The sequence below is a fragment of the Coffea eugenioides genome, chromosome 10 (genome assembly GCF_003713205.1).
Source record: "Coffea eugenioides isolate CCC68of chromosome 10, Ceug_1.0, whole genome shotgun sequence".
Classification (NCBI taxonomy): Eukaryota; Viridiplantae; Streptophyta; class Magnoliopsida; order Gentianales; family Rubiaceae; genus Coffea; species Coffea eugenioides.
The window spans coordinates 27,009,317-27,081,405 of record NC_040044.1 but is presented as its reverse complement, the minus strand read 5'-3'; the positions used below and the strand labels follow the sequence as shown (position 1 = coordinate 27,081,405).

Here is a 72,089-nt window from a genome sequence, read left to right as displayed (position 1 = left end):
CTTCCTCCTTTAGAGGCGGCATCTCCTCGTACCCCTCTTCCTCGTCTGATACAATTTTCCCATTTGGCAACATGAGCATGGTCCTTTGGTTGGGGCATTGAGAAGCGATGTGGCCAAATTCTTGACACTTAAAGCACTTGGTGTCTCGACCACGCGATTTGAGAGTTCCATTACTAGCCTTAAAGTCTGGCTTGGCCGTTGCCTTGGAAGGGAGGCCATTCGGCCTTGGAGGGTGAGAATGAGCTGCGACCTTCTCCTCCCTTTTTGGTTGAGAAGTGAACCAATTTCCAGCTTGATAAGTAGTGCTTTGTCATGCACCACCCCTCCTCTTGAGGTGCCGCTCAACTGTGACCGCCTTCTCGAGCATTTCATTCATGTCGAGGTAGTGTTGGAGTTCCACTACTTCAGCAATCTCGGACCGCAATCCATGTAGAAAACAAGCCATAATGGCCTCTCCATCTTCACGCAAATCCGCCTTCATGATGGCCATTTCCATCTCCTTGTAATAATCCTCAACTGACATGGACCCTTGGTGGAGAACTTGTAACCGACGGTGTAGATCTCGGCTATAGTAGCTAGGAACGAACCTTTTTCTTATCAGACTCCTCATTTCTTCCCAAGTTTCCACAGGTCTCTCACGATTTCTCCTTCGGCTTAGTCTAAGTTGGTCCCACCAAATGGAGGCATAGTCAGTGAATTCCATGGCTGCTAGTTTCACCTTTTGCTCCTCCGTATAGGTGTGGCATTCATATACTAACTCAATTTTCCGTTCCCATTCCAAGTACGCCTTGGGGTCCGACTTGCCTTGGAATGAGGGAATCTTGAGTTTGACACCTTTAATGGTGTCGTCTCCTCGACGTTGGAACCTTTGATCATTTTGGTACCTTCCCTTCAAACGCTTCCTCTTCATCATTTGAATATGTCGATTCTTTGCCTTACTCGAGGTAGGTGGAGGTCTCGAGTTCTCCAACTGATCAATCCAGTCATTGCAATGGTTCAATTTCATTCTTAAGCAATCGTTTGAACTCCCTCATCATGGCTTCCAACTGTAGTTTGATGTCTATGGTTTGGTCACCAACTTCACTAGACATATTTAGTTCACCTGCAAAACAAATAAACAAAACGAGTTCCTCTCTCTTTTTTTTTTAATACGATGTATAGGTCACTCACACTCGTATTTCACTCAAATGTATCACTCTCTAATAATCTTACCAAGCAATTCCTTGGCTTGCTAGTTGCTCGGGTTGAACAAACTAGGCGTCACTGCAATGTACGTTCTTGACTAGTCAACAAGTGACACACAAGCTAGTAGCACTAAATGGAGGTAAATGAATGAAGACCTAGACACGACTCAAAAGAAAGTAAGACAATTAACTTGAATGCTGAAATTTTGAAAATCCTAGAAAACTCTATCCGAAACCCAATTTTCTGGAATTTGTTGAGCTGCTGGTCCGTGGTCTTTTTGGTAAGGGTTTTGGAGTATTTTGGGTGGCCTTAGGCTGCTCAAATAATGGGCAATCTACTACCCAAAACTCAGCCCAATCAGGTGTCACAATTGCTCCAACGGTCTTAGGAAAATTCAAGATTCAAAATTTGGAAAGTTTGATCTGATTTGGACACTTGGGGTTGCCAAGGATTGGAAACCTTGGAATTTGGTCAGATTTGGGAGTCCCAAGTGGTTCAAATTCGAAATTTTGGGGCTGGTCAGCTTTGGAAGTCAGATTTTGCACCAAATTTGGTAAAACTTGTAGGCCGTCAAGAATAGAAAACTTAGGATTTCTTTGACCTTTGTTGTAGCCGATTTCTTGGAGGTTGTTCAGATTTGGAAGTCCAAGTTTGAATCAGATTTGGTAAAACTTGGAGGCTGGTCAAGAATTGGAAACTAGAGCCGTCTTTCTTGAATTTTATTTTTGACTTCTGTTGGGGTGTTTTCACACAATAGCCAGCTAGTTTAGACCACAATCTTACAGCAATTAACGTAAACAACTTGGACAGATTTGGTTTCAAGATCAAAGTTCCATGAAAACAAGAACACAGTTGAAGGTTTATTTCAGGTTTCAAGACTGCCAAGATTAACCTCTGGTGATCCAAGAAGCTCAAGACTTCCTCAATAAGGTTTTGATGTTCGAGTTTTGCAAAGCAACAACACAAAGGTTCAAGAAACAAGTGCAAACAGATTCGGCATCCCAGCAAATTAATTCCACCAACGACTCAAGGGAATGACAATAAGGTATGCAACACAACAGATTTTTGGATTTAAACAGAACATAAACACAAGACAAAACAGGACAGAAATTTTCGGACAACAAATAAATAACAAAGACAGATCTGTGACAAGGAAACAACCAAGACAGATTTCGGACTTGACAAACCCGAGCACTTGAGCTACGAATTTAGAAGACTAAAACAGATCTAAAAACAATAAAAAGGGATATACGTGATACCTCTAGCCAGCACTGATGCCAGTTGATGCGAGACGCGGAATCTACTTCGGATCTAGAGGAACACGTTGACGATTTGATGGAGTTAAACCCGAACTTGGACCACTCAAGAACAGATTCAACGGTAGAGAATGCCACAATCAAGTATGTGTTCTTGATTGATAAGTCAAGAATAGCCTAGGATCAACTCTAGGATGTTCAACTTAGCTTTCACAAGCTAAGGGAATTTGCCACAAGGAATGGACAAAATTCTGGAAATTTTATTCAATACTCTCAAAAACTGAATGTAACATCCGACTTGAGACTATTTATAGCCGTGACAAAGACCTAATAAACTGGAAAAATAACAAGGAAAGTTCGGCCAGCCCCTTGGGCCTTCACTTGACCAAAAACAAGCCCAACTAACTATAGATCGTAAGCTTCGGGGGCGTTGCCCCCTAACCCGCATTGGGGGTTTCGCTAAGCTCCCGGGCCCCCAAGCCAGGGGCGCGTCGCCCCCTGGACCCCAGACTCGCTGACCGGGCAGGGAGACCCCCGTACGGCTCAGCGAGGGTATTTAACTGCAGCTTGGCCCGCCGTTTGGAGTTTGAACACTTGCATCTTCAATTGTAAGCAGCATTTTAGTAGTCGTGCAAGGATATTCCAACTCAATTCCTTCAATGGCCAGTTTCTCTTGGGCTTGGACGGCACGGACCAAGGTTTCGAGGGACTCCTTGAATCTCTTAGCTCGTGCTCATTTCACTGGGCCTTGGGGCACCTTCACAGGGTCTACTTGAACACTTTGGGCCTCGTGCTCCACCACATCACTTCTTCCTCTTCAACATCACCATTTGAGTTGCAATCATTCCATGTGATTTAAAAGTTGTTGAACTTTGGTTTTCGTTTAGCTTTTCTTTCTTTCTTCTTCTTCATTGGGCACTCACTCATGTAGTGTCCGGGTTGGCCACATTCAAAGCATTTGTCAGCTTGTTTTGGTCTCTTGTTTTTCTTTGTTTCTTACATTGTTGAACTGATTTGGGAATAAAATTCTAGGTTCTCCTTTTCCAAATCTCCTTTTGTTGAGGATTCTCTTGAACTTTCTTGTGATGAGAGAAAGATCATTGTCATCAACTTCCACATCTTCTCCATCCAAGGAAGTCGAGTCATCTTCATCTTGAGATGCTTTAGAACAATGCTCCTTCTCACATTTGCATCCTCTTCCTTTTGTACCTTAGTCTTAAACTTGAGCTCATAAGAGGTTAGAGAATTGATAAGAGATTCAATAGACATAGAGTTCAAATCTTTAGCCTCCTCAATGGTAGTCACCTTACTTTCCCAATTCTTGGACAAGACATTCAAGATTTTTCTATTTTTCTTTCTTAAAGAGTATTCCTTTTCTGGTACCTCTAAAGCCTTAATGAGATCATTGAATCTACAATACATTTTGTCAATATTTTCATGAGATTCCATCTTAAATGGTTCATATTTGGTAACTAATATAGATTTCTTTTGTTCTCTCACATTTTTACTCCCTTCATGAATTTCTCTCAGTTTGTCCCAAATCTCTTTAGCAGGCCTACACCCTTTGACCCTAATGGATTTATTTGAATCTAAAGTACTATACAACACAATCATAGCCTTGGCATTCAAGGTGAGGTGGGTTCTATCATCACCAGTGAATTCATTTCTGATTTTTGGTCTTGGTCTGTGAGTGACTTCATCTATTATAGATGCATCATATGGACTTTCATTAACAATAAACCACAATTCAATATCAATAGATTGCAAGAAAATAATCATTCTTTCTTTCCAACTCACATAATTGAATCTATTAAATATTGGGGGTTTAGTGACAGATTGTCCTTCAAAAAACATGGCATTGTTGGTTGTCATTTTACTCCAAAACCGGTTGAACTTAATCTCTAGGAGACCAAATTCTGATACCAATTGTAAGGATAGAAAACAATCTAAGAGGGGGGTGAATTAGGTTATTTAAAAACTAATCAAATTATTAGACACTTTTTTGCTCAATATGAAATTTACCCTCTTTTTTAGGCGATCACTCAATGAATCAATTAGAGAAAAAGTAAGAACACTTGACAGTAGAAGAGATAAGCAATTTAGATGCACAAGATAGTAAGTAATGAGAAGAGAATAGCAAACCAATTTTACTTGCAAGCGCCACTTGAGATTGAATATCACTTTATAGAGCAAGTTTCTTCAAGTTGATCAAATACAACCAATCTTTGTGTACAAAGGAAGGATCACTTCCTCCTTGCCCCAATCTACACTTGGTCAAGTTAGGAAGTTTTATTATCACTCTGGATAACCCTCAAAACTACACTATTGAAATATTTTTCTCACACAAGATTAAAAGTACAAATCTTTCTTGTAGAGTATTTTCACACCAAAATCACGCTTGATCTTTTGTGGTCTCAATGTGCAAAAGTACTCTGAAAGTAGTTGACCATGCTTTATTTATATCAGACAAAAAAGTTCTTCTATTAATGCTTCCAACGGATAGAAGGCAGTTGAATAGTCAACTAGCCGTTGGGAGTGTCGAACGTCCGGTACTCCTGTTTCTTGCGTCCGACAGCAGGCAGTGAGATTGAGAGATTTTCTTCAATTCTTTCGAATGTCCTGTACCTTTAATGCTTGCATCCGAAAGCAGATAGTGAAATTGAGAAATTTTCTTCAATTCTTTCGGACATCTGGTACCTCCAATGCTTTGCGTCCGAAGTGCCGCATTATTTATTAGACGTCCGGTGCTCTAATGTTTTGCGTCCGATCGAAATCAGTGAACTAGAGGCACTTGATCTTTGAACTTGATTTGCTTCATAGCTGAAAGTATTTTTTGAAGAGATATTAGTATCATCCATTTGTTTTGTAAACATCAAAAATTAGGAACTAAAATTAACACTAACTATACTCTTCAATGTAAAATTTTAATAAAATAAATCTATATATTTTATATATTACATTGGTCTATCTAATTATAATTTTTACAAAAATATTACCCATCTGTTACATCTTGAAGTATTTAAGTACCCTCCAAATAATTACAAAATTTAGATTAAACACACATAAATTGAATATAAATTAAAAATAAATAAATAAAAGAAAACATATAAATATATGTTTTTTTAAAAAAAAAATCATCCATTTTTATTCACTAGAAAGTACAGGAGTACATAGCAATTAAACTCTGAGGTAAGGGAAATTCACCCTATCCAGGCTAACAAAGCCTCTAACTCGGCCTGGCAAACTCCGAGGGCAGTAAGTGACCGATGAGTGGGCTACGCTTGCTTGATGAGCCAGGGCAACGGCTGCAGAATTTACCTCCCTATAGTTGTGCTGAAGATGAAAGTGCCTGTTCCAAACTATACTCTAGAACTGCCGAACTAAAGCATCAATGCGCCATGGGCAGTGTGTTCGTTGACTAATCGCTTCTAGTAGGGACTTGGAGTCCATCTCAACCACCACTCTAGTGTGGCCAAGTGCAATGCAAGTCTTGAGGCCCTCCAGCAGAGCCTGCGCCTCCACCTCCAGACAATTGCTATGGTCGTAATATGTAGAAAAAGCAGTGATCACCTGTCTCAAGTAGTCTCTAAGGATTCCTCCCCCACCTGAGTGCCCCGAGTTTTCCAACGAAGAGCCATCCACATTAAGCTTGAGAAATGGAAAAACTGGTGCCTGCCAAGTTAGGACAGTAACTTTGTGGGGGATCCTCGGTTTGAGATATGGAACCACCCTCGTTGAGAGGAGCCTCAAGTCAGCTGCCACCGTATGTGTCAAGGGGCTAGCAATGGTAATGGCATGGACATCAGCTAGAATTCGCCTGCAAACATGGAAAGTGGACAGTACAGTGCCTTCAAAAAACTGAAGGTTTCGTGCTTTCCAAATCCCCCAACAGACTATGGATGGCAGGATGGTTAAAAGGCAGCCAGTTGCTGAAGAAGCGGTAGCTTGCCCCCAAAATCCTTGAAGATGGGAAAGAACATCCATGCGACGTACTACTGGAACATCCAACAGGCTCTCAAAAAAATTCCAAACCTCCTCCGCTAGAAGGCATTGGGAGAACAAATGATCTACAGTTTCACAGCTACTACAGAAGGAGCACTTGGAGGGCATATTAAACCCTAACCCTTCCAGGACATCCGCCAGGGGGATAGCTTGATTCGGAAGTCGCCACATGAAAATTGATACCCGCAGTGGGATGCGGGAGCTCCAAATGTATCTCCTGGAGACCATAGGTGGCCGACTCTGGCGAATAATGCTAAAGACAGATGAGATGGAGAAGCGGCCCGAGGGAGTGGGACACCACACTAGCTCATCCCTAAGCTCAGTAGTCAAAGAAAACTATCGTATATGGCCCCGCTGCCCGTTGGAAATGAATAACGACAACGTCTCCAAATTCCAAGTACCAGCGCTGTAGAAGTCGGAGATTCGTGCCTCCGGAGTTGGGACTGTGGCCTGGTCATTTGCAAGTGGCCCCTCGCCCAGCCAATTCTCAAACCAAAAAGAGGAGGATCCATCACGGACCAGTAGACGAGTGTTTTCAATCACGACATATTTTGAGCGTAACATTCGTCTCCAAACTGGTGAATCAGAGCGCCGATGGGTGCTCAGGGAGGCATGAGCAATGTCCCTCGTATACTTTGCCTCCATAAAGTCAGCCCATAGGTAAGAGCCCTTTTGAAATTTTCACCAAAGCTTGCATCCAAACGCCCGTTGGACCTCTCCTAACCTCCGTAAACTGAGGCCATTCTCTTCCTTGGGGTAGCATAACTTGTCCCAGGAGAGTCAGTGCCTCTTGGCTATCCCATCCGCTGCCCCCCAGAAGAAGGCAGACATCAGTTGTTCCAATCCCTTTAACACTTGCTGCAGAGGATCGAGCACGGATAATGTGTATAGCGGGATAGCGGTCAGCACATGCTTGATAAATATCAACCTGCCTCCAGGACTCAGAAGTTTACCTTTCCACCCCGCAAGACGCCGCTGAAGCTTGTCAATTAGAGGCTGGAAATAAGACGACTTTGTCTTCCCTTTGAACAGCTTGCAGCCTAAGTAATCTATGGGGAGCTGTTAACACTGTATTCCGGTGATAGAGGAGACCGGACAGTGATGAGCTGTAGTGCTCCTATGAGGCAGGACATAGAAACTCTTCATCGTGTTCACCTTCTAGCCTGACCCAAGCTCATAGAGCATTAGAAACTCCATCAATCCCTTAAGCGATTTCCTATCTGCCCTCCCGAAAACCATAATATCATCAGCAAAACTTAGGTGGGAGATTGGCGGACACCCACGAGGTAGCACATATCTAGCGATAGCCCCTGTCTCAAAGAGCTTGTTGAGGCCTCTGCTTAGTGCTTCTGCCTCTAGAATAAAGAGGTATGGTGATAGTGGGTCCTCTTGCTTAAGCCCCCGCGAGGTATGGAAGAAACCATAGGGTTTCCCATTGATGAGTAGTGAAAATCGGCTCGCAGTCAAGTTGCTCAAGATCAATGCAACAAAGTGAGAGTGAAAACCAAATGCTTGCAACACTTTAGATAAAAATAACCAGGAGACCCTATCGAAGGCTGTAAGGATCGAAGACAACCTAAGAGGGGGGTGAATTAGGTTATCTAAAAACTAACCAAGATATAAGACACCTTTTCTGAACTTGCTTTCTTTTTCTAAAGGACCTCACAGAGAAACAATTAATGGACTCACACAAGTAATTTGTGAGTAAAAGAAGTAAGCAATATATATTGCAAGACAGTAAATAAAGGGATGGAATGGCAAACCAAGTTTCAAACTTGACTAAGTTTGAATATCACTTTATATACCAAGCTTCTTCAAGATGATCAACTTTCAACCAATCTCTTGTGTACAAAGGAAGGATCACTTCCTCCTTGCCTCAAGTCTCACTCGATCAAGTAAGGAAGTTTTACAATCACTCGGATAACCCTCACAAAGCTACACTATTGAAGAAATTGAATCACACTTGAAAAGCTAAATGAAGATTACACAACTAAGAGTACAAATCTTCTTTTTGGAGTATTCTTACACTTGAATCACTCAAGATCTGATGTAGACTTAATGTGTAAAAGTACTTTTGAAGAGTTGACTAATCTCGATTTATAAGAGGCCAAAAAATTCTTCAATAAATGCTGTCAACGGATAGAAGACAGCTGGAGAGTCAACTAGCCGTTGGTAGTGTCGGACGTCCGGTACTCTGATTTTCTGCGTCCGAACGAAGACAGTAAGTTCAAGACAATTTCTTGAGATTCTTAGGACGTCCGGTCCTTCCACAGTATACGTCCGAAAGTAAACTTGCAAATCCTTCTTCATTTCTTTCGGACGTCCGATGCTCCAGTGTTTTGCGTCCGAAGTATCGCAACGTTTGTCGGACGTCCGCTATTGAGGTATTGTGTGTCCGATCGAGGTCAGTGATCATAGAAAATTTGGCTTATCATCTTCAGACGTCCGAGTGTGAGTTCTTCATGCGTCCGAAGTTACTCAATGGTTGTCGGCCGTCCGATATGGTCCGTTTGTGCGTCCGACAGCTATTTCAGTAATTTGCCAAACTTGATCCTGTTTTGGCTTTAAATCTTTGACCTTGTTTTTGTTCCAAAACCTGAAACAAGCTCTTCAAAGAATATTAGTGACATCCAATTGTTTTGTAATCATCAAAAGTTATGGACTGAGATATACAAAGGCCTTCATCATATCTAACTTAAAGATAACATTATTGCCACGTACCTTCTTATCCAAGGAACTCACCAACTCCCGTGCCAATAAAAGGTTATTCGTAATGTCACGGCCTTGGACAAAGCCTGATTGCTCCTTTGAGATTAGTAACGGCAGCAAAGGCTTCAAACGATTACAGAGCACTTTGCTAAAAACTTTGTTAATCAAGTTACTTAAGCTTATTGGCCTATAATCTTCAAAAGAGCTACAAGCATCCTTCTTCGGGACAAGGATAACAAGCGTGCTTGAAATGAACTTGGGGATAGGAACCCCAAGAAGGAACTCCTAGACCGCCTTAAAGACGTCTGACGCCACAATATCCCAGCAGTGCCTGAAAAACAATCCCGAGAATCCATCCGGGCCCGCCGCACTATCGCTATCCAAACCGAACACCGCATCCCTGACCTCCTCTAGAGTTACCATTTGTATGAGTCTTGCAGTTTGCTGCGGAGAAACCAACGACGGAATAGTTTGCAATAGGCGCTGTGCCGCTTGCTCCCCCGCTGTGGCTTCCGTGGGTTGGGAGAGCAATGCTTTAAAGAATGCAACCCCTTCAACTGCTATGGCTTCTAAATCATCGATCCACTCTCCGCTAGAGGTCTTGATGTGACTGATGTGCAGTCTCTCCCTCTTGTCTCGCACGTACGCATTGAAAAATTTTGTGTTAGAGTCCCCTTCTTTAAGCCACTTGACCCTTGCTTTTTGTTTCCAAAAAATCTCCTCATTTGCCTTAGTCACATTAATTGGACCTTAGTCACATTAATCACTTAGTTAGTTAGTTAGTTAGTTAGTAGTAACCTAGTCAAGTTAGTAGGGTAAAATCCAGCCCAATGGATAGGGGCCTTGCTGGCCGAATTTATTTAGTTATTTTTCAGGTTTTATTAGGTTTAAACAAGGCTATAAATAGCCATAAGCTGATGTATTCATTCAGTTTTTTTTTTGAAGTTAATAAACAAAAATTTCCAGAAAATTGTCTTCTTGAAGCCATTTTTCCTCTAGCTTGTGAGAGTTAAGTTGAACACCCTAGAGTTGATCCTAGGTTGTTTCTTGACTTATCAATCAAGCAACACACTTGATTGTGGCATCCTCTACCATCAAATCCATTCTTGAGTGGTCCAAACTTGGGTCGAACTCTATTAACTTCACAACGTGTTCCTCTTAAGATCTAGGGTTCTTCCACGTGCATTCTTCTTGGTTCCTGTGGATCAAGAATCACATCAATACAGATCATGAATGTCTTAAATATCTAAAAGTGTAGCGCAAGTAGAGTAAGAAACATGCTCGTTGGATCACTTTTGTCAAATCATTTCCGTACATCATTAAGTATAAATCGAGTAAGACAAATGTTGTTATCAATGCCCTATCGCACAAGTATACTCTAATTACTAATCTAGATGCTAAGATCTCAGGGTTTGAATTCATTAAATATTTGTACTCTAATGATGCTGATTTTGGACCGACTTATGAGTCGTGTAAGGGCGCTAATCGAAGTAAGTTTTTTATTGCCAATGGATATCTATATTATGTGGATAAGTTGTGCATTTCCGTTTGTTCTATTCGAGAATTATTATTGAGGGAATCACGTGGAGAAGGCTTAATGGGTCATTTCAGAGTAATTAAGACTTTAGCTACTTTACAGGAGTACTTTTATTGGCCACGCATGAAGTGAGATGTGGAACGATTCATCGACAAGTGGATTACTTGCCGACAAGCCAAGTCTAAGGTATGTCCATATGATTTATACACTCCGTTACCTATATGCAAAGAACCATGGGTAAATCTTTCAATGGATTTTACTTGGATTATCTAGGTTTAAGAGGGGCAATGATTCCATTTATATTACCGTTGATCGATTTTCTAAAATGACTCATTTCATTGCTTGTCATAAATCTGATAATACATCTCATATAGTCGATTTGTTCTTTAAAGAGATAGTGTGATTGCATGGAGTTCTTAGGTCTATAGTGTATAATAGAGATGTTAAGTTCCTTAAGACTTTACGGTCTAAATTAGGTACTAAGTTTTTGTTTTCGATAACTAGTCACCCGTAGATAGATAGCCAAACAGAAGTGGTTAACTGAACTTTATCTACTCTGTTGCATACGATATTACGTAAGAATCTTAGGACATGGGAAGATTGTTTACCTCATGTTGAATTTGCATATAACCATACTGTCCATTCTGCTACTCAATATTCGCCATTTAAGGCTATTTATGGATTTAACCCACTAATGCCTTTAGATTTAGTGACTTTACCTATTTCTGAGCGTGTTAATTTAGATGGACAGAAAAAAACAGATTTTATAAGGCAATCTCATGAGAAGGTATGCACTAATATTGAGAAGCAAACAATGCAATAAGCTACCCAAGTAAACAAAGGTCGCAAACAGGTGGTGTTTGAATCAGGCGACTAGGTATGGCTTCATCTACAGAAGGAATGGTTTTCGGTCCAATAACATAACAAGCTGTTTCTACAAGGTGATGGACCATTCCAAGTACTCGAGCATATCAATGATAATACTTACAAGCTTGAGTTGCCAGGTGAGTACGATGTTAGTGCCATGTTTAATGTTACTAACTTGAGTTCTTTTCTTGCAGGCGAAGAGGTTAATTTTAGGGCAAATCCTTCTCAAGAAGAGAGGACTGCTGGAGTGGCGCAAGCTGCGTAAGATGTTCAAGACACTCAAGTTGATCCCGTGAATATCCTAGTAGGCCCAATGACATGTAATCATGCCAAGAAATCAATGAGTCACTTCAAGCTATGGTTCGAATAGTTCAAGACTTGATTGGGATGCCAAGTGTATATAAAGAGACAATTGAAGATAGTTTACCTTTATTGAACCTCATTCAAGTCACGCACGAGTTAGAAACTTGAGGACCGAATTGCCATTCGACTTGTTTTAGTTAATATCGTTTCTTTGTGGTATTATTTTAGTGTTTGGGTTGTTAGAAGCAAATAAAGAAACGGACCAATTGAAACAGGCTAGGATCCACATGTGTTAGGGTTGAGCTTCAAGTCCAATTTGTTGGTTAGTTTTTTTCTAAGTTTAGTTAGGGTTTTATTGTGTAAAACTTAGGTGGCATTTGATTCGCATGTTGGAATCGAATTCGGATTCGGAATCATTCATCCTGGATTTGGAATGGAATCAATCATTACAATACATTTGTTTGGTTCAGTGCCAGGAATATATATCATTACTATAATTGATGTTTGGTTCGTTGGCTCTTTGTAAATGGGATATAAGAAATTTTCACTAATTAAATATATTAGTATAAATGTATTAGTAAATTTAGTATAACTAATTAATAATTTCTATTAGTAAACATGTATAATTATTAGTATAATTAATAATATCAATTATATTACATAGATTAATATATATTATATAATACATATAACTAATAATATTATTATTATTATAAGTTTGTAACTAATACAATTAAATATAATATTATAATATTATAATATAAATATATAATTATAATTATATAATATATACAATTATTAATTATACTAATGTTTTTATATAAATATAATATATATTACATATTAAATATAGTTATTATTATATTTAAAATAATAATAATAATAATAATTATATAATTTATTAATATTATACACATGTATATGTTATAATTATATGCACATATAATATACATTTATAAATATACATATATATTATAAATATATTATTATATAATATTAATAAATTTATAATATATATTATATAAATATAATTATATTTAACTAAATAATTATATAATATAACAATATCTTTCTTTTTTTTTTTTACTTTGGCTAACCCCGATCGCGGGGAGGGACGCCACCCCCTATTAATTTATTAATAAACTGAAAGAAACATCAAACAGACCGGTCCCTATACACCTACGTGATCCTGAACAAACGATCTAACAGAAGAGAACCCAAATCTATCTAGGCGCAAGGCACCTCTAGCCGCCGGCGGTAACTCTGACGAAGACGTGTAAATGACCTCTCCCCCCAGAGTACACCCAACCTTCGATAAAACATCAGCAACTTGATTTGCCTGCCAAAAACAGTGGCCCACTCTAGAGATATGCTCCATAAACCCAAACAAGTGCTGAACCTCCAGGAAAACACTCCAAGGACACCTAGCCTTACCAAACAAAATATGGACCAACACAAGAGAATCTAATTCGACCTCCAACTTCTGGAACCCCCGTTGAATGCACACCTTCACCCCAAAAAGCAGAGCACGAACCTCAACCTGAACACTCGTAGCTTGACCAAGATGGCAGGCAAACGTTAAGAGTAATTTACCCTCACTGTCGCGAAGGACCCCTCCTCCCCCACTAACTCCTGGATTCCCCTTGGAACACCCATCGGTATTGAGTTTGAGAACCCCACTTGGCGGCTGCAACCACCGTACTATCGAATATGACATCCGAGGAACCCACCGGGAAATAGCCGCATAGAAGTGCACCCAAGCCACCGGGAAGGACCTTTGCTGCTTGAAGTATAGAGCAAACAGCTCCACAAGGTCAGCCATGACCAACATGCACAACCTGTCGAACCCAACCTGAATCCCCTCATACCTCATGGAGTTCCTATACTTCCAAAGGTGCCAGCAAATCAGAAGCGGCAGAATATGGTGAACAAAGGCCAAGTGCCGATTACCCCTCTTTCCATACCACCAGGCTACCAGACGGACACAAAACGATGAACCGGACCAAGATATACCCACTGGATCCCCGAAGTAACGCCAGACACACGACGCCATATCACCCTTAGCGAACACATACTCGATGCTCTCGATATCTGGTGATGGGCAGCACCCACACCTAGACGGCCCATGAACCCTGAACTACCATAGGCAGCAATCCACAGGTAACCGCCCACGCAATAGTCGTAATAAGAAGAAGGAAATTTTCAACGGCAACACCGGGTGCCACAATCTGCGATACATGAAGGAGCTGTTGGCATGCCGACGCACTAATTGAAATGCAGAATGGAGTATAAACCGCCCCGACTGAGTCGGTCTCCATACCATCAAATCAGGCAGATGCCCTACCGGGGGAGCAACCCTCACAACCTCCTTGACTACACCATGCGGCACCCACTGTTGAAGGAGCTGAACGTTCCAATCACCATGCGTTACAAAATCAGCTACCCTGTGATCCGACACACTATCCAGCCGCGAAGACAACGAACCTATCCCAAGCCAATTGTCAAACCAGAAGTTTGAGCTTCCAGAACGGCCAATCCACCCGATGTGCCTGTCTGCCAGTTGACGGACCTTCATCATCCTCCTCCATACCTGCGACCCCCCACACGGTGTACCAGATTAGGCTCATGAAGGTCGCCCACAGAGATGACAAGGACCGGAAGTTCCACCACAGCTTGATGGAAAAGGCATCGTGAATATCCTCTAGACGGCGGAAAACCATACCCCCTTTTTCATCGGCACACATATGTCCTTCCACCTGATCCAATGCAACTTTTACCCCCACACGGATTCACCCCATAAGAAGTTAGAAAACCTCCCTTCGATCTCTTTAAAAACCATTTTCGGAGGCGATGCAACCATCAAAAGATGGATCAGAAGGGCAGAGAGGACATGTTTCAAAAGCATGATCCTTCCCCCTGCAGAGAGTAACTGGTTTTTCCAGGAGTCAACCTTACTTACCACAGCGAGGCATAGCCCAGCGAAATACTCCTTTTTCTTCCGCCCAAAATAGAGAGGATACCCTAAATACCTGATGGAAAATGACATAGGCTTGAAGCCCGTGACCTGCTGGATCGACTTCCTCTGCGGCCTTCCTCCCTTGGCTGGAACCAAAAAACAACTCTTTGTTTTATTGATCAGTTGTCCGGATGATGCCTCATACTCCTCCAATACCCTCATTACTAGCTGGAGGGTGGAGGCCGTCGCACTGGAGAATATTAGAACATCATCAGCATACCCCAAATGCGTAATAAACGGGCATCCTCGAGGGATCGAGAACCTTGAAACCGCCGACAAGACCCAAGTTGGTTTAGGGACCGAGATAACACCTCCGCCCCGATGATAAACAACGCAGGTGACAGTGGGTCACCCTGGCGAAGCCCTCGAGCTGACTTAAAGAACCCACAGAACGATCCGTTTATAACCATGGAGAACCAGACATTGGATATAATCCGCCAAATCATATCGATCCAGCGTTCCCCAAAGCCAAACGCACGCAGAACCTGTATCAAGAATGGCCACTTCATCCTATCATAAGCTTTTGTTATGTCCAGTTTGAACACGACATTACCCCCACGTGCTTTCCTCTTGATGCCCGCAATGACCTCCTGAGCAAGTAAGTAATTGTCCGAAATAGACCTTCCCTGAACAAAACTGCTCTGATTCGGCGAGATAATCTTAGGCAAGAGAGGTGCAAGCCGGCGGGCCAAAATCTTAGAGAAGATCTTGCTCACAAAATTGTCGCGCCCCATTTTTTATAAGAAAAATAAATGGTTTAAAAAGTGAATTTTTATTTGGAAAAAATGGATTTTGATTTAATGAAGAAAAATATGGGTCTAAATGGGACTCGAAAATACGACGATTTGACCCAAAATATAGTTTAAAAAGGGTTTTTTGAAATAAAAATCGGAGTCGCCACTTGGTATAGAGTTAAGGTGTACCAAGTCACCTAAAAATGAAATTTTAAAGGAAAAAAAATGGAAAAACCCTTTTTAAACGACTCCAAAGTCTACGAAAACCAACGAAAAAGGTTCGGGAGTCACATTTGACGAAGGGGAAGGCAAGGATGAAAATCCAAGGCACCCCTTCGACCTAGCCAAGACTAGTTGCGTGATTTAGTCAAAGATTTTCTTGTTTTAATCTTAAGATTTATCACAGTTGGATGTACTATATGAATGCATACCCTAGACCTAGGAGGGCATCGGGGGGCAAAATTTCTCTTCAAAGTTTGAATGGTGCCAATCACATTAATTGTGATGCCCAATAATGACTCTTTGGAGAGGTCACGAATAATGCAAAAATATGAGACTCCAAGAAATGAAAAAGAAATAAAATAATTATACAAATATACATGTCTTAAAGGAGTGCATCATGTCGGGTACGGGGGACTAATGTTCGTGACTCAATTTTTCCTTTTAACAGAGGGAATACAAGCGTGCTAAGGCTAGAAAGCCAAACTCGTCCATATCCCATATTCGAGGGGTATCCCTAATCTAATCAAGCAAATGATTTAATCTAATTCTAATGCTCATATGAAATGCAAGTCTAATGTCATGTTTCATACAAAAGGGGCAAGTAATATACATATAAGGGAAACTAGGGATAAGGGCTATACGTATAAGGGAAATGTCATGCAAAAATGATAAAAGCCCTAAAAAGTGAAAAATATGCATGAGATGAAGTGATTTTATCATACAAACATGATCTAACGCGCAAAGAGCTCCTAAGGGTCTAGCGTTGGACTAGCCCATATTTCTACTTTCTCACTAGCGTTGGACTAGTGATAAATCGAACAAAGGAACCACAACTAGCATTGGACTAGCGTGGTATCGAGAAATGAATCACAACTAGTGTTGGACTAGTGTGATAACACGTCACATGTCAATTATAACTAAATTATGTAAAGCTTTAATTAGAAGCATGTAAACACATATACCACATAAGCACATAACACATAATCATAATATCTAGATGCAAGGCCCTAAGAAAGCGGTAATACATAACACATAGGCATGCAAACACACAAAACAAATAAAGCAAATAAAACCCTAACTATTACATTCGGGGGAAGCCTACTACAATCTAACGGGCGAAATGAAAATAAATAAAAAATAAACCTAACTATTACAACTTGGCATTTAAATGCCTTTTAAATAACCAAATTGACGCTAGAATAAATATACGAAACTTAAGACGACTAAAGCGAATAAATAAATAAAATAAAAACATTCCCAAAGGCATGCAATTTAAACACATAAATCACATAAGTACACATAGGGTCAAATAAAGTAAAAATAAGGGATAGAGTGTACCTCCCTTGAGTTGGGTTCTAATGGAACGAGTTACTTATTTACCCTCCAAAATAATAAAAAGGTCAAGGCATCATTTTAATTAACAATTAATTACATGAAGCGAAGAATTAAACACAAAAATGAAAATTAAACATGAAATGGAATCACTTAATAAATCATGTATGTTCAAGAAATTAAAAGTACCCGAGAACCTGATTAAAAAAATAAGAAAAATTCTAAGATGAGGTACTAAAAAAATGAAATAAATTAAAATCAAAGACTTAATATAAAACCTATCAGAATTAAACTAAAAGCCACCACCAATTACATGAAAATGCCACTTTGCTACGTTTAAGCCACAAAACATCAAAAATCCATATTAAACCAAATTAAAACCATTAATCTAAGAAAACAAAAACCAAAACTTCAAATACATCCTAAAGTTTATTAAAAAACAAATCCACCCAAGAATCATGTTAAGACATACTAATGAGAAAATGGCATGTTAAAGGGACAAAAATGATTAAATCATATAATTAGTTGGGTCAAATCAGAGTTAATTGGGAGTTGGGGAGTTAAAAGGCAATTTTTAAAGATTTCCCATGCAAAGCTTCAAAGAAACTCTCGGCAATGCAACTGAAGCTTTCTGCAGTTCTTGGGGTTTCTCATTGAAGCAAAGAAGAACGGCACTAAATGAATCCAGACTCATAAGTCAAAGACATACAACGTCACTTTCATCAAAACCAAACCGGCTTGAATCAGATTAAGCTCCAACGGTTTGAGCTCAGTTGAAGCAACTGAAGCTTTTTCCAGAATGAAACATCAATACTGCGGCAACAAACTTACATATTGCAGCTATTTGTTATACCATACCTTGCTACTTGGAATGGTAAGCAAGCATACACATGGCATCACCATCACCCAGCAAGCCAAGGCAAAAGGAAAAGCTAAGTCCAGCAAGACTTCCAACAATCCAAACAAGTTTAAAAATAAAAAATGAAAGAATTCAACCTCAAAAAATGCAGTCTCCTATGCAAGACAAAACACGGAAGACCTTGACTGATTTAGAGTGCAGCTATTACTTCAATCCTCTCTCGCTAATTCGAATGCAACGAATTACAGCCTAAAACTTCAACAAACCAGGAAGAAAAGAAGCCTGCAGGTACTGCTGCAACAAACCAAAAACTTTGAGCTTGTTGTAGCAGATTTTTGTGTACCATCCTCCCCCTAAAACTCAAAAACTTAAACACAATAAGGAGTTAAAGGGCAGCCTCTGCGGCTGTACAATTCAAAAGCCATATCCGGCAAGAAGTAACCGCCACGCAGACAAGAAAAACAGTCTAAAAAAACTAAATTAAGCACACAACAGCAACGGGAACCTGCGACACGCGGATGAACTTGTAACCTGCTAAGTTTATTCGGAAGCTTTCTGTGGATATCTAGGTTCGTTATCCACATGCAAACATTTCACATCAATCCCCAACCAACAAAACATGCATCTTATATCTATTACTACCAAAAAATCAGAATAAAAGAAAGATATACAAACCCACAGGACAAAAAGGCAATCAACGAACGAAGGGCCAGAAACTCAACTTGCTGGAATTGGGTGCTATTTTTCTGGTTTTTGCTCTTATTCACCACATGAACAGAAGCCGTAAACTTAAACAATAATTTATGACACTAGCTTGCAGGAAAAACCCTAGACTTCTACCTCAAAACTCAGTCTAAACCAAGCCGCCAACCAAAGTTGGAAACTTTCTGCAATTTCCTTTCGGCCGAGACACAAACATGCAAGATACCGACTCATTACCCAAATTTCAGATTTATCGATACCCAAACAAGAACCATGTGACGCCCCGAAAAAAAATGAGTTTGAGAACCCGGAAATTTTCTAATTTTCTAGGGTTTATTTTATTTAATCGCCCGCCTTTTCTACATTTTCTTTATTAGAAAAATTCCCCAGATAAAGTTTATGAGCAAAAATAGTTTTAAAATGATTTTCTAGTATCGGTTAGTTTTTGAGAAATTAAGGATATATATCGGACGTGGGACCCACTAGTGCGAAAAGTTCGGAAAAATTCGGCCAATTAGGTTAAGTTTTGGATACTGGTTGACATTTATCGGGTGTTAAGAGATAAGTGGAGGATGAGATGTGATTGATGTGAGAGAGACTTAAAGGATAGAAATGCTTTAAATGTAGTGACAAGTGTCACTTGGTGAATGGTGGCACTTGTAGGACAACTATTCATTTTCTTGACTTTTGACCAATTGCTTAAATATCTCAAAAATCACACAAAATTCATTCTTGTCTTCAACTTCTTGGCCGGCTCTCTCTCTAGGAAAAGAAAGAAAACTTCTCCAATTTTCAAGCTTCCATCTAGTGCAAATCATCCAAACCAATTGCTTAAATTTGTTTCTACTCCATAAAATCCCTCCATTTGGTGCTAGTAAGTGATTTTGTGGAAGTGTTCAAGGAAGCTAAGGTGTCCTACAACTCTCCCTCTCTTGTTTACTAGGTGAGTGGTGATTGAACTTCCTCCTACACTTAATGAAGCTTAAGTTGTGCTTAGGGGTAGCTAAAGTGCTGAAATTTGTGGTTTATTTCTTGGTTTGAGATGAATTGGTGAAGTTTTTAATTTATTGATGATTTTGCTGGTTTAATTTGATCATGATGTTGTGGTCATCTATGATGGTTGGTAATGAAGGGTAATGACTCTAGTAGGTGTACATGATTGGTAATTGCAAGCAATTTTGGGTTTGGAAGGAATTTGAGAAAGTTAGGGTTTTATATCCCCAATTCTGGCCGGTTTTATATCTCATGGTTAGAGGCCGAATTGGCCTTTTCTTAAAACATGAAAGTTGTAGGTATTGATTTGTTTGAAATTCCTGTAAAATTTCAAGTCATTTAGAGTATTGTAGAGTGATAAATGTCGAAATTACTATTGCTGTTCTGGGTTCATCAGGATGGCCGAACTGCGCCTGTAATCGGCTGTTTTGACTGGAATTGCTTTGGATTTGGTTGTTGAGGTCTTCTTATGAAATTTAGCTTGATGTCTTAGCTACCGCCTGCCTTTGGAATCAATGAATTTGGACTTGTACAGACTGAGTTGGACTAATTACAGCATAGTGTAATTTGTAAACCTGCAATTAAGGTTCTGGTTTGGTATTTTGCATTTTTGACCTAGTTGTACTAGGATTTGGACTGAGTGGCCTTCTACATTGTTGTAGCCCTGTCTTTTAGCTTCAAAACGGTGGGTCTTTTACCTTCATCCGACAATCTTAGCGCCTTTGATAACATTACCGCAAAATGACGTCAAAACTGTTTTTCTGGTTTTGAGCTAAACTTTCATTTCCGGACTTTTCCCTAGCTTGACTTGTACTAGTACTACTTGGAGCTTGCTGAATGGCTATTGGATGAACTTGTTGTTGTGTGTGTACCTTTGGGACTGGCTGAGGATATTAATGAAGCCATGATGGCTGGAAAAGTAAGCAAATTCAGGGGAAGTGCTGTCCAAACTTTGAAGGAACTTGTTTGCATTGAGTTTGTGATTTAAGACTTGGATTTGAGCAAGGCAATGATATTTAATGGATGATTTCTGAGCCATGGAGGTGAGTGACCTCAAACTATTTCTAAAATTATTTATGAAACCGTTTCTTGCATTATTTACTTTTGAACTGTTTCCAAATTTACTTTTGAACCGCTTTCCCGCATTTATTTACTTTTGAACTGTTTCCAAAGTTAATTTTGGAACTGTTTTCTTACATATCATGCGTGCTTGCATATCAGTGTCTTGTTATTATTGATTTTGCTTTCAATGATTGTTAAAACGAGTTTTTCTAGGCGAGTGTGTACTTTATCGCACTCGACCTAAATAAATATGAAATTTTTAATGATTAATGATTAAATGCTACTTGCGCATGAATGTAAGCCTTTTGGGCTGAACTGGCCATTGCCCCTTGTTACCGGTCGTCTCGAGCCAGAAGCGGACTCGGTCGGGCGACTAGGAACTTGGGTAAACGTTTCGGTATACTCGAGTATTACCTTGTAGGTTGGTGGAGTCTGGCCAAAAGCCAGGGACGGGGTGAATGAATGCACGAATGAAACCAAAAATGCAATGAAATGACAGGAGAACGAACGTATCCTTTTCAATGAATGTTACTATCGCTTTCCATTGTAAATGTTTCTTGAATTATTGATACTCCATATTTAATGTTTTGTAAACGTTGTAATTGTTTCTAGACTTATCATTTGATTTACGACATCATTGAAATGAACCATTGTTAAACAGATTTGATTACTGATTTTCTGGTTACTCGCTGAGCTTCTAGCTCACCCCAAAATTATTTTATTCCCCTCCACAGGGCTCAAGGCGAAGGAAGGACTTGTTGTGCTTATTCACGTGATTGGATGGCTTAGTTGGAATTGTTATATTTTGTACCGTTTGGATGTGGAATCATTTTATGTATAGTTGGAAATCGTTTCCGCTTCACTTATGACATGTAATTATTGGAGAATGTGATGTAATATTTGAGATTTATCTTGTAATCTGTTTGAGGAATGTAGTGAACGACTGAGTCCCGGCGAGAGTTGGGCAGGCGGCCCGCCGAACCCTCTGGTTCGCCTTAGGGGGAGGTGGGGCCGTCACAAACCATCAGTCATATTGAAGCAAAAACAGAACCAGTAAACAGCAAAGAAATACAAGCAAACAACTAAAGAAAAAAGCTTTCAACTTTAAAAGACGAATACGATACCTTAATCAAGGAATGGAAAAAGGGCTCGGATGATTCGGCCAAACCTTCAAAGGAACGTCAATGGAAGAGCGATGATGATGACGCAATTACCTCCTTCCAACTCCAAATCCCTTTTCGTCCTCACGGCTGAAACCCTTCTAGCTTAGCTTTTCTTCAGCCGTAAACAACCCCCCAGCGACCTTCCTTTCTTCTTCTATTTCAAGCTCCCGGCTTTCCTAGCTTTTCCCTTCCTTACTCGTAGGTTTCTGACTTACTCATCCCTTGTTTTTGTCGTTTCTTTTCCTTTCTAGCCGACCCACTCTCAGCTGCCTACCTCTCTCGTTGTTTTTCCTCTTGGTCGAAAGCTTCTCATTTTCTACGCTACTCTACCTTCCCTCAGATTTTCCAGCCGTCCCCTTTTCATTCCCTCCTTATTCTTTTCCTCAACCCCCCGGCTCTCTCTCGCTCCCTTAGTTTCTTTATCTATCAAAACCTAGCCGCTGTTCAACCTCCCCGCCGTCACTAAGTGCCCCCTCTTTGCTTGTTATCCTCAGCTTTTATAGCTGCCGAAACCCTCCAAAACCTAGAACAAAGGGAGGAGATTGGAGCTGCATTTTTGGCAAGAATTTGGGCCCTTAGATGGGCATTGATTCTGGAACTTAACACCAAGATGTGTTGGCATTGTACTGAGAGTACTTGGAGGAAAAAAATGCAACGGAAAATGAGTAAAAAAATGGAAGAAATGGCCAGCTGCAATTTTCTGTGTTGTCCGAAGCCTGTAAAAATGAGGAAATAGCGCGTGTCCTCTTTTCTTTTTTTTTTCTTTTTTTTCATTCAAGTTTAAACAACAGAAATTAATTCTTAATAGAAAATTTATTGCCATTAAAGTGCTTTAAATCCAAATCTAAAGGGCTAAAACAAATTTTTAATTTTTGTGAGGATTTTTCCTTTTTCCTCTTTTTCCAATTATCAAACAATAAACTTAAATATAAAAGAAATAGAACATATGTTTTTTGAACCATTTTCTTTTCCGACGAATCTCAATACTAAAAAGTCTTAAAATAAATCAAATGACTAAATGAGCAACAATAAATATAAAAAGCTAAAATAATAATAATAATTAAACATGCTATAAAATGCTAAAAGTGCCTTAAAAAATCATGAGATAAAAAAAAATAGATAGTAGTTATTACTAAAAATAAAAATAATAAAATAATTTTAAAGAAATTTGGTGTCTACAAAAATTACATAGACTAATAGGCCGAAACTGTGAGAACTCCTGTGGCTTCTGTACTTTGGGCAATAATACAATAGAGGTAGCGGTGACCCGCCTTGGGAGCTCAGTACTGCAAAAGAAACTCTGGACCGCAGTATACACATCGTCTCCCACTATCTCCCAAGCTGCGGAGAAGAACCTCCCGGTGAAATCGTCAGGACCAGCAGCACTACTCCCATCCATTCTGCATACCGTTTGTCGCACTTTCTCCAAGGACGGGACCTCCTCCAAACAATCATTGTCCTCCGGCGATATTAGCCGAGGGATGACCTCAGGCACATCCCTCATGCCAGGGGCATCCTCGAAAAAGAAAGGAAGAGAAATACAGCACCGCCTCCTCTCCAATAAGCGCATCCTCCGCGACCCAGTCCCCACTCGGCTTCCGTACTCGATGGATCACGGATTGCATACGACGTTGCTTGACCACCGAGTGGAAAAAATTACTATTCCGATCCCCTAAGACCAGCCATTTGACCCACACCCTTTGCTTCTGCAATGACTCCTTCAAGGCAAGTGCTCGGTTGAACGAAGCCCGGGCCACCTGCAGCTCCTCATGTCCCTCTTCGGACCCCCTGCCTCTAACCCTCTCTCCAACCTTCCAACCACCTCCTCAACCTTAGCTACATTGTCGGAGAAATTTCCCACGCAGTTCTTGTTCCAACATTGAAGATGGCGCTTCAGCCGCTGTAACTTTGAGCAGAGCACATGCATCGGGGGCCCACCACACTCTTGCTCCCATGAATCTCTTACCACCCCCAGGAAGTCCTCCCGGACCGCCCAAGCATTTATGAATAAAAAAGGACGGGGTTTACCATCCAACCTAGTGGCAGTAGATATCAACAGAGACGCATGATCGGAGGGATAACGCTCCAAATGAGTAACCCCAATTGACAAATCCACGTCAAAACAATCCATATTCAGCAGTAGCCCGTCCAATCATTTCCAAATCCTAGCACGACCCCGGTGATTATTGCACCAGGTAAATTGAGATCCTGAGAAACCGGCATCCACCAAGCCCGCGGAACTCATGAAGGCCACCAAGTCTGCCGCCTCCGCCACTGTGAAAGGCCGTCCACCCTTCTTTTCCTCCTCACCAATAATAGCATTAAAATCGCCACACATCAGCCAAGGACCCAACGATGGTTTGCATTGGAGCAACCCTGCCCAAAGTGCTCTCCGTTCCTCCGTAGTAGAAGCAGCATGTACCGCCGAGAAGGAGATCGAGCTCACCAAACCAGGATGTTGTATAGACAAGGATAAAAATTGATTACCCTCACCCAAAATGGAGCAACAAAAAGGAGAGTTATAGAAAACCGACAACAACCCCTCTGACTGAGAAAGAACATGATCAAACTTCAACTTAGCCCTAAACTCTTCGGCTAACGATAATTGAACATGCATTTCGCACAATACTAGCAATTGGATATGATGAGACACAACAAATTTCCTCAACCTACGAAAATGAGATGCCTTAACGACACCCCTGATGTTCCAAAAAAGTTCATTAATCATAAGGTAAAGGATGGAAGGAATTTTGTGAAGCCCGTACCGTAAATCGCAGCTCCCTATCATATGGCAATCTCGCGCGCACGCCCTTGGACTTACCCGTGACCATTCTGAAGGCGTCATCGAGACCCTGATGGTGCTTTTCAAACAGCGGACCAGTCTCCCCCTCACTTAGACTCTCCTTCAGCACCGTACCCCATGGAGAAAGGTTACCCGCTTCTGCCATGTATGATAGCTGCCGCGTGGTTCCCCCGTCACCATCTTCCCCCAAACCATCACCCGTGCGTGCCTCCTCCATCTCCGCACACACCACATCTGCAATTTGTTCTATCTCCTGCTCTGCTATGTGGTGGATAGCCTCCTCTACCAACACTCTCCCATCCAGTTCCATCGTGCCATGTTGCGCACATGACTGGCCAGTGAAGAGCTCATAGCCACTGCCCCTGGAGGTCGCGCCCGCAAGCCAGAAGAGGTCGCGTGTAACGTGACCTACGACCCCAAGACAAGAGCGACGCACTCCACCATAGCCCCTTCTAAACAACGTTGCTCGTCCACCATCACCCCTGCTAGTCCATCAATCACCACTGCCACGTCTGAAGCTGCCGCCGCACCAACAACTTGCCCAACGAAAGTGAGTTGTTGTTGCTGTTCATCCTCCCCAATCTTGACACCTGTCTTCTCCGATGCTAACAGCTCCTTTGGCCGAATCGCTTGCCCAGAGACCTTCTACTTGGTTACACCTTCAAGCCCATCCTTCCTTCCCTCCTGGACGCAGCTTGGCCGCAGGTGGCCCTCACCGACCTTCCCCTCTAACCGAGCCGGCACCAGCCCCTCCTTCGTCTGCAGCGCCACCCCCCGCTGGTGTCGACGCGACTGTTCCACCCTCAGGCCTGGGTTCTTCACCCTACACTCTTCCACGGTGTGCCCTTGGTGAAAACAATGCCCGCAGTAGCTAGGCAGATTCTCTGGAATGAGCTCCTGCCAGAAACCCAACCTATCGCCGAAGGCAATCCAAACTCTGCTCAGCAGATCCTTCATCAAATCCACCTCTATATAGACTCTAGCTACATTCGGACGCGTCCCCTTCGCAGTCGTAGCATCTACGCAGAGCGGCCTGCCCAAGCACGAGACAATGGGGAATAAGCACTCTTTATGAAATAGGTGCACTGGAAGCTTCGGCAGTGAAAACCAAACCGGAACAACAGGCGTCTCTCTATCAACATGAAAATCGATTGACCATTTAAACACCCTTATAGGGACCTCATGAATGTACCAAATATTTCTAGCCCATACTCGGTAGTAGTCTGCCTCGCTTGACAACCAAATCAAAATGTGCCTGCCGTCCAGCAACCCCAGCGAGAATTCGTCCTTCAAATCAAGCGTCTGAAAAAATTTAAAAATCTCCTCCATGAGCGGCCGACCTCAAGAAAATTTGCCCACCAGCGCATATTGAAACAGCGAGGCCATGCGCATGATATCCTCCATAGAGAAGGTCACGGCTGGCTCACCTCTATGAGTAGAGACAGCAGCCTGTACCCGTGAACCCATGGGTGTCGAGGAAAGAGACGCAAAAGATTTTGCATGGAAACCCAAACTAGGCTTCGCGGATACTACATCTGCAAAGGACATACGACCTCCCTCGTGAGGCATAGCAGAAGGCGGCACCCCCTCCCCCGAAGAGGAGGGACCTGCAGCCATGGCGGCCCAACCACACCACCGCAAATAACCCTAAATTACTAAAAATAGAAAGTGTCACGCCCCCACTTCTCTCTAAGGCGAGTCAGAGGGTATCCGCGGGATGCCTGCCCAACTCTCGGCAGGACTCATGGCAATATCCGTTCAAGCTTAGCACAATACTATTCAACAACACTAGATAAGTAAGAAAGTACGGAAAACTTCCAAACTTAACAATATAATAACGATTATCCAATCCTTACATCAAATTTTCAAAAGTTACATCAATACCCAAAATATACAACATCCAGGTACATCAAATATCCACATCATACATTAGGTTCTCAAAAGTACAACCAATAAGAGGTCTAGTCCAAAATACATTAGAAACCCTAAGCCAAAAGTACATCAAAAGGATTCCTCCAAGTCTCATTCCATGCCCAATCCTGTTAAGGAAAACAAATTTACAGGGTGAGCAAAATGCTTGTGAGGCCAAGGACACACATGCAAGCACGTTGTTCAGATAACAATCCCAATTTAACAAATAGAGCAATAATATTTCAATGAATGACACTGTAGACGAGAAAAGTAAACAGAAACAATTGAAGGATACAGAAGCTCTCAGGAGCTATTTTCCACTTGCACAATCATGAACCTCCACGAGTTGACACTCCGTCAACCGGGTAGGTTATAGTCCGTAGAACATCAGTTACACGATCCCCTTTCACCTTACATACCCCTATACCGGGCCCGCACGACATTTATGAGGCGATACTCCTCGAGTATGCCAAATAAGACCTCTCAATAGGTCAAGCTTCTAATCTCATGATTCACTAAGGAGCCCGACCAAACCCATGATGGCTCGAGTCTAAGGTTAGCCAGTGAGAGATTGGGCGTCCCCCACTGACCATGTAAGAGTCGAGGAGATTCACTCCAATCGACTTATGCAACCATAGCATAAAGTAACACTTAAACACGTCACGCAAATTCACTTAACACGTCACTTCATGTCACGAAATACAAGTATACATCATGTATATAAGAACGAGTGCGATCAAGTACACACTTGACTCAGCATTTTCAAAATCTCTATTTTTTATAACACTTATCACGTATATCACATAATTCACACACTTGGCACTCACTAAGTAAACAAAAGAAGAAGTTTCACTGGAAGTTCAGGTGTCCACCGCGGAATCCACTTGAAGGTCCTCGTGCGAGCCTGAGTAATTAATAATGAACAATCACTTATAAACCCCCAATTATTAAGAAAGAGTGCATACTTGTGCGATCTCAGAAAATTTCACGAAAATGAGCCTTAATTATTCGTAAATCAAGGCTCAAAAGTGGGGTTTTAAAACACAAGCGAAATCTGATTTTCATCTTTGAAATCGAGTGTAAAACGATCAAGTGATGTCAAAGGAAAAGAGAGAGTTTGAAAAACTCCCTTTCCTTTAAGTTATGAATTTTCAGATTTGTTACACTCACTTTGCAAAATCGTATCTCACTCTCTACAAGTCAAAAATTAAAAAATTTGGTACCGTTGGAAACTACTTCAAAAGTACTAAAAGTTCCTAGAATACACTTTTCCATGATTCCAAACGGAAAGTAATCAAAATTTAGCTTAAAGTTGCTGTTTTGGGGCACTTGAGACAGGTTTAGGTCGGTTTTTGGCCAAATTTGAAAATTCGGCAAAATTCACTTGATTTGAACTAACCTCTAAAATTTGGAACTCTATTAGGGTTGCAATCCAAGTTTAATTCAAAACAAATGGAACAAGAGTCGGAGTATTAAGCACCAAGATATGATAGCTCAAAGTTGGTGAAAAACCAAAACTGTTAAACAAAATTTCAGATTTAAACTTCAAACTTTGGGACTTTGGTTAGGTATCGAAACGGACTCTGAACGGCACCAAATTTGGTATGAATACATTACCAAATAAGGGCTAATCCTCTGCCAAAATTCATAGAAAAATATGTACGAGAAATCAGTTAACGAAACCACTAAAATCCCAAGAAGTTCCAAGGCAAATCTGCCTTGGACTTCCTTTTTTCCATTTTCAAGCATTTGGCCAAGGAAATTTCCTCAAACATGGTTCATTGGTGCAGACAAGGTCTAATAAACATTCCAAGATAGGTTTGGTAGGTGATTAACACCAAGAATCTTGAATTAACAAGTTTCAATCGAGTTTAGTAACAATTCTGCCCAAAAGGAGGGTTTTCCTTCAAGAAGTCAGTTTCGAAATACGGACACAGATCACTCAATTCAACTCGGAATTGGACGTCGTTGGTGGTTTTAGAAAACACATTCATAAATCTACAATTTCGCAGAAGAAACCACTTTCAAAATCTGTCCACAACTAGTCTACATTTGAGTCTCAAGTTGTAGTTCATGTTCTGCCTTCCAGGGAACTAACGAAACAGGGCAGCCAAGTTCAAATAGTTGGTACAGATTATTTCATGCAGAATCAGGATGTGCATTTTATACCATTGGAAAGCTGGGAATGTTTAGTTTCTAGTGCCACAAACGGCACTTGATTTCGATATCGGAGTAAAAAGTTATGGCTGAAAGAAAAGGACTGCCTGGACAATCCGGGAAAATTTTCCAGTTTTGCTAAACCTTTAAAATCACTATAATTGACCAACCAAATCATGTTATTTCTCAATGAAACTTTCTACACCATTCATATAACATGTATACATCACAAAAAAGTCATTAGAACCTCAAAATTTCGCACCAAATTGCAGGAACATGGCAGGGGTAAAATGGTCACTTTTGTTCATTGCACCTTCCTTGAATTTCTACCAACAACCCAACATTATTCCACTAATTTAAGCACTAAACCAACATTAATAGCATCATCATTCATCAAATCAGTCCATCCAATCCAAGTGGGAGTTCATAGAGCCCACACAACAATTTTTCCAACATAAACAAGCTACCCACATGATTAAATGAACTTATAAGTGTAATAGAACTTCTATAAACCAAGATTTGAAGGCTTGATCATTGCTTACTTGTTTAGATGAACCAAGCAGAAATTTCAGTCCAAAGATGCTCAAGAAAAACCGTGGAAAGCAGCCCCTTTTCCTAACTTGATGCACTCTCCAAGTGATTAACTAAGTGTAGGTGAAATTTGAGGTGAATTGGAGGAAGTTTGATGAAGATTTGATGAAAGAATTTGAAGAACTCTTGAGTTGTTTTTCAAGCTTGATGGCCAGCTGTCTTAGTGAGGAGAGAGAGAGTGTTTGATCAAAAGTTAGGCTTCCTTAATGTGTGGCCCAAAATTAAGCAAACGTCAACTCCCTCCCAGCGCGCGCAAGCGCGCATTTTGTGCTCGATTCGTCTCAAGTTTGTTTCACTTGTGCACTAAACCTCTAATGCACTTATATTCATACTATTATTATTCACTCTTAATGGTCAAAAAATGAAGGTCTAAAGTCCCTCAAATAATCGCGTGCGTAAAAACGCGTACTTCCGATTTAAGCGCGATAAAGTGAAACTTCCAAGAAATTCTTATAACGATAGTATAACTAACAACATTTGAACACTTAAATATAAAAATACCTATTTTAAGGCTATAGTACAAGTCTCCAATTTTTCAACCTTATTGTATCCTCGAATCGATTTTTATTTCCAAACGCGCATTCACTATTCACACTTAACGAGTTTTCAAAAATTAAATTTTGAAACAAGTCACTTTAAAAATATAATTAAGCTATAGATCCATGTAATTAGGTCTAGAGAGTTTAGAAAATAATATTCGGGGCAATTGACCAAATAAATAATTAAATGAGCTAGTAATAGGAGTTTAAAATAAGAAAATTTGTGAGTCCTCACATGAGTCAAGTATTAATTGCTCAATTAACCTTTCTTAATCTACCATAGATCATTCTTAACTCTCCAATATTAATACACTCCCGATTCCAGTATAGCCTTGAAAGACGTGCACTCGTTGTTCCGGACTAAACGAATTTTCGAAAAGTGAATTTTCCAACAAAACGCTTTAAAAATATAAAAGAGGCGTTGTTCCATATAAATGGATTTTAAATGGTCGAAATAAATAATTCGGAGAAAATGAGTAAATAAATATTTAAGTAAACTTGTAATATTCAATAAATAAGAAAATTTTCGGGTCCTCAAATCCTCCCCTTCTTAAAAGGAATTTCGTCCTCGCAATTCACACCTAGGACAATATCATTCTCATAATGGTTAAGTCTACCATATCAATCACTAACTTACGTTTTTCCAACCCATGCTGCACAATTTCTATTCATTCAACTAGCAATCAAATCTTGATTTTCCTCATTAGATATTTTAATTTCTAGGTCATAGGGCAACATAATCGGCCTTATGTCTACCTCACATAGGTAACGCCTTCACTCTTAATGCTACTATTATCGCTACTAATTCCAAATCATGAGTTGACTACTTTTTTTCATGATATATTAACTTTCTAGAGACATACACAATCGCCTCATCCTGTATCGTTAGTATAGATTCTAATCCACCCTTTAAAGCATCTGGATAAATCACAAAGTTACCTCCTCCGCTCGGTAAGACTAACACAAGTGCATCGGTTAAACACCTTTCACTTTTAAAATTCTTTCTCACATTTAAAATCCCAAATAACTTGCCAAGTCTTGCACTCTTGAAAAATTCTTTGATCAAATCAAAGGAAAGGTTCGACTACCTCCAAGAACTCCAAATTTCAGTAGGATTTTCTAGTCGTTTCCTCTTAAATAATGTCCACTGTAGCTGAGTCAATAACAATTCCTTCCTTAGATATTGTATAACCTAGAAAGGCTATTTCCTTCAAATTGAACTCACATTTATTGAACTTAACGAAAGTTGGCTCTCTCTCGAGGTTTGTAAAACTATCATCAGGTGTTTTTCCATGATTTTTTTCTAAACCTTAGAGTTTACCGATATATCATCAATAAATGCCATCACAGATTAATCCAATTACGATTTAAAACCTTGATGCATTAAGGCAATAATTGCTGCTAGTGCATTAGTCAACCCAAAAGGCATAACTGAAAATTTAAGCATCCCCATCTGGAATTGGAAGTGGTCTTAAGCACATCAGTTCCTAGGATTCTCGGTTGGTAGTAACTCTACTTTAAAATCCCTTATTCGCTGCTCCTGACCCTTGATTATAATTCTCGTTTACGTGAGGCTACAGAGTATTTGTTCCTAATAGTCACATCATTCAAGTCTCGATAATCTATATTTATATAGCCTCAAGCGTCTATTCCAAATATGATATCCGGTCCTTAATCGTTAGGCTCATTCAATCCATCAAATATTTCCTTTCACTAACCCAAATCTCACAACTTTTAATATTTCAAATTGGCGATCAAACATTGGATCCCAACTTCAACACCAAATTCTCGATTTGGTCACGATCCCTAGTCACCTCCAAGACCTCAGGGTGGTCTATATTCTCAAGCACAATCTCGACTACGTCTAACACCGTTCGTGTCTTATTATAAATCTAAAAGTGTGGGGCAAGATTTGAACATACATGTAAGTCATAAAACCAATCAAAAGCGGAGTAAAGTTTCATATGTCATAAGGATCATAATAGGTACATCAAGTTGGGATAGGTTTATCAAACCATTTCAAAAGGGGAAGGGAAACAACAAGATTATAGCAAAACATGCCGAGTTACCAAGATACAAAATAACAAAAGACTTTCCCTTATACAAAAGATTAAATCTCCAAAAGTGCCAGTCTAGTCTAGGGTAAAGTTACAACCTCTATCCCTCGAGTGGAGTTATCTACCCCCACTCAAAAACTTCCAGCACTTAGACCCCTATCTGACACTCGATTATTTCGTGGCGAATCTAGCGGGCCGCTGAATATTTCCTCTTTTTAGATGCACTGGGGCAATTCGAAATCTTATGCTCGATACTACCGCACCTCAGACACTTTCCTTGCTTTATCCAGCACTTGTTCTCGGTATGGTTAATCTTGCCACAATATCCACAATTTGCGTGAGAAGTGATGGCTTGACCAGTTTGAGGATTTTCCTTGTATTCCTTCTCCAGTTCTACATTCTTACGTAGCAACTTAGTTTTTTCTGCATATTCCTGTTTCCATCGTCCTTCCCAGTAGTCAGCCAATTTCTTTTGAAACTCTACCTCGTTTCAAAGAATGTTCATCTCTTTACACATTTCTTCCAAAGTTGTCATCTTACCAATTGACTTAAGTCAAATAATAACCTGTCAGGCAAATCAAAGGATCAAAATGAATAGCTATTCATAATGGAAGCTCGAGTCGTATTACTCTTGCATTCTTTCACTTATAGGTTACCCCGGCATATAAATCTTAACTATTTTATGCTTAATACGGCAAGTTCTTAGGTTTCCACGAGATTACTATCATCATTTACAAATACAACAAGATACGGGGTCTTATTCCTTAATATGGAGGTTCCATGTCTTAGTTCACTTTCCAATACTTATCTACAAAGTTATTTGAGAAGAAATCATAACATCTTGCTCTCACTAGTGCCTTATTATATCCTTTCAAATCAATCTTACTATTTCGAAGTTCTCCGTGAAGCCTAGATAGGTAAACTTCAGGAATCATTCCATTTTCACATCTCGCTGGGTCCCCAGGTTGGTTGATTGGTTTAGAGCTTTAGTGTTCCACTAATCGTGCTAGGGCATCAATCGTCTGGTTAATAGCAATAACTACGCGATTATTTTTCTTCATTTCTAGGGTTTTGGTTCAGTCCAGCAGTCGCTCTATAATCGCCCCCTTGAGCTTGGAGTTGATTTACCCCTCGCCCTCGATTCTTTTTCACTCCTTTGGTCACCTATAAATTTAACATGTTTAAAGGCATGACATAAAGTGAGTGCACATAAACGGAGTTTGAAAAGTGATACCTTTATCACGCCAAACAAATACAAGAATAAAAGGGAAGGCACCGAAATAATCGCAAATGTGTACAACCCAATCATGGATTTGAAATCATAAAGCAGTAAAGTCAAGCATGTCATGTGTAACGTTTAATTGCCTCAAAAGGTAGGAAACATAGTGAAACAAGATACAAAATGCAATGGCCTTTAAGCGAGCGCCGGCCCATCTATCTTTGGCAAAAACTATTAAAATAGTTTAAATCACTAGCTTAGTGATTGGCAGAGTCAAAAGTCTTAATTACCTCCGTAGGATCATTTTCATTTTCAGCACTAGGAGTTTTAGATCTCATGTCCCTTATCGAATATCTTGTCATTCTCCACTTGTTCAACCAAGGTAACACACCCAACCATCGACTTATCCATCATGTCTTTAATTTCGAACACTACCCCTTTAAGTTATGAATTTTCAGATTTGTCACACTCACTTTGCAAAATCGTATCTTACTCTCTACTAGTCAAAAATTAGAAAATTTGGTACCGTTGGAAACTACTTCAAAAGTACTAAAAGTTCCTAGAATACATTTTTTCATGATTCCGAAAACGGAAAGTATTCAAAATTTAGCTCAAAGTTGCTGTTTCGGGGCACTTGAGACAGGTTTAGGTCGGTTTTGGCCAACTTTGAAAATTCGGTAAAATTCACTTGATTTGAACTAACCTCTAAAATTTGGAACTCTATTAGGGTTGAAATCCAAGTTTAAGTCAAAACAAACAGAACAAGAGTCAGAGTGTTGAGCACCAAGATATGATAGCTCAAAATTGGTGAAAAACCGAAACTGTTAAACAAAATTTCAGATTTAAACTTCAAATTTTGGGACTTTGGTTAGGTGTCTAAACGGACTCGGAACGGCACCAAATTTGGTATGAATACACTACCATATAAGGGCTACTCCTCTGCCAAAATTCATAGAAAAATATGTACGAAAAATCAGTTAACGAAACCACTAAAATCCCAAGAAGTTCCAAGGCAAATCTGCCTTGGACTTCCGTTTTTCCGTTTTCAAGCATTTGGGCAAGGAAATTTCCTCAAACATGGTTCATTGGTGTAGACAAGGTCTAATAAACATTCCAAGATAGGTTTGATAGGTGATTAACACTAAGAATCTCGAATTAAAAAGTCTCAATCGAGTTTAGTAACAATTCTGCCCAAAAGGAGGGTTTTCCTTCAAGAAGTCAGTTTCGAAATACAGCCACAAATCACTCAATTCAACTCAGAATTGGACGTGTTTGGTGGTGTTGGAAAACATATTCATAAATCTACAATTTCTCAGAAGAAACCATTTTCAAAATCTGTCCACAACTAGTCTACATTTGAGCCTCAAGTTGTAGTTCATGTTCTGCCTTCCAGGGACCTAACGAAACAGGGCAGCCAAGTTCAAATAGTTGGTACAGATTATTCACGTGGAATCAGGATGTGCATTTTATACCATTGGAAAGCTGGGAATGTCTAATTTCCAATGCCATAAACGGTACTCGATTTCGATATCGGAGTAAAAGGTTATGGCTGAAAGAAAAGGACTGCCTAGGCAATCCGGGAAAATTTTCCAGTTTTGCTAAACCTTTGAAATCACAACAATTGACCAACCAAATCATGTTATTTTTCAATGAAACATTCTACACCATTCATATAACATGTATACATCACAAACAAGTCATTAGAACCTCAAAATTTAGCACCAAAGTGCACGAACATGGCAAGGGTAAAATGGTCACTTTTGTTCATTGCACCTTCCTTGAATTTCTACCAACAACCCAACATTATTCCACTAATTTAAGCACTAAACCAACATTCATAGCATCATCATTCATCAAATCAGTCCATCCAATCCAAGTGGGAGTTTATAGAGCCCACACAACAATTTTTCCAACATAAACAAGCTACCCACATGATTAAATGAACTTATAAGTGTAATAGAACTTCCATAAACCAAGATTTGAAGGCTTGATCGTTGCTTACTTGTTTAGATGAACTAAGCAGAAATTTCGGTCCAAAGATGCTCAAGAAAAACCGTGGAAAGCAGCCCCTTTTCCTAATTTGATGCACTCTCCAAGTGATTAACTAAGTGTAGGTGAAATTTGAGGTGAATTGGAGGAAGTTTGATGAAGATTTGATGAAGGAATTTGAAGAACTCTTGAGTTGTTTTTCAAGCTTGATGGCCGGCTGTCTTAGTGAGGAGAGAGAGAGTATTTGATCAAAAGTGAGGCTTCCTTAATGTGTGGCCCAAAATTAAGCAAAAGTCAACTCCCTCCCCGCGCGCGCAAGCGCGCGTTTTGAGCTCGATTCCTCTCAGGTTTGTATCACTTGTGCACTAAACCTCTAATGCACTTATATTCATACTATTATTATTCACTCTTAATGGTCAAAAAATGAAGGTCTAAAGTTCCTCAAAAAATCGCACGCGTAAAAACGCGTACTTCCGATTTAAGCGCGATAAAGTGAAACTTCCAAGAAATTCTTATAACGATAGTATAACTAACTAACATTTGAACACTTAAATATAAAAATACCTATTTTAAGGCTATAGTACAAGTCTCCAATTTTTCAACCTTATTGTATCCTCGAATCGATTTTTATTTCCAAACGCGCATTCGCTATTCACACTTAACGAGTTTTCAAAAATTAAATTTTGAAACAAGTCACTTTAAAAATATAATTAAGCTATAGATCCATGTAATTAGGTCTAGAGAGGTTAGAAAATAATATTCGGGGCAATTGGCCAAATAAATAATTAAATGAGCTAGTAATAGGAGTTTAAAATAAGAAAATTTGTGAGTCCTCACATGAGTCGAGAGTATTAATTGCTCAATTAACCTTTCTTAATCTACCATTGATCATTCTTAACTCTCCAATATTAATACACTCCCGATTCAAGTATAGTCTCGAAAGACGTGCACTCGTTGTTCCGGACTAAACGAATTTTCGAAAAGTGAATTTTCCAACAAAACGTTTTAAAAATATAAAAGAGGCGTTGTTCCATACAAATGAATTTTAAATGGTTGAAATAAATAATTCGGAGAAAATGAGTAAATAAATACTTAAGTAAACTTGTAATATTCGATAAATAAGAAAATTTTTGGGTCCTCACAGAAAGCGACCTCCTCCGCACTTTAGTTCCAAGAGTTAGAGATGTCCTACACATTAAGCTACTTAATATAATAATATCATTATTATATGTTTGTAACTAATTAAGTTAAATATCATATACATAATTAATTATAATTATACAAATGTTATAATATAAATATATAATTATAATTAAATAATATATAAATATTAATTATACTAATATTTTATGTAAATATAATGTATTTTACATATTAAATATAGTTATTATTATATTTAAAATAATAAATATAAATATAATTTATTAATTTATTAATATTATATACATATAATATACATTTATAAATATACATATATATTATTACATAATATTAATAAATTTATAATATATATTATATAAATATAATTATATTTAACTAAATAATTATAATATATATTTATATAATATCCTAATGTTATAATAAAATATATAATTATAATAAATATTATAATATATGTATATATTATAATATAAATATGTAATCTATATAATATATATAAATATTAATTATACTAAATATCATGTAATTATAAGATTTTGGAATCACACTTGGGTTTTGGACAAAACCCACCAACTTACTAAGGAATGGTGGAATGCTAAATTTTTAGACATCATTCCAAAATTTCAATTCCGATAGTAGTGAACCAAACATGAATCATGGGGTTTATTCCAATTCCCCATTCCGAAACCCTTTCACCAAACGCCACCTTATATAAAACCCTTGTTTCTTTTCAACAAGACATATGAAATATTTTTCAGCAACAAAACTCGAGTGCATTAAGCTCTCATAGCTCTTGTGAGCACCTTTGAACACTTTAGAAATCTCTTGAGGGTTCTATATGGCTTATCCATCAAGAAACACCCTTGATTGTGGCGCCAACTACCTTTCCAGGGTTCGCTAATTTATTTGGTTGTGGGTTGAGAACATATCAACGGTTCACAACTATGAGGATTAGAAGGGTCCATATAGGAATTCCGCTATCAAATTTGTGTCTATCACTAAAGATCTGGGACTTGTTGTTCACGAGTTTCGTTACATCGACGAGGTTCATATCAGTTATTTTCTTCCTTATTAGGCTTGTAAAGATGCAACTCCTTCTTTTGTTGGTCTTTGACTGGCCTCATCGGCTTACAGTGAAGACAAACATCTTCAACTCTTCCTACTCATCCGCACTTGAAGCAAAAGTTAAGACCTTCATATTGTAATGATTAAAATAATTAATCAATTTTGCAATGAATGGACTAATGGCTGATTCAAATCATTTTGAATACAAAGGCAGACAAAATGGCCTCAAGAAGTAGATAAGGTTTTTGCATCAATTTTGAGCAAGGAGCCTAGCGTTTCCCCTATTTTCTTGAGAACTACCGTGTTATAATATTCCATCGATAAACCTAGAAGGCTGACCTAATGATATGATTTCTAGACCCTTGACGAGACTAGAATCACCCTACAAGCCCATGAACCCTCGAAAAGGTATCAAAGTTTGGATTTGGAAGATTCGACACCAAACTTGAATAGCACAAGAACGATTCAAAAAGTAGAACGACATCACAATCAATTGTGTTGCTTGATTGATAAGTCGGTGATTACCTAGAATCAACTCTACGATGCTTAATAATGGCTTTCACAAGCCCTAGAGAATGTTTCACACAAGAAACGAAATCTGAAAATTTTCCTCAATTTCTTATTCAACTTCCCTTTAAAAAAAGTTAAACCAAGGCTTATTTATAGCCTTTTATATGACCAACTCCTAATCAAATTAGAACTCACTTAACTAAACATTAACTACTAAGAATTAACTCAATTTTGGCTTACTAACTCTAATATGGCTTACTATGGTCAACATGACCTTTTAGCCATTTATTCCCTTAACTAACGACTCAACTTGATAAACTAAAGTTACTGGAATTAATTTAAACAAATGACACAAAGAAACTTGAACTAAAAAATAGGACATTAACTAATGAAAATGACTCTTTGGCCACAAACTTGGCTCAATGACTTTCTTGGCTTCTTTGGTAGCTAGATATTGCATCACCTAAACTGCAACCAAGAATATATTGTCCTTCTCAAGGAGGAAGTTAGGTTGGCAGCTTCTAATAGTAAGAAAATGGTTATTGATAAACCATGGACCTACCTTTCAAAATCACCTTATTGAAATCAATCTAATCTTCGAATTTTCCAATGAAGTAGTCATCACCTAAATCCATCAACTCCAAATTTCCTTGAGACTTCCATAGTTCTTTAACTTTTTGGTCCATGAATTTGAATTCAAAACTCCTACCAAATGCTTTAATAATTGAGGCATTACTCCAAGAGGATCTGATCCAGTTCATTACTTCAGCTAACAAATATAATCTTCAATACTCCTTGTTCTTTGTCCATAATAACTCTGAACTCTTGTGAAAGGGGTATTAACTCTAGCATAGAGGGCCCATCATGCAAAGAAAGGTTGTTAGAACCTACTGATAGCAAGTCATGGTGGGTGGAAACTAAAATAGTTGATGGATTGGATGTGACGATCCCACTTTCTTCTAGGGTGTAGCCTAAAAGTTAGCGGATCGCCTGCCTGGCTCTCGCCAGGGCTCACTCACTTACATTAACTTCAGAGATAACATTACCATTGAACAACTGAACATTCACTCTTAAGTACAACTCCAATCAGCTTGAAACATAAATTTGTCCAATAAAAGAAACAAAATATATGTTCTAAACATCCATTCTTAATATCACACCAAACTCAAAACAAAAGATTCAACCATCTCAAAATACAAAGAAACCATGACTACAATATATACGCACAGTAATGGATCTTCCTAAAATAACTTTCTAATTCAATCCAATCACTCTTCAATCTCCAACTCTTGTAAGGAAAACAAAGCTAAAAGGTTGAGCTAAAGCTCAGTGATGTTCGACACAAGTAACAATCAATTAAACACTTAAACAAGTAGCAAAATTAAACAATTACGGAAACACTTCACTGAACAATCACTTTTAAAAGGATACGGTGCTCACATTAGAGCCACTTCAATGCACTACACACTCCACCAAACTCCTCCTTATAACCTCCAAAACAATAAACACTTCCCTCACTTAGATGGCCATATCAATATCAGTAATCTACTACTCCGTGATAATACTCAAGCATACCAATACACTTACCCAAAGCTACCATCCTATCTGACCAACCCCTTTTGCTGGCTCGAATAGTCCGTTGAACAAAGGGTTTTGGGGCCCAGTTTAGCCGGTGTGGTAAAGTATATACACGATTTACAGTCATGCACACTTACAATAACACTTAGTCAATTATCAACCTTCAAGCTCAACTAAGCCGAGTGCGATAAAGTACACCCCCGACTTAGAAGGCGTGGGACAATTGAGATACACTTTACAATGAATCAATAGCAACATTCCATAATAAGCCCATTTATCACATAATTTCACTTAAGTAAACATAAACAGTTAAACACATAAAGTCGGAAACACTCACCAAGCTTCCAAATAAATCACTCTTGAACCTCGGGTTTGTTTCTTGGCTCACTGCTACTCCCTGACACAAGTTTATAATTCTAAAGTACGTAGACAATTTGTAAAGGTTCACTTATTATTTATTATCCTATTATTTGAACTATTAAAATCAAGTTTGACTTTAAGATACAAAATATAATATATCCAATATTTATCTTACATTTATATTAAACTTATTGACTTTATCATTTTAACCAAGAAATATACATATTTTTCAAGATTATAATTTATAAATATTTAAATTAGGATTGAACCATTTTCTACTTTATATCCTAAGGTTAAAGTAAATAAACTTTTCATCCTTCCCTTTTTAATCCAAACCAATTCTAAGCTGCCTATGATTTAAGTTTTGTATTAACTCATTAGTTTTCTTGTGACAGCCCCACTTCCCCCTAAGGCGAACCAGAGGGTTCGGCGGACCGCCTGCCCAACTCTCGCCGGGACTCAGTCGTTCACTTCAGTCCTCAATTAAAATTGAAATAAAACACAGGAATAAATATAACGACAATCCAAAACTTAACGCAAAACTTATGTACATTAGAGTACAAACATCGAATATACAAAGGTTCTCAATTCACCATACATCCAACCCGTGCCGAGCACTAGGGCGACAACCATTACAAAACCAAAGAAACCAGTCTAGGCTAGACTCTACCGAGCTCTCGTCCTTGCTCGCCGTCCCCTGTTAAGGAAAACAAAACTAAAGGAATGAGTTAAAAGCTCAGTGAGGTTCCGAACACATAGGCAACAAGAAGTTCAATGCATTCATTACATATAACCAATAATTCAAGATACAAATACAAAATAAAGCGATAAACACATTCATTAAAAGGATACGGGCTCACAGGGAGCCATATATTCATTCGTTCGTTCGTTCTCCTGTCTTTCCCCTTATTCCTCCGATCAATTAAATAAAATGCATTTTTGGTAAATAAAACCCTCGTTCGTTCTTTCGTTTCGTTCACCCCCTCCTGGAAATTAGCCAGGCTCCACCAGACTACAAGGTAATACTCGAGTATACTAAATTCACCCAGGGTCACCATATCGCCCGACCGAATCCGCTTCTGGCTCGAGTCGATCGGTAACGAATGGCAGGGCCCAGTTCAGCCAAAAGGCTTACATCATGCGCAACTAATGTAGCAATCATTAAATCATTGAAAATTTCACGTTTCATTTAGGTCGAGCGCGGTAAAGTACACGCTCACCTAGAAAACTCATTTTGGAAATCCTTAAAAGCACTTAACACATTATCAAACAAGAACACAAGTCATGAAGTCAAGAAAAATATAGCAAACAAGAAACACTCACCTATTTACGCAAAACAATTGGCAAATATCCTTCCGGATATTACCTCAATCACCGAGAAAACCTAAGAATAAATGAGAAAGAATATTACAGTCTATCTAGCACAAACAATTAGGTGAAATCGAAGAAACCCAACAATTGATGAATAAAATGTATAGAAATGACTTTAAAGTGAAACGAGGCATTTGGACCGGTGGACGGAAATAGCTAGGGTTTCATAAACTAAACGCAAAACCAAACAAAAAGGGGTATAAAATTTCCAACGGAAAACACTTGAACCAAAGACATGTCGGAATCCAACTATATAGACTAAGAAATATTGTTTTCGAGATTGTTTATGTGGTTCAAAATCATAAGTAAACATTTGGAGTTTCCAATTGAAGAAGGATCATGTTTTAAGATGGAAAAACGGTCATAGTATGTGCCAAACGAAAATATACAAGTTCAAGTAGAAACTTAGCCCTCGAGCGAAAATTTGGGCAGCACGCCCTTTGTATTTACCTATTTCCCAGCCATTTATGGCTTCATTATTTTCCTCAATCAATCCCAACATTACACACAACATAAATAGCCACTCAATAGGCTCAATGTCATATGATTACCAAATCAAGCTAGGACATGTGCGGAAATGACGTTTAGGTTGGAAAACAAAAGGCAGATTTGCTGTTGCTTAGCGGAACTAACACAACTGAAGCGACACTAGTCGGATTGAGGTGTAATTTACACCATTTCGAAGCTAAGAGAAAGGGCTACAATGTTGAAGGAGGCCATCCAGTCCAGTTTGCAATGTATCTAGGTCAAATTTACTAAAACAACCCCAGATTTTCCAGTTCGCAGTTCAACTAGCAGTCCTGATTCATTCAATCATATCTCAGCACATACAACTCCAATTCAAGTGATTCCAAAGCCATTTGAAAGCTAAGATACAAGGCTATAAGTCTTAAAGAGACATTGACAACCAAATCAGTAGTATTCCTGGTCAAAACAACCAATTACAAAAGATGATTAGCATGTTCGGATAGAAACAGGGCAGCAGGGATATTTCGGTCTTTTCATAGGGTACATTACTCCGATTGAGCTGAAATTTTGCAGGCTACCATAAAAAATCATTCTCTAAAACTTTCATGTTTTGTGCTAAGGCCAAATCAGCCTATAACGAGGTGTAACAGTACCGGGCAGAATTGGGAAAAAATGAAACCCTAAACTGGAATTCATGCATTCAAGTGCTAATCTTCCACAAAACAACATCTAAAACAACTAAAAACCACTAATAAGCAATTAATTGAAGTAAAGAGGATGTTCTTGGTAAAATATCTTAAAATCACAAGAAAGGTAGGAGCTTAATCTTTCCTCCTCCAAAACAACTCCACCAACACCTTTAACCTTCCCTAATGATCACTTGTATGGTGTGGTTTGTGATTTGGTTGGTTGAAATTCAAGATTTAAGCACATTTGGAAGTTAGAAATTGAAGAGCTCTCTCTTGTTTTCCTCCTCAAGAGGTTCGGCCAAGACACAAGAAAAATGAGAGAAAATTGAGTCAAAATTGATTTTAGGAAAGTTAAGAAGGTCTTGGTCAAATCCAACATCCAATGGGTTTGTGACACTTGGCACCTTGCTTGCTTAAGCTTATCTCTTTGTCTCTCTAATACTAATCCATATAGGTAACTTCGAATTATCTCTTAACACCTTGTAAAATAATATCACTTAACCAAACTCCAACAAGTTGTCAAAAATATATCGCATTTACCGCACTAGCAGGTCCCACGTCCATAATACACTTCAAACTCAACGTACACTAACTCATACTAGGAAGATGATTTTAAAACTGTACTTACTTGTAAAAATGCATAGAAAATTCAATATTTCCAAGGAAAGTATAAAATATAGTCAAAGAAATAAAATAATGCTGAGAAAATGTGAAAATTTTTGGGTCCTCACATTTCTAGTTTTAAATTTCTTAAATGCTCATAAGCGTAGTTTTACAACCAATTAGCTAAAATTTCAAGATTGCATAAAAGTTTCATTTCTCCCTTCATCCTATCCTAGAACAAGGTTCCAGCTCAAGCGTTCCTAAACCTATAATAAACTCCACCTTTTAATTGTTTAAACTGTAGTTACCCAATATACCTTCCATTCAAGGTGATTAACTCAAAATTTCAGCATGTTGATCGACCACATCATATCCAAAATCTGTCATTTATGATCACAACCATTAACTAGGCTTTCAAGCAATGTATCAGTCCAATGTTCAGCATGTTTCCCTTAAATCTTTCCTTTCCAACTAGCCAGGTTAATTACATTTATTAAGCTACAAAGTAACCTTGTACAGAACGTGGAAAATTTACAATCAACTCAAAGGAAGACTGATCTAAATCTTCCTCACTCTCGGCCAACTACCTGCAGTCAGGTGAGTTCATTTGTCCTGCTATGTTCACTCTAGTTCCTACTTGTTTCAGTCTTGCTTGATGAAGTTTAAGGTCTGTATAACGTGCTACAGCTTGTTACACAGGTTTAGAAGCTAAGGGTTGCAGGGAATATCCAAAACTTCCTATCAGTTTTACTCAGACGAAGCCAACAAATTCCAGTAGGTAGTGACTTAGCAGCTGAATTTTCCCTTTAGTTTCTCTTCAGTTTTATGTTCCAGCTAAATGTATAAAGAGTAATGACTCAACTACAAATTATCCTACATAAAGTATGACAGTTTATGACCAGAATTTATAAGAAGGGCTAGACTAAATCTCATGCTCGTACTTAGCTGCAAAATCTGATGCATAGCAGCAGGCATCAGATTTCCTTCGAGTTCAGTTCTCTCCATTTCGAGTTTATCTTCTCAGGCGTGAAATAATCAAGATGCCATGCACACTAAGTAATCAAGATGCCATGCACACTTTACAGACTATCACAGGAAATTCTAGAGTTATTACTCCTGATAATTAACCAAAATGCTTCATTTCTTCAGTCGAAGCTCAGTTTCTGCAATTTCACAGTTTCTGCACAACACTTTCTTGAACCAGAAGCTAAATTTCTAACTAAGCTCCACTTATAGCTCATATTAAACCAATTATACTATCTAAACAATGAGTTGTTATGGAAAGTGTTACCTTTTCCTCCTTAAAGTTTGTTAATGGTAAACTGCTCTAACTCTCTCTTTGCTTCGGCTCTTCAACTCTTGCACCAGCTATCTCTCCAGTTCCTCACATTTGGCTCGTGGTGTTGAGGTTACAAGCTGGAGAAATGAAGCGAGCCAATGTTTATCTCTCTCTCCCTCAATCTCTCGGTTGCAGGCTGGTAGCAAGGTGAAGCCAGAAATGTTTTCTTTTCCTCTCACTCGATTGTGTTTTGACCGAATCTCTCTCTCAGTTTTGTTCCTAGTGCTTGGTTGGCAGGAAGAGAATTGAGTGTACTTCTTCACTCGGCTGACCACTCAAAGTTTTTTCATTCAGTGGTTGATCACTCCAAAGTTTCCCTCATTCGGTCACTGCTTACTCAGCAATTTTGGTAGCAGGTTCATTCCAGGCAGCTGTCCAAATAAGAGTTACTCACCGCCCCAAGCTAGCAGCCAAATTCTACTCATTTCCTTTCCACCGTTTAGTCTAGTAGATGGTTGGCTGACCTCTATTCAGTTTCAATCCCTCAAGCTCTCGGTTTTGTTTTATGAATTTCTGATGGTTGGTTCCTTGGCTGCATGGTAGTTAGCCTGAAATTCCATGGGTGTTTTAGTCTTTTTATTTTAGTTCATTTGGTTGCTGTGAGTCCGTAATTTTATTGTCTCACACATTGTCTCAAAATTTCATTTGTTCTAATTTGTATGTACCTTGATTAGTCATGTAACTTATTCAACTATATAATATATTCAAATGGCTCAAATTACAATATGCATATCATATGTTTATATATTTTTTTTTAAGGGAAATATCTCTTTTATTTAATCCAAGGCAACGAGAGCCAGATACAATAGGTGGAGAGAGAAAACAGAGCCCTACCACCTAACAGGGTACCAATCTAATGGACGGAAATTCCCTAGCGTCCATAGCCAGACGTTCGCAAATTTCCCTTGGCAGATGCTAAACAGAGTCAAAGACCATACTAGGATACCCTTGCAGAGCCGCTAACCTGTCCGCAACCATGTTTGCCTCCCGGAATATGTGGATAAATGACCCAGCCACCTGGTCTAGTAGACGATGAATCCGCCTCAGCAAGTTGTAATGCGACTACCCCCCCAGAGCCGACGATTTGACAAGTGATACAAGAACTGCAGAGTCAACCTCCACCATCACCTCCTGAACCCCCTTTGCCGCACACACTCGCAAACCTTCCAGGACTGCCAGTGCCTTGGCCTCCAAGACCCCCTTCTCCCCAAACTCCTTATAAAAAATAAGTTTACCATCCGAGTCGCGCAATACCCCTCCTCTACTCGCCCTTCTGTTGACCATGCTAGCATCTGTATTCAATTTGTACCGCTGAGCTTGGGGTTTGGTCCATGCAACTACCACCGCCCACTATTTACGGCCGAACAAACGAGCCAAACGTGCCTAGTCACTCTCCATGTCGCCATAGAACTGTGCCTTTTCAAGTTTCCACGCTCTTCCCAAATCCTGTATGAAGTTTGCCACTTCCCAAATGACCCTCTATGCTGAAAATGTGTGAGGATCCATAATTTTATTCTTTCAAAATATTGTTAAATTGGTCATTTTAAAAATATTTCGTACTCGAGTTACCCAAAAAAAAAAAATACTAAAGTACATGAATTTCTCGAAAATAAATTTTTTCGATTGGTTCTTTACGCGCATATTATTTTAATGCCCAAATTTATTCAAGATGAATTGCTTATTCGGGGAATGATACCCTTACTTGAGATTTGTAATGTATCTTATCTCGTTCTAAGTTTGAAAAATGTTATTTCATTTATTCTTGAGGTTGTACCCTATGTTATTGGATATGAGTGATGTATTTGAATTGAGGACTGTAGTGAGTCCCGGCGAGAGTTGGGCAGGCGGTCCGCCGAGCCCTTTGGTTCACCTTAGGGGGAGGTGGGGCTGTCACAAAATGCTTGCTCTTCGAATCTTGCCTTGTTTCGACCCTGCCAGAGGAACCAAGATATTAGGATTGGAAGGATACATCTGACATGATGGGCAGGGAGGCGAGGCAGTGACGTGGCCCATTTCGTCCACAATAGTTGCAGCTCCTCCATTGGCAAGCGACGTATGCCAAACCTATTACCAAAGTGCCCCCAAACCATTGACAAACAGGTGGAGCACTGATTCCTCGTCTGCGAGACAGCAGAAGCATCGGGACACCAAGGGTACCCCTCTCCGACGGAGTACCAAATCCACAAGGACATAGTTCCTTAACAGCCTCCAAGAGAAAACAGACATTTTCAGCAGGACCCTCCTATTTGAAACCATTCCATGTATCGAGGAGCCACCTCTACGTTACTGACAAAGCTCCCAAGCTGAGCCTAGCGAAAAGCCACCCGTCGCTGATGGTGCCCACATGATCCGGTCCTGCCCGTCTAGGTCAAAAGGGACGTCCACAATCGAATCCACGAGGTGGTCTGGTAGCCACTGCAGGAGAGGTCCCTGTTCCACCCTTCCCGTCCCAAGAACTCTGCCACCAAAAAATGAGAGTTGGCACTATCCGCCGACACCAATCCACGGAGAGGACCAAGCTCACACCAAGTGTCAAGCCAGAAGTCAACCATACCCAAGCCCAGGCTCCACAAAATGTGAGCCTCAGCCATTTACCGTATACCAATTCGGCGCTTCCATGTACCTTTCGGTCTCCCTACCACTGCTTGCATCGGATGCTGGTCCCCGATATACTTAGAGAACATAAAATCTGACCAGATAGATCCTCTCTGCCTCAGTCTCCACCACAACTTATAAGAGAAGGCTTTGACCATGTCGTCCAACGACCTCAACCCTAATCCACCCTCCTCTGTTGGGAAACACATCTTCTCCCAAGCTGTCCAATGTATTTGTTTAGCATCCTGTGCTTTGTCCCATAGGAAAGCGTTAAATATTCTCCCCAACGCCACTAAGACTGCCTTAGAAGGCTTAAGCACCTGTAGCAGATACATTGGCATCGAATTCAAGACGTGCTTTAGTAGAATTAATTTCCCCCCAGTGGGCAATCTCGTGCTCTAGTGACAGACACGCGTCCTCACCTTCGCAATAATCCCGTCGAAAGAACTGCCGTTGAAATGCTAGAAACAAGGTCTACTTGCACCTCAGGTGTCCCAGATGGACACACAAAGCAACTTTTGGCTGCATTAATCTTTTGCCCGGAGTACCACAGTTATAGCTTGAAGAAATCGGCCACTGCCCCTAAGGTCTCTCTCGACAACCTCGTGAACACAATGACATCGTCCGCGAAGGCCAGATATGGAACTTTAAGGCCTCTAGTCTAGAAAAATCTATGACGCCCCTACTGGAACACGGCATTCAACCCCCTCCCGAAGAACTCGGCAACTAGTACGAATAGGGTTGGAGAGATCGGATCCCCCTGTCTGACCGCTCATGTCAACTTGAAAAAACCCGCCGGTTCCCCATTGACAAACACTGAAAACCAATTATTTGCCACCAGGCGAAAGATCAGGTCCACCACATTTTCTTGAAAACCAAACTCCCTGAGCATGAAGAGGAGGAAAGACCACTCAACTCTATCATACGCCTTTTCCATATCCAATTTTGACATAAGGTTCGGACTTTCCAACAGGCGATCGAGTTCCTGTGCATGCTCTTGGGCCAGCAGAATGTTATCAATTATTTGCCGCCCCGAGACAAAGCCGGTCTGCCACGGCGAGATCAGTGAGGGTAGTAGCCTGTTCAACCTATTGGCTACAAGCTTGGAAATAATCTTGGAGCTGACATTGCACAGACTGATTGGTCAAAAGTCTTGCCAGGAGGATGCCTCTTGTGTTTTTGGTATCAACACAATTAATGTGCTGGTGACCCCTTTCGGCAACCATCCGCCCTTAAAGAAATCTTGAACCGCCGCCACCAACTCCTCCTTAATTATCCCCTAACACGCCTGGTAGAATCCCGACCCAAGCCTATCCAGCCCAGGGGCACTATCTATATCAATTGAGAACACAACCTCCCGAACCTCTTCCATTGACGGTAGCGCCATTAGGCTCTCGTTATCTCCCCGAGACACCCTGGGAAGGGTGAAAGGCAATCTTGGGTGATGGTCCGTACTTCTATCCGAGCTGAATAGTGCCTCAAAGAACGAAGCGGCTGAGTCCATCATATGTTTATTTGATTCATATAATTTTTTTTAACTTTTTTACACCATTCTAGGATATATCTAAATTCTCAATTTTTATATAAATTCAATTAGGCATTTAATTTAACCATTTATTCGTTATAATATTTCTAATATTGAAGTAACTAAAATAAAAGAAATTCATAGCATACATATAATTTTTCTCGAGTTCTCACATTGGAAGGTTGGATAGACTGTAGATAGGGAGAAATGAGACTAGAAGGAAAAAAATTGGATCATTAATGAGTGCTTGTTTGAAAGAGTGTTTTGGATTTAGCCAAACATTAAAAGAGGAATAAGGATCGGAGTAAGTAAGTTTCAGGGGATCTGAAGGAGTCACTTCTCCTTCGTCTATGGAGCGAAGAGATCTCTTTTTTAGGTCCCATTTGGCAAATGAGTTTTTTGAATGTTTGTCTAAAATTTTATTGCAACTTACTGTAAAAATTGTAAGAAAAATTTGTAGAGTGTGTAAATTTAAATTTTTTGATATTGTAAAGTGTATAGTTTAAAACTTTTGAGAATTTTTTTGAGATTAATATAGTTAAAGTTGTTAAAAAACTTGTAGCAAACAAATTTGGCAAAAAAACTTATTTGCCAAACAGGCCCCTAGAAGTAGAACTACCATTTTCACAAAGCAAACAAAGCTTGTCAATTACTATGTAGAATGCACAAAAAAATTAAAACTCCAAGCTCCATAAAGTGATGCAACATAAGAAATGCTTCCTCCGTCCCATTGACAATGTCGAACTTTTCTTTTGGTCTGTCCCAAAATATTTGTCATATTACTTTCCTTTATTGGTAAGTTTTCAAGTTACCAATTAAAGACAATTAAAGACTTGGTAGGCCCATTAAAATAATTTCTATCAAAGAGAGGAATTTTGACGTGTATAAGAACTTAACTCAATTTATGGAGAAATATGTGTGTTTGGATAGAGTATTATTTGAAATATTATTTGGAATAATAATTGTAGTACTTTTTGTGATGTGATGTATTTGAGATAAAAAGGTGATTGAAAATATAAAAAGATGGATTAAAAAATGTGTTTATAATGCAAGCAAAATATTATTTGTAAAAATTTAGCTATCCAAATACTCTCATTTTGAGGCATGCTCCTCACTCTATGTTAGTAGAGTTTGAGTTCAATAGCTTTCTCTTTTAAAATGACCCCACAAAACAAAGAGACTTGACATGAACTTACAAACTTGCTGCCAGGTATTTGATTAAAATAAGGGTAAAAATAGAACTCAAACTCATAAATATAAACGACATTCCTGTGCATAAAAAGTTGGAATCCCTAATAGGCATCAGTTCAAATAAATCCAAGGGATAATTTTAGAAATCTCCCCTAAGATTTTTGTTAGTAGCACTTGCCTCTTTTGAAGTTTTAGAAATATCACATACTTCCCCTAATTCATATGTTTTCATGACATGCTAGCCTAAGTGACACTAAAAAACTAATTTTTTGATAGAGAAGATAATCTTATCTCCAAAATGCTCTTCTGCTATCCTCAATTACAAATCTAATTTTTGGCTTTAATTCAATCTAGTTATTCACCTGTGCATTTGTATGGGTACTTTTTATGTTTTAAAGTTTTTATTTTTTGGAACGAAATATAAAAGAATTAAGAGTATTATTTAATAAAATTTAACATACTATGTGTAAATTAAAATTTTAAATTAAATTGATTAAAATAGTCAATTCATGGTTCATTCTGTTACGACTAAAAATGATTTTGAAAACAAACTAATAGACAATGAACTTATCATTTGATTATATTATTTAAAAACTACAAACGAAAAGTAATTTAGAAGAATTTTTACATTTTCGTGTTTATATGGATACCACTTTTACCTAAGTGTCAAATCACTTAATTTGATACTCAATGTGTTCATATGTTAACAATAGTTCGATATATATAACCCTCTCTTAATTAATAGGATAGATAATTTTAAATTGGGTATTAGATTGTCATTAATAATTTTCTACCTTGATAACGATTCGCATATAAAGAGATAAGTATATAAAGATATAAGTGGTAATAAAAGCTAATTTTATCTGTCTTGTTCTGCTTAAACTATCAAAGTCAATCTAGTTCATAATTCAAGGATGTGTTAAGATTCTTTATTTTATCAAATCATGTTTGGGTTGAATGGTCTAATTCTGGGAGGATTGTGCAATTTTGAAAGGGAAAGAAATAGACTTCCAACATCGAAATCAAATGCTGCCAACTCCAAATGCTCAGGATTTTTTAGGAACTAGTGTATCCATAAAACCGATTAAAGCTACTAATGCTCAATGATTCTTGAACGCACATATATCTTTGGATAAGCACTTTACCAAACTTTACCAAATTGCTTGAGTGCACATATATCTTTGGATAAGCAATCCACCAAACGTATGTGCTCAAAAGATAATAGTCAAGTTCTAATATGTCTCTTGTAATTGAATTGATTAATTAACTAGAAAAATATTATATCAAGCAATCAGCGAATCATAGTCTACTGAATTTACTTTGGCTACACAATTAGATACCCTTTAGCAATTTTTACTCTTTTGAAGTTCAATGCTTTCTAACTGAATTTTCTTTGAAAATAAAAAAGTAGTCCATATGATTTAGGCATATAACATATACTTCTTGCACAAAGTAATGCATGTTTAAGCATTTAAACTAATTTATCTTGAAAAAACTATCCTCAATTTAAAGTCCAAAATCTTAGATTCTGAATCTGACTTGGCAGTATGCAAGCATCCTAACTCCACAAACAACAAAGAAAAATAGATGATATAACTAGTAGTTCTATCAGTTCTCCAAAATTTTGATACTTGTGCTGTGTAAACAAAACTTCTGCCATTTTTTGTCAGAAAATTGCGTCGTTTTCCGTGATCATATTTTCCTATTACCTTTTTCCCTCACATACATCAAATCGCTACAGTAATTTTTCTATAAAAAATGACGAAAAATGCAATCCAAACGGGTTAGTCTGCAATGTTGTAGGTACTTCTGCATTTGGGATTAATAATCTCAATCCCCACTATTATTTATTTGCCAGTTATATATGTTAATACAGAAATACATCTTTCTTAACCTTCAATGTTAGCTTAGATTTAATAATAATTTTAAATAACCAAACAATTACTTGTAAAATTTGACAAACTTTGACAATTACTAAATTAATTTATAATTAACATAGGGAATGTGACTAACTTTGACATTTTCGAAAGTAAATGATTTTTAATTCTACTTTTAATTTATGTACTGCAATTGTTTAGTTACTATGACCAGCCGATTTCCATTTACTGAAAGGTAACAACTCAGCATGTTTTGTATAGGTGACAATAAAGTATCTTGTTCTTCTATTCTTCTTCATTCTTGGTTTGGCTAAAGTTCACAAGTCGCAGGATACTGTCACAGACCACCATCATCAACCACTTTCATCTCTCTTGCTTAAAACTTATGCTAGCTTTGTTAGAACAGGAGTACATGTTGAAAACAATGAAAAAACCCTCTTGACGTACCTTTTCCTTTTGTTGAAACACACTTCTGATGCACCTACAAAGTAAAATAGAAATTAAATATAGCCAAATACAAGAATGACACGGTCTGTGCCATAGCTCAAAACTTAAAAAAAGCACTTATACGTACAAGCATAAGTTGATAAGGCTATATACTTGAAGAAATAACATTTGCTACCAGTAAATTTTCAAGTAGAGATGAGGTGATCTTGTTGCTTGAGCACTTTACACTTTTTTTTTCAAAGAAATTCCAAGCAGGCATCACTATATATAAAAAAAAAGAGGCATCACCGTACTCTATGAAAAAGATTCATTTATATAAAAACATGATCACTTCACGGACGAGGTTCAGAATCTTTTTGCTAATCAGAATAATGTTTCATGTGATGACATAAAGCAACAAATATCATACTTATCTTACAAAAGTACAAATCTTGCATCCATAAATACTGATAAATGAGATAGTATTAAAATGAATCGAACGTGTTTTACGTGGAAGTTGATAGCAGCTTAAGAGAATCCTTCGGTAATAATGGATGCTGAGGAAACTTCTCATCTAGATATTGTACATTAAATTCACACTTTACCACAATTACCTGATACGACTCAACATCAAGCACCTAGTCAAGTGAATAAATTGAAATAAAAAACTAAGAAGCACACCGTCAAGATGGCAAAAGAGTTTGCACGTACTATGTCACTTTTTGGATCCACTAATTTTTCAAAAACTAGTTTTTCAAATACTATAAAATTTTTTAAAAAGTACTCTAAAAGGTACTCTAAAAAGTAGTCTAATTTTTTTTTAATATCCAAAAAATATTTTAAAAACTCTACTACTCTTAAATATTCCAAAATATTTTCTAAAAATATCCCAAAATATACTCTAAAACTCTACTATAATAAAATTTTTCAAAAACATCTCCAAAAATAGCTAATCCAAACGGAGCCATTGATACATACCTTACATGTTTAAGCTTCAAAAACTCTATCTCAAATTATCTAAGTTTAGCACAAAATCCTTGGAAACAATACAAATGGCCTAAAACTGATCTAAACACAAATTCGTTGCTAAGACTTTCTAAATAATTATGCAAAAAACAGTGAAGAAACCTTCTTAATGTACCTCTTTTTCTTTTGTTGAAAAATATTCTTGATGTACCTACAAAGTGCATTTTTGACAAATACAAATGAAAAAGGAATCAATTTTATAATTAAGCACAAAAAAATAGGACTTACGTGAAGATTATGATACGGTTTCATATGGAAAAAATTATGATTGATTGATAAAATAAAAAAATAATGCGAAAAACATTGAACAAACCTTCTTCATGTACTATTTTTCTTTGGTTGGCAAACATTCTTCATGCACCTGCAAATTGCAGACAAATATAAAGGGAAAGCGATCAATCTTATAAATAAGCATAAAAAGAATACGACTTATGTGATAAGATGGTTTTGTATTTAAAATTTGACATCAAAAAGATTATGATAGATTGATAAAAAGGATGAGAGACATGGAAAAAAATAACGATGCCAGGCTATTAGGGGAGAGACATGAGAGAGATAGCGTGATTAATGTGAGAGCGAGTAAAATAAACTCACTTATTTAAGGATCGAGAATAGGAAAATGGATAAGTATTAGAATGTGACTTTATTATATATATATATATATATATATTAACTTTCAAATTGCCCTTTAATTCTAGTTTTTTCACATGTACTACAGATTAGGTGCTTGTCTCCCTCCATCAATTTTATTTTATTTTATTTTGCATTCATAAAATTTGGGCTGGCATTGTGTACGAGGTTTGCCTTAAAAAAAAAGAAAAATATATAGCAACATGGTCACATTTATCCGATATATGAGTGGAGAATCATTAGAAGGTTAGTGGTGTTAGTCATTGTGAGGCAAAAATTTTTTTTTATTTGTGAAAACATGGAGAGAATTGCTATTGACTCTTATTTATATTGGTGCAATTTGTAATTAATCCAAAATAGATATCTAAATCAAAGGTAGGATATAAGAGTTATTTCACCACTATTGACCTCGACAATGGCGTCAATTGATTAATAGGAGAGGTATGCGATATTTTTAAAAGTTAGGGGAGGAAAGCAATAGTGTCAAAAACCTCAGGGTAGGTTTCTGAAATTAACCCTAAATCCAAACCAAAACCCCATGTTTACGTGTGGGACTCGCATATGATGGAACAGAGAATTAGTAAATGTAGCAACTCTGTCTTTTGTCAAACCCAGAGAATTAGTAAAAGTCCAAACGATTTTCTATTTGATTCTTGAGAAACTCAATAGTTGAAAAATAATTAAAATAAATTCTTGAAATTCCCCCAGAAAGGAACGAAGCACATAAATTTCTAATGGATTTGGGGGAGCTGTGGGCCATATTCGGACCCGGAGTTTCCGGCGCAGTTTTCGGCGCCGGCTGGTGGTTTTGGGTGGATGCCGTCGTTTGCAGCTCCGTCAAGGTCTCCTTTGTCCACTACCTTCCAGGCATGTTTTTTTTTTTTTTTGAACTAGGTTGACTTTTTTAATTTTTTTGTACAGCTTAGTAAATCGTGTTTCAATATTAGGGTTTTAGATCAACATTTCATTTTTTAATTTCAGCGTTCTCTTGCAGGAATATTTGCATCTTTGGCTGCCTTGATGTTCAATTGCGTTAGGAAAGAGGACATTGACTACTCTCCGTACGAGGAAGGCGAGTGGAGGTACCCTTTTTTTTCATGTAATTTAAAGTGTTCCTTACTGGAGTTCTTATCTTTTTTTTTCCCACTTCCATGAAGATTTATGATCTTTGGTGTTTAAAATTTTGATATGAAGTTAGTTAATTGAGCCGTTTGTTAGTTGTAGGCAATCTCTTATTGACGGTTAAGGGCAGTCCCTTTGACTGGCTCGAGCTTCCTAGAAGCATATTAGCAGATCATATATCCCAAATTGCTAAATCATCGTGATAAACAATATTCTAGATGGCCTAGATTAACAAAATCCTAGATGACTTGATAAACAAAATCCTAGATAGGCTTCTAAAAAAGAGCTTAGCATTTTGGAATTCCTTGACTTCCATAATATTCAAGTGGTGTTGACCTGCATCAGGGCCACCTGAAGGGGGTGGGGTGAGGGGTAGAATGAGCTGTTGCGTAAGGTTATTGAGCTTTATTTGGAAATGATTACATAGATTGATCCAGATGCATGCTTTAATATATCATATTTGATGTTGTAATTTTCATAGAGGGAAACCACTTGCTGCTGCAACCTGTCAGAAACTTTTTTTGGCATCCATCCTAACTGTCTAAATGTACTTCTCAAGTTGTAGCCTAGGCTCTTAGGTACTCAGATTATCATGTTGTCGAATTATGTGACAATTAGAGGTGCAAGCAGCAACTTATTGTAATTTGTGTTTGTAATAATTTTATGCTTTTGACTTAGAGGTAATCTTGAAGATTGGATATTTTGGATGGTAAGAAGAAGAGAAAATCTCTTTATTCAGCTGTCATACAGTGTTTATATTTGGTTATAAGGTCTATTCTGTTTTGTACTTCTGTGCAGAGTACAAGTAAGACTAGCATCCGTATAGGGGATGCTGTAGAAGAAAGAAATTTTACAACATTCTCTATGGAGTATAATAACTATTGAAGTCACATACCTTTTTTTAGGTCAAGTGACCATGTCCATCTGCTGGAATTGAAAATTTTTCCTCTTTGTTGACGACATGTCGTAAGCCTGCAGAATTCATTCACAGGATGCACCTGACTAGTTTTTCAATATACACAATAAATGTTGATCAAATCTTACCATGTAGATGAATGTAAAACCGTTTCAGCTTTCATAGTGGCAATGAAAGCATGATAATGCTTATGCTATGGTTATGTTAGGATCATAGACAAAAAGATGAAATGCCAAGGTTCAGTTTAGTTTATTAGAAGCAAATAAACGTAAAAAGAAAGAGGAATAAAAGAGCTCAAAGAAGCTATTTTCTTGTCCTGGAATTACATTAGTCAGTAGTGAAATTAGTTTAGCATTTGAACTCAAAAAAAGTAGAATTTAGTATGTGTGGGTAGTGTCACGATTGTTTCTTCAAGAAGGGTGGAAAAGTCAGGTTGATGGGCTAATCATTGACTCAACGTGATTGCAAAAGAATTCTTGAAGAACCCACTATGAGCATGAAGCAAATAAGTTTCATCTCTTGACCCAGTGATTTTTCTCTCCTTGCTATATAGGATTATACCATTTTGATGTGGAGGTCCTTGAAGTATCTATCCAACTCTATTGAGAGAGAGAGAGAGAGAGAGTGGGGTGGTTTATTCGGTTTGTAAACTGTATATAAGTAGGTTGGTTGAGTTTGACCATTGTTGGAAGTAGTAACACGGGGTCTTTATCCAACTTTGTTGACTCTAAGTGTGTGTGTGTGTGTGTGAGAGAGAGAGAGAGAGAGAGACGAAGCAGGTTGGTTTCTTCGGTTTGTAACTGTATTGAAGTACATTGGTTGTGTTTGATTATAAACACAGGATAAGAACCAAGATGATGAGTTAAGATGAATAAGAAGACCATAGAAATACAACCATAAGAAATACTGTGACAAATGCATTTTCATTTTCTAAAAGCAAGTTAGAAGTTGCAGTCTTATCATTTTAGTGGCTGATAATATAATTGCTTACAACTTTATTGTTTGCATTAACACGCTGCTGAATGTGTGTTTATAATGATTTACCATTTCTAGATAAGCTCTGGATTGTAGAAAATGGGCAGGACCGTGCAAAGAAAATTTCTACAACTCTTCTCATGTTTTAGTTCACTGTTTGCACATTTTCTAGTGTAATTGAAACAAGCATTTGGGCTTTCTGGGATTCAGCTCATAGATGTAATTCTTGGTTTTCTAGTTATAGAAATATGACAGCATCTTAAAATATGTGAATTTGCTGATTTTTCTGTTGAAAATAAAATGAAAAATGAATTGACAATTGAATTTATGATCCAACTTGCACTCGTATTGGCCACTGTCCACTATCCTAGGTTCTTTGCTGCAAAGTACATCCTTTTTTCTACATCGATGTTTATAAGATTCTACAAAAATGTAGAAAACAGAAATGTTGCAGATAAAAGCAGTGATTGAAACAATAACTCAGTAGCTGTATTTTGGTAGTCATTATTAACTATTAAAAAAATTAGACCAAAAGAGATCCCTAATCAAACTCCTCTACAATTAGAATCCCCCTCCCTGCCCCCCAACACCCCCTCCTCCCACAAAAAATGGAAAAGAAAAGTTTGTTGCACGTAGAAGATTACATTTTCATTCCACTAAGGTTCAAAATTCGCTGTCTCTTTCTGTGCCAGCAGCAGGAGTCCAATTTTTCTATTTTTATCTTGATCTTGACTGTGAGACCTTTCACTGGTTACCTGCTTACCTTCTAGAAGCAGGAGATACCAGACATCCTTGAATTGGATTGCCACTGGAACAAGAGATGCATTTTCGGGGAAAGTTGAGATAACATCCAGCATGGTGCCACATGTCCACTTGATATAGTTTTGCTGGTTTTCTAATCAGAGGTCTCATTTTTCTTCGCAAGTTTCACCTATGACTACTGCTTAGATAAATGTCAGGCTAGAAAAGGACTTGACAAGCCACCAGCACGCAAAAAACGCATGAGATTTCCAATCCTGTAGGAGCCAAGATAGTTTTGATATGCCATTCCTCATGAAACTTGTATTATTTGTCATGGAAGAGCAGTAAACACCACCTTTAGGATATATTGTTGAGACAAGTTCTCAGAAGCTGCCCTCAACCCTAGGAGTCAAAGAAATACTGGTTAGATATATAGCTTTGACATATAGAATCTTAAATATGATAATTATTTGAAGAAGATTGTGGCGATAATATATACTTAAGCATTCTTGAGTCTACGTATGAAGATTTCTCATTTGGCAACTATTTCTATCAGAGAGATAGTTCATTGCATAATTTGTGAATTCCCTCGGTGTGCATGTCATGGGGTATTGGATCTTAGATTTTGTAATGATTGGCTTATATATAGGTGCTTCTTTACAGCCATATGACTTCTTTGCTATCTTCTTTGCCATGTTACCTGGACTCCTCATTTATGCCCTCCATATCCATGTGGACGCTTCATGACCCTGGTACTGGTACTGAATACATACCTAGAATGGTCAATTTTACTTGGGTGCCTTGACTTTCCTAGGATGCCTTGTTGCATAAGAGTCTATTATTCCTTGGGAATGATAAGAGAAGTGAAAAAGATAATGCAATGGATATTCACAAGCGTTCTAAATTTCCAGGAATCAAGTTAAGTTCTTTGAGTATTTAGAAGTGTCCCATATCCTTGTTTTAGTTGGTTGATGAATTAGACACCTTGATCATACCCGTTTTAGGTACCCATACCCGATCCAAGGAACATATTTTTTAAGGTGATGATGAGTTGGAAAATGCTTTAATACTTGATGCGTAAACATTTATTTGGGCGCATTTGTTAGGGCACTATAGATGTTTGTGGCTGCAATTGGCAGTAGCTCCTTTGTAATGGAAATCCTTTTTGGAGAGGGCCTTTTTGAAATGAGTTTCAGAAAATGGGCATTTAAAATTAAGAGGCTTCTGGTGAATATCAGTTATTTTAAGTTCGTAGAAATGTGACTGTCCCTTGTTCAGTTAGATTCTGTTTGGGCAATAAATGCATAGAGAGCAAACAGTTAGCCACTTGACAATGCTATCCTTGCTTATCAATAAACTAACCTATAAAATTGAATTGGGATGATTTTTAAGGCTGATGTTAATTTTTAAATGGAATAAGAAAAACTATCAATACAATTATTTTTTAGGAATTATGAAATTCATTTTGGGAAAATAAATTGCTACTTGACATTCTTCTTACATTTGACAAATATTACTCTTTGTAAGTTGCATGTGTAAATTAGATGAAAGTTTCAATTTGGTGGTGCTAGTGATTCAATAAATGTAGGTAAGGGTTAATTCTACAATTGACTTTTAATCGAGGTCCAGGATCTGGATAGACTGTTCAAGGGAAGTCCACTGGAATGTACTCTCTCGAGAAGTTAATTCCTTGAATATCAATTTGAAATACTTTACACAACACTTTCTGTTGAAGGCTAAAGAGCAATATTATTGTAAAACTTCTGGAGCATCTTTACTTTCAGAAGAAAACTAAAAATCCTACTCATTATAAAGTTTGAATACGTACTTTACTCGTTATCATCTTATTTGTGCCTTTAATTTTTTATTAATCTTCTGAGTGTACTCTATTGTTTAGTGCGTCTATGTTGATTTAGTGCAGATGATCTGTTATCTATATAGGGGGTCTAGGTGCTTAGGAACAACTTTTTCTGTAGCAACGACAAACTTTCTGTAACAAAATTATAAGGTGGTTAGTATTTATCTCTAGATTGAGTTCAAAGATCTTATGATAGGCAATTGATTCTTCTTAAATGTTTGTAAGAGTACCTTGTGGATACTTCTTACTTCCTGTTACCATGCTTAAAGATGATTATTGATGTATGCTGCATCTTCTCAACTCTATTTAATTGTCTGTCAATTCTGAGCACAATTTTCCTGAATTTCATACTCAATTCTTGAAAAAATAAATGAAATGCAAACAAAGTATTTAGTTTACACGCTTTGTGCACTTTAACTGCTTTCTTTATTCCTTGGTCCCAAAATTGAATTTCTTAGTTTGATTTGGTCATATGTGGTTATAGTCGTGGAATGTATAAATAGTCTGGTGAGGAAATTGGGAACACTTGCTATTTCATTAGTTAATTGAAATTTAAGGAGATACTGGAGAACATTTGCGCTACGGTTTTGGTCCACAAGTATTTGAAGGGAAAATTGGCTTAGTTTTTCCACTGAAGGAAAGTGAACCTTGTCTGAATTGGCTAAAATGAAAAGTAAGATATTCGATTTGGTAGGAGAAAATGTAACTCTTCACTATGGAAATTTGCTATTTTGAAACCGTGCCTTTCTAACAGAAGTCATGGTGTAATGGTTGACTCCTCTTTTTCTGCCACCATTGACATGTTTTCATTTTCTAAATTATGCATACCACATAGCTTCCCTGTACCACATGTTAACAATTGCTTGATAGTTGCTGAAACAACCATGAAAGGAAAAAAATGGTTTTTTTTCTTACAATAGAAAATGCTACATATAATTAAAGGGAGTAACTTTTAACAAAATCAAATAACATAGTAGAATTGATGATTTTAGAATTTGAGACAACCACACATTGTTCATATGAGGTGTTAAGCTTCAAATTCTTCAAGTGTCTATGTTTCTAGGTGACACTTATTCTTTAACTCTCCAATACTTCAACTTCGCAAGAGGCAATGTAAAGAAAAAGAGAAAGTTCACAAATTTTAGAAAGTGCAGTTATAGGACAAAGTAGATTATCAAAATTCCTCACCTATTCTGTAATTCTCAAGGGGTGCTTGGTTGGAGGGTATAGGAATCAAGAATTGGATTGAGTCCCATAATTGTTGCTTGGCTAATGGGTATGGGTTTTGAAATCTTGGAATAAATTATAAAAACCAGCCACTCTCAATACCCAACTAGATTGGAGATGAATCCCACATTTGATTCCAAAATCTTAAAAAAAAAAAAAAGCTTCTGGTCCCTTATCTTCCTCACATAGCTCTCTCTTCTTGCTCTCCATGGCAAGCCAATCTCTCTCTACCTCTTTACCTCCTTGTCACTCATTCTCCCCATCCTCCATGGCTGTCACCTCCCTCTTCTTGTCACTCACTTTTCCAATCCTCTATGGCAGCACCGAGGTTCCCAGGGCTCTTCCTCTTGACTACCGACCCACTTGCCTTTTTTATTTTTGCTGAAGTATAGCTGCTGTGGGAGCCTTCCTTTGTGTTGATGATTGGGGGATTGAAATTATGCAGGTATACTCCCATTTCTGGTCATAAACTTCGACAAAATCAAATCCGGATCTGCTTTGGCTATCACTGCATCACTGGGACTGTTGCTTCTGAAGCTCCATTGTCTTTACCAAAAATTGAATATAGATGCTAATTGGTGGTGGTTAGGTACTGGTTCAATGGGTGTTGTCATGGTTCGGTGCTGGTTCAATGGGATTATGGTGGATATGTATGTGGGATAAGCATCCGAATGAGGAAGAGGAAAGATATGAAAAGAAAAAAGAAATTAAAGGTAAAAAATTGATTATTAAATTTGATACCCATTCCTTACCAATATTTACCAAGCACCCCTTTTCTAATCATATCTTTGGCCAAAATCCATACTAACCTTTTTTGTATGATTCCATTTACAATTCTGATTCCTAAGTTTGAACTAAGCGTCCCCTCAAAGTTGGGGAGGGGGGATCGCCCGTCTTTAAATGCACATAGCTATTAGCCTGTACTTGTTTCTCTTGGGTTTTAACTCCTTATTTCCTATTAGTAAAATTATTACCTTCTCAAAAAACAGGTGGCAACTTTAAAAGACTAGGGATGGCAATGTGGCAGGGGAATTAAGTGATAGCAATGTGGGGAGAAATTTCTCCTGCATTCAATGGAACAGGAGTATGGGGGAGGCTACTGCCACCCTATCTCCCACTTAAAATGAAACCATAGTAAATGTTTCATATCTTGTATATAAGTATATTTAGGTATAATAATTATGTCATATATGTATACGGATAAACATGCAGATTAATTAGTCATAGCTTCTTGTTTTCTCTGCCACATTCATTTAGTCATACATCATATACTTTTTTAATAACTTGAAGGCTGACAATAATTTTTTTTTCGTTTTTACGTGTGCTAAGTACTTTTGTAGTTTGAATTAAATAACTAGTAAAGCCTATAACAGCTTCTTAGTGTTTACATTATGGTTGAATTACTGGGCTTCATATTTGTTATCTTTGAAAGGTAATCTCAATTTTATGATCTTCATAATCTCGATTCTATGATCTTTGGGAGACAAAAAGTACCAAAAGCGGATGCCCAACAGGGATCCAAGAGTGTGAGGCAGGGTGTATGTGTTTTGAGTATGGCAGAATGTGATTTTTTCAGGTGGATTGGGGAGGGTACTATCAGCTCATTGGCAATCCTATGAAATGGGTGTTGATCGAAGAGATTGTAATTTGTTTGTGCAGTATAGTCCAACACATTTTGGGTGATCTTTTTCTTCCTTACAAGGAGACAAGAATCCCTCAAATCAGTCGATTTTGTGGTTTTTGTGTTTTGGGTTTCTATTTGTGTTACTGGTCTGTAAACCTCTTGGTAATTTGGACATCTGTTTTTGATGCATTCAAATTATGTCATTCAAATCACTAATAATTTGATGATTTCCTTTTCTGAATTTGCAGGTTGAAGCTGTGGCTTTTCATTGCATATGTTGTATCTTTTGTTTCATTGGCAGCTTCAGTGGGCTTATTAATACAAGACTCTCTTGTGAAAACTGGTCCGTCTGCATGGACAGGAGTTGCAGGCGTTCTCCAATGTGTGTTTGTGCTTATAAGGTAAGATTTACCTCTAGCTTGACTTGTACTATATCTAGTTTTCTTTCCTTTACTGTGCTTCTGGGGTTGGTTTGGTTCGAAAGATTTCGCTTATTACTGAAATAGTTGGAATGTGCTTGCCTTCTCTGATCACTTGATAAATTCAGGTATTTTCTTCCTCTGAGCATTTGATGCAATTCCATCACTTTTGGCTTTGTCATCAACTTGAGAAACCCTTGCTACTAACGTTCTCATATAGTGTTCCTTGCTCTCTGCAAAATTCTTTGGCATCTGCTCCAAGAGTGAATTTCTATACTCGAACTGTCTCTATGACACTTGATCTTAATGCAAATGGGAAAAGTTATATTGATAATACAGCATAGTGGGTGGGTTCAAAGTTTCATTGTGTCAGCTACCTGACATTGACTTGAACCTTTTTGTATCCTCCCCTTTTTGAGGCTCTTGTCTCCTCTCCTCTCGTCTCCTTTCCATCCTTTGCATGAATCGTGCACTGATAGGTAAGGGGGACTGCAACTAGGCCAATAAGCTAAAAGTTGCCACCTGGTAGAGCTTTGTTGACTCAATTTAACTACACTTCTGCTCTAGCTTTTGAAGTCAAGATACTAGGCTGGCTTGGAGTTAGAATCAAGTTCTTTTCTGTCGTTCAATTCATTTGGTTGATCAAATTAATCCATTCAAACAGATTTCTCACAAAAAAGAAGGAGCAACTTAAGCAGAAAATGACAACAGGGCTGCGTCCATCCCCCTACCAGCTAACCAAAGCAAATAAGTTGAAATTCCCTGAACAAGTCAAACGTTTCCAGTTTTGTTCTTTTGAAAATATATACAACTACTATTATAAATAAAACCCCAAACAAACAGTCAAAGCCCATATCTAAGGAAAGCATATTTTCACTAGTTTTAGCGCAGCACAAAAGCTTGGTAGGCTGATCAGATTTCTTTAGATAGGTTTTGGTCTTTCAAGAAAAACTCACTTTCAGTGGTAGAATCTTAGACGGAATTGCAGGTATCAAACTCTCTAAAACTCAATCAGAAAACTGGAATTTAATAGCAGAAAAACACGAATGAGAAAGAAATCAGGTTAGGAACTCCAGGAATCACTGCTAGAAATTTTCAGGCATCCCACCTAAAGTTGGATTGCATCTCACAATCTCACAAGAAGACATTGAGTTTGTTTGGATAAGAGTTTATTTGGATGATTTATTTGAGATATTTACTGTAACACTTTTTGTGATGTGATGTATGTGAGATAAAAAGGTGATTGGGATTTGTGAGAATAAATTTTGCAAACCAAATTATCTTTGTCCAAACAAACTCATTGAGTCTGCAGGAAGTTTTATTAGTCAAGAATCTGATTTCTCTTTATGGAAAAGTCGATACTCATAGACACCTAAAAAATGACTCCAATTCTAATTAAAACTCCTAACTAGAATAGAATTCTTAGTTTATTATTAATCACTCCTAGGACTGACAACTAATATACTTTTCACTTTTGGAAGTAATTACCGACCAGACAACTACGACAAGATAAATTCCTGCCACCAACTAAATTTATGAAAGTACCCTGCTGACCAAAATCAGAAAATAGACTTTTTAGGACTCAAACCAACTCCCAAGTAGGTTCCTTGTCATCAAGAGCGTGCCAAACCTAAGTTTGTGCATTCCATGCATCTTTGCCATGCCTTCTATAAACCTTAGGCGACTTCTGCCATTTATCTCTATCATTTAGCTTCTGCTAAATGTAAATAACTGTATATGAAAACTCCAATTTTTGTGCTATGCTTTTTCATTATGATGGTTTTGAATATTTTGGGAGTAAAGCAAGGAGCATGAGAACACCCACAACACACCCCCAAAACCCAAAAAAAAGAAAAAAACCATCACAGAAGTTGCACTTTACATCCTAGATTATATTAATTGGTAGTTTGCACCCTTAGTTAACTAAAAGATGAACTTCATTTATTAATCAGAGAGATGATGAACTTATCATCCATTAAAAGTTTAAGAGGCAAGAATACTATACAGTGGGAAAAAACTTCCACTTTCAATAAACTATTTTTCACATCATAACAAAAGTCTAATTAAAAACATATTAAAAAAATATATTGGATCACTTTAACAATTATTCCTCTAATTTGGAACTGTACTTTTGATTTCTATTTTTTTATGCACACAACTAATTGAATAATTTTGGTTTTTCTTTCTTTTGAAACTTTCAATTCCAATATTTTGTTTACTAATACCTAAATTCTAATTTAGGTATAGTGGTGAATTTTTGCTACTATTATTGTGCTAAATTCATGTAAAGATTTTCGGGTACTACTTCATTTAAATTTTGTGAGATTACAAATAATTTTTGCTGTTACATGAAGATATGGCATTATGGTGCACTAAACAAAATGATGAGATTTAAGAAATTGTAACAGTAATCTTTCAGTTGTTTTGTATTTTGTCCCTTTAAGTGCGTGTTTTCACTTGAACTTTTTATAAAGCAAAATAATTAGTCTATGTAATGTGAAAATTTTTTCTCACCTAAAGGGTATTTTGCAACTTGAACTTTTAGTGGAGGATAAGTGGATCACTTAATCAATTACTTGGATGGAGTTAATTTTTTCATTATTTTTCAGTTGACCAAGGGTGTAAAGTGCTTCTTAAAATACTTTAGAGTGTAAAATGCAATTGATGCAATAGTTTGTTGGGGTTTTCTGCATTTAACCCTAAGGTTAACAAAAACCTTTGGGCTTGGCAGTTATTGAGCTCAAGCTTAAGCTCAACCTAATTTACTGCCCTAGTGGCTTGAAAAAATGTTGCAGTACGAATTTTTTTGTCAGTTGAGTGACAAGCAGCTCAGTTGTCCAAACTTCAGAATCTGTGTAATTACATGCATATTGTGGCTTTTAAGCATGTTATGAATACTCATACTTGCGACCCTGTCTGAATTTTGGTGGTTGCATGTTTTCCTTTGCAGTGGGCTGATTTATTGGACTTCACATACGGAGTAAAACGAGGTGGAGTGTACATGTTTGAGGCTTTAGATTTGTATACTACATACTCTGTGCATGTGTGGTTTACTTGATCAAGCTTGGTATCTAAAGCGCACGATTGCCATGTACAAGTGTATTTACTAACTGGATACAAGTTAACCTTGATGTTTCTGAAGTAAAGCACAATCAGATCTCTTTTCATTTGATTGCTTTATTCTTGTGAATATGTCATCCACTGACCACCATTAGGTAAGTAAGAGTTGTCAGCATCTTCAGATTTAACCCTGTGCTACCACTCTTATTAAGGTGCAAGAAAAAGATAAATATTTTCAGATTCCAAGGTGCTTTTTCACTTGATTCTGAATGAAATTGAATTGTTACCGTCATTGGAGCAAATTTCGCCTAATGAAATATACCTATACCCAGGTGGGCTGTCTAGTATATCAAACTCTAGCCTCCTTAAGCTTTTTCATAATGGAGAGGTGAATCACCTGTTACCTCCTGCAGTTTTGAGTTTCATCATCTCTACATTGTGTAGAAATATCCACTCTACACCATCGTGTTATGAGTTGCTCTTTTTGAGCTTTTACTGTAATTGTTAGTTTAGATGGATAAGTTAAAGGTGGTATTTTACTCCAAAAACACAAGGGGCTAAAGTTGTTTTTCCCAAATTATTCGGACAATCATGGGAGTGGACGCTTAAACCATAGGAGTTAAAAGAAAGGGCTCGCCCTAGTTGTAATGATCTTGTTCGAGTCTTCCCAAAATGAAATAACCTAATTGGTCTTAATCTAGAGACTTACAAGGTTGCCCCTTATTTTTTTCATGTTACATCCAATTATCTCTTATTTTAAAAATGTCTTTCCTTTTATATTAGAAAAAGTAAAAAGATGGTGTTAAAGAAAAAGATTCTTGAGATGTTTGTAAATTTTAAGAAGTCCAAGGGATTATAAATCATTAGAGCAAAGACCAGTGCAAGGCAGTTTTGAGTTTATCAATCCCAAACTATGCTTCAAAAAGAGGATATTGACCATGCATAGAGGTGTCAAAATGGTTGAATTGGGCGGGTTTGGGTTGAATAAAATGGGTAATGGGTATAAGTGAGTTAATCCATTTAATTAAATGGGTATAAATGGGTAAGTCAAAAAATGAATTGGGTAACCTAATTACCCATTTATAACTCATTTATTTTAATTTTTTGTGAACTCATTTAAATTCATTTTTGCAAACTAAGTTATCTATTTATACCACTCTTTGCACCCATCATTAGTTTTAAATATTTATTTATAATGTTCAATAAGCCTAATTATCAATTTTTTTCCTATCCGTACTCTATGTCGCAAAATTACATACTATTTAATAATTAAATAATAAGAATATAAAAATTTAAATTAAATACTATAAAAATTAACATATAAACTTAATCCAAAAATTTTGAACCTCTAATATTTTTTTCATGTGTAAATTGAAAATTTCATTTTGGAAAGGTAGGAAAAAAGGCTAAACATATCATAAATTGATAATGCTAAAAAATGAATAAGTTAACAAATTAAGAGAAAATAAAACCAACAAATAATAATAATAATGAAACAAAAGTAGTTAACATCATAAAAAAATGAAAAATATGAAAAAAAAAAGGGCGGGGGAAGAAAAGAGATTTGAGGGAAAACAATTCTAAATGGGTTAATTGGGTTTGATGGGTTACCCAATAATACCCATATGGGTTACCCATAAATGGGTTTGATGGGTTACCCATTAAATAGGTATTATTGGGTAACCCATTTATACCCATATGCAAAAAACTTAAAATACCCATACCCATCTATTCATGGGCGGGTATGGATAAATTTAATTAAATGGATTGATTTGTCACCTATAACCATGCGGGTGAACTCTGGAACTATATCGTAGTTTTGAAGTCATCGCAAAGCCCTACATTTAATCTCATCAACTAATTTCTTAAAGAAAGTTGAAGGGGTGGCTCTTTGGATCTGCAATTGGATGATGAGAGTCCTAAGGTGGGATTTGTGAACCAAGCAAATAAAGGAAATTCTTCAAAGATGGCAAGTAAGCAAGTAAAGGAAAATTTTCAATTTCTGAGGTGAAGGCATTGCACTGTAAGACTTCAAAGATGGCAATTTGAATCGAGTAGGTGAAGGGAATCCTTCAATTTCCAAGGTCAAGGGTGAAGGGTGAAGGTACTGTCTCTAAAACATCATCATTGTTAGTTAAAAACCTATCCAACTCCTCTTGAATTTGCCAACTGACTCTAGTATCTCACCGTCTAGGATTATGCGTTTCTGAACTACTTGGATCTAATTTGCCAATTCGAGAGTCGGGAAGTAGTCCAGGTTCTCTTCTTTGATCTCCCGATCAGCAGAATCATTTCTTGAATCCTCCATTAAGACACAGGGTTGTTTCCTGCTTATGTTGCCATGTATTACATTTTTATGTATCAACAAGTGGCAAACCATTTCAGAAAAATGACAACATCTACTGCTGTTTAATGTTCCTTGCGTTGACAAACTGAATTCAAGATGAGTAAGCCCAAATTCAAATACTATACGATGGAGAACTTTTGAACTTTGTCGTTGTACAAGAACTTTATATTGATAGTCAACCAACTTTGATAGGAGGAAACACCTCGAAAGAGTCCAGCAAAGAGTCCAATATGTAAGTCAAGAACCCAACTCTGATCCAAAAGCTTAAGCCATTAGGTCTTGAACCCTTATTTACGTATTAATTGCTTTTTCTCCATCTCTTGGACCAATGTGAGACATAACCCTTTACTATGAACCTAACAAATCTCCCCCTTCATGAGTGACCCCTACATTAAACCCAAATTTACAAGCCTATCTTCGACCCCACTTTAATACTCAATAGAAACCCACCTTATCACCTAAAGTCACCTCTTCTTCCAATCATGGACCCACTCTTATTCAAGATCTAAACTGCATTCTGGACCTTTGCTAACCCTTGGCTCCTTGGTCTAACCCCAACCGAAACCCCTACCAAATCCATGGCACACCTAGTTCAATACTAGCCAAACTCCTTAGTACTTTGGTACTTAGATCCACCATCAAGAAGAGAATTTTCACTGGTCCAACTCTGAGAAGAATCAACTTGCCCATGAGTAGCCTACTCTCGTAATCTGAAGCTCTGATATCAATTGTTAGGATCCAAGCAAGGAACAAACAACTATTGAGATGTCAAATACACAACGATTTAGTGGCAAACAATTCACAAGTATGAAAGATAAACGACACATAATATTTAACGTGGTTCGACTCTACCATTAAACCTACATCCACGGAGAGAAACCCGTTCTTTATTATGAGAGGAAAACCTTATATAAGAATACAATTTAAACTCAAACCCAATTCTTGTATACCATCTCTCATCTCTCAAGAACCCTTTCTCACTCTCCATGTATAAGGCTACATGTCGCCTCTTGTGTACCTCTTGTGTAGTATGTCAACCCACCTATTTATAAATAACATTATTTGGTCAAAACCCAAATAACAATAGAAAACCAATTCTAATTCCTACACTGATTCAGAATAGAAAAGTACTTCTAATCCTAAACAAAATAGGAAATTTCTTGGCTACTATTTCAAATAATTGAAACCAATTAAGAAACTAGTTACTTCCACACAAAACAAGAAACCTGTCTAAAAAAAATTAAACCAATTTCCTAACAAATCTCCACCTTGGCAAAAATTTCTTTTAGCAACCATTTGCCTTCAACTATCAAATAATATGGTATCGAACTACACACCTGAATTAATACAATCCTAACACCAAATTGATTCAATCGGCAAATAAACATGTGCAGTTACCCCAAGTACAACCTCCAGTTGACTCGTGAGAAGGTGCCTCAATTCACCTTCTCACCTCAATTCACTGTCTCCTTTTGCAAGATTTTTTCTCACCACTACTTGCAATCTGAGATCCTTTTCTATGAGCTCTAACCCAAATCATTGAGGCAACCAAGTAGTAAAATCACCATATTTCTTTCCATTTTCATGACTGTCTCGCCACATGTGGTTCCCAAAACTCTACCTAAAACTTTTAACTATCAGAGTCTTCTGGCACATGAAAATTAGATCTCTTTGTTTCTCTGGGACACGTGCCACACCACCCAAAAACCATAACCGAAATCTAAAATCCACCAGGATGAAGTATCAACCATTGGAGGTGTAAGAAAGTCTCCACCGATTCACGTCCAAAATCAACATTGGATTCCACCTTTTTCTTGACCCTTGAATCACCCGCTTAGATTCACCGTCAAGTATCTCCATGTTTTTCGACTTTCCATCCTTTTCCATCAATGCTTTTTACCGAACCATTGAAACAAGAATACCACTCATTAAATTGTTCAATTGGTAATAGCCACCAATCCACTTGATCTCAATAGTTAATCAGGATCCAACCTTGAACAACCAAACTCTTGATCCAACCATGCAGTTTATTGGGATCCAAGTGCTTGTGAACAGCCCAGTCTCGCAACTCTAATACCAATTTGATAGGGGGAAACACCTCGAGAGAGTCCACCAAAGAGCCCAATATGTAAGTCAAGAAGCCAACTCTGACCCAAAAGCTTAAGCCATTAGGTCTTGAATCCTTATTTACATATTAACCGCTCTTTCTCGATCTCTCGAACTAATGTGAGACATAACCCTTTGCTCATGAACCTAAAAAACTTATATATGGATCATCAACATGACTGAAAGCAATAGTGAAGGGACTAGAACTTGGGGAAAAGGAAGGCGAAGTACAGATTCAATGTTCAAACAGGCAAAGAAAAGATAAAGGAGAAACAGAACCCATAAAACGCTTTTCAACATAAATAGTATAAGAGCCAAGGAACTCTTTAACTCTGAAGTACTTTTTTTGTTTTCACTGGCTCTCGTGAGTTGCTCATGATTTTTAAAGGCCATCAGATTTACGGAGTTTGGACATGTGTTTCTCCCATCCAAAACCTAGGGTAAAGAATCAAGGCCATCGAGTTCTCTACGCCGCTCCTGTTTCGTCCTTTCCTCCTTCCTCTCAAAATCTCTATCTCTTCTCCTCCTTTACTTTCTCATTCTTTGATTTCAATCTTTAACCTTTCTTAGTTGTTTCTCCTCTTTTCTTTCCTTTTTGCCCCGATGAATTGCCATATTCCTAAAAGAGCTAAACTACTTGTTTTTGGAAAGTCATTTAAAGCTTTGAAACCTATAAACGAAGTAAAGCTCCTTCTCCACCACCACAACTAGCCATGCAAAAAATAGGTGACTTTATGTCCTTTTCCCTTAGACTTTTTCTTTGGTCTATTTTTTAACAGATATATGGTTTTTTTTCCCTCAAAGGTGATTATAGTATGAAAAACTCTATGGTTGATGAAAGTTCCAGTGCTATCATCAATAATTTGCCTATTCAACATCATGTTATGTAATTCTGAGAGTCTTTCTTTTTTACCCTTTTTTTATTTCATCTTTTCTGATACCTTTATTTTCCATTGCTTGTTTTTTTTTCTCTTTTCCACACTTATATTTTTTTTCCTGTTCCTTGGCTAGGCTTAAGACTTGAAAAGGTTTATGGGTGCACAATTGCAGGTTTGTTGTCTCTCTATACAGGCTAACAAATAGTTGCTACTTTGTTTGTATGACTGACCCACTCGCTTTCTCTCTCGTTAGGGGTTAGATCCTGTGGATAAATTCTTAGAGAATGAACCATCTGGTGTAAAAGGAGTTTGAATGTCAATGCTTAGAAATTTTCTGTTATAATCCTCTTGCTTGTTTTTAAGGTGACCAATACTAATTCATGAGATCAATTGCATGTTGTGTCATGCACCATACTTAAATATGCTTCTGTCAATACTCTCAGCACTCAGCAGTGGCAATTGATAATTGATGTAGTTGGTGTGTGTAGAACAGAATAGGTTGCTTAAAAGAATTTGTTAGATTTACAATTTATAGCACTGTATTGCTTTGTACAAACACATGCATGTGGTTTCAGTTACTAGAGTTGATTGTTCTGAGGGCATCCCTATACTGTACAATATTTTTGGTTAAGATTTTTTTCACGCGTTTTATTTCCATTAGATGGTAAATTACTAGCCCTGATGCTAGGTGAAGTTGATTTTCCTTTGTCCTCCCTTAACGACACAACATGCTCCAAGTTTTTTATAGGTTATTAGTATTTTTTGTTATCCTAGACGAATGAAATGTAAGGGTAGTATTCTATAAGTAACGTAGGCTAAAACTTGCTTATCATAGTGTCAAGTTTGATTGTAATTGTGCAGCAATCATTTGTGACAACTGCACTTCTTGCATTCTTTTGTTCACTTATTTTTTTTCTTTAAATGAAATGGAATCTAATCATGGAATGTTTGACTAATCAATGAAATCCATCTTAATGTTAACAAGCAGCAACATATTTTCCATTTATCCTTGGAAGTTGACTTTAAAAGTAACAAATAGCATTTGTACCTGGAACATTTCATTTTTTGTTGTTAGTTCACATGTCAATTTACAGAGACCTGTATCAGTTTAGCAAATATCCAAAGCATCATTGTGTTCCCAATGGATATAATCAAATGTACTCATTGCAATGCATTAGACTAGAAGTTTTACAA

General features: G+C 37.8%; 2 protein-coding genes across 2 annotated transcripts; one reads left to right on the top strand and one right to left on the bottom strand.

The window, feature by feature from the left end:
• Positions 1-25,390: 25,390 nt before the first annotated feature.
• On the bottom strand, positions 25,391-26,362 carry LOC113750601. The gene is made up of 2 exons (XM_027294561.1): positions 26,105-26,362; positions 25,391-26,032 (listed from the first exon to the last, which is right to left on the bottom strand). The coding sequence occupies exons 1-2, from the start codon at positions 26,360-26,362 to the stop codon at positions 25,391-25,393; spliced, it is 900 nt and encodes a 299-aa protein (XP_027150362.1).
• A 27,820-nt stretch (positions 26,363-54,182) lies between these two features.
• On the top strand, positions 54,183-65,676 carry LOC113749332 (transmembrane protein 50A). Its single transcript, XM_027293025.1, has 4 exons — positions 54,183-54,489; positions 54,617-54,704; positions 62,334-62,486; positions 65,455-65,676. Exons 1-4 carry the CDS (start codon positions 54,357-54,359, stop codon positions 65,486-65,488), a joined length of 408 nt encoding a protein of 135 aa, XP_027148826.1. The 5' UTR covers positions 54,183-54,356; the 3' UTR covers positions 65,489-65,676.
• Positions 65,677-72,089: the final 6,413 nt, after the last annotated feature.

What these genes read in the sequence shown, in the direction of transcription:
- LOC113750601 (XM_027294561.1), bottom strand. Translation starts at nt 26,362, where the DNA reads ATGGCTGCAGGTCCCTCCTCTTCGGGGGAGGGGGTGCCGCCTTCTGCT. An exon ending in CGCTGTTTCAATATGCGCTG is followed by an intron (nt 26,033 to 26,104) that starts GTGGGCAAATTT and finishes CTTGATTTGAAG; the next exon opens with GACGAATTCTCGCTGGGGTT.
- LOC113749332 (XM_027293025.1), top strand. Translation starts at nt 54,357, where the DNA reads ATGGATTTGGGGGAGCTGTGGGCCATATTCGGACCCGGAGTTTCCGGC. An exon ending in TACGAGGAAGGCGAGTGGAG is followed by an intron (nt 54,705 to 62,333) that starts GTACCCTTTTTT and finishes CTGAATTTGCAG; the next exon opens with GTTGAAGCTGTGGCTTTTCA. An exon ending in TGTGTGTTTGTGCTTATAAG is followed by an intron (nt 62,487 to 65,454) that starts GTAAGATTTACC and finishes TTTCCTTTGCAG; the next exon opens with TGGGCTGATTTATTGGACTT.